Source organism: Vipera berus (assembly GCF_964194415.1).
Source record: "Vipera berus genome assembly, chromosome: 2".
Lineage (NCBI taxonomy): Eukaryota > Metazoa > Chordata > Lepidosauria > Squamata > Viperidae > Vipera > Vipera berus.
Window position 1 is genome coordinate 265,301,298 of NC_138203.1, and position 60,948 is coordinate 265,362,245.

At 41.4% G+C, this 60,948-nt stretch overlaps 3 protein-coding genes across 3 annotated transcripts; 1 reads left to right on the forward strand and 2 right to left on the reverse strand.

Annotated features, from left to right (window-relative positions):
• Positions 1-6,772: 6,772 nt before the first annotated feature.
• Positions 6,773-28,853, reverse strand: LOC308663581 (L-amino-acid oxidase-like). The gene is made up of 7 exons (XM_081320127.1): positions 28,711-28,853; positions 19,027-19,241; positions 14,456-14,568; positions 13,382-13,583; positions 10,856-10,924; positions 9,046-9,182; positions 6,773-7,871 (listed from the first exon to the last, which is right to left on the reverse strand). Exons 1-7 carry the CDS (start codon positions 28,721-28,723, stop codon positions 7,112-7,114), a joined length of 1,509 nt encoding a protein of 502 aa, XP_081176253.1. The 5' UTR covers positions 28,724-28,853; the 3' UTR covers positions 6,773-7,111.
• A 9,038-nt stretch (positions 28,854-37,891) lies between these two features.
• On the forward strand, positions 37,892-38,543 carry LOC308663611 (uncharacterized protein; the record flags this gene model as incomplete). The annotated part of the gene is made up of 1 exon (XM_081320192.1): positions 37,892-38,543. The coding sequence occupies exon 1, from the start codon at positions 38,094-38,096 to the stop codon at positions 38,541-38,543; it is 450 nt and encodes a 149-aa protein (XP_081176318.1). The 5' UTR covers positions 37,892-38,093.
• A 1,702-nt stretch (positions 38,544-40,245) lies between these two features.
• LOC308662944 (L-amino acid oxidase Lm29-like) lies at positions 40,246-56,399 on the reverse strand (the record flags this gene model as incomplete). Its single annotated transcript, XM_081319090.1, has 6 exons — positions 40,246-42,179; positions 43,378-43,511; positions 47,994-48,062; positions 51,135-51,336; positions 52,528-52,640; positions 56,187-56,399. 6 exons carry the CDS (start codon positions 56,397-56,399, stop codon positions 41,378-41,380), a joined length of 1,533 nt encoding a protein of 510 aa, XP_081175216.1. The 3' UTR covers positions 40,246-41,377.
• Between the last annotated feature and the right edge of the window lie 4,549 nt (positions 56,400-60,948).

The window sequence follows — 60,948 nt, forward strand, 5'->3', positions numbered from 1 at the left end:
ATCCTTATTATACCAGTAGTCCTCATCTTATGACTAATTGCTTATGATCAGTCATTTATCAGCATTTGCAGCACCCTCTGGTCATTTGACCACAATTTATACTGTTTCTGCCAGGAACAACCATTTATTTCTGGCTTCTGGCAAATAGCAGCCCATAGCGCACAATGGATTTGCTTAACAACGATGGTGTTCTCGTAACCGCTGTGTTTGCTTAATGATTGTGTTCAAAATTGCTACAAAGAGAGTTGTAAAATCAGGTCCAGTCACGTGGTGACCCACTTAATGACTTTCATAACTTATGACCGTAATTGCAGGTTTCAAATAACTCCCAGAGTAACTGGGAATCAAGCAGCATATAGATTTAATAAATTATTATTGCCCCTACCTGGGGAAATAGACTACTTGGCCTTGGGAATTCTTGGTTGTTGACCAAGTATGCATTTCCCAACTAGAAAACATCATCATTTTCTTTTGTAAAAGGCCTTCCCACCATTGCATTCCAAATCTTACTGAGCCAAGGAAACTTTGAAGCTGAAGCTACAGGTACAGGCTGACTTGATACCTCTCCCTCTCTCCTGCTTCCCCCAATGGATAATAACTTCCTTCACTTTAATAGTCCAACTCTCATCTCAAGTACTGTGATCAGTTTGGCATCTCTCTTTAAGAAGGATCCAGAAGATTGGAAAACAGTACAAAAAGGGCACCAAGGACAATCAGGGGGCTAGAAAGTAGATCTCAGAGGGGGCCGCAAGGTGCGGTAAAAAAAAAAAAGTCAAGTTGGTGGCTAGCAAAACTATGATTTTATTTGCAGAGCTTCAGTCGCCCCGTTGAGGACATCATCTTGACATTTTGACTACGTGAAAAACAAAGAAGTTTAAAATAAAACGGTTTCAATTGATTAACAATAAAAGGATCAGCCAAACCGAAACTGCACGAAGGCACTAGATTCCAGAAGGCTTGGCTATAAGATACACTTAACAAGACAAAAGGGTGGTAGGGGGAAGTTTGAAACAATGTAAGGAAAAAGAAAGACAATGTATTCCTACTAGGCACCTCGGACAGACTGGAAACCTGGAGGATTTATCCAATGGGACCGAAGGGGAGGGAACGGAGCACCACGATAGAACTGTATATAATGTTATGAACTTGAGTGTTTGATTGTGGTTTCCGGTTTAGAACTTCCTGTTGAGGTATCTCACCAAGATCCACTGCGCTTTGCAAACTGCTTTTCTATTTTCTGCAGAATAAACTCTTTTCTTACCAATCCAGTTTTGTTGGTGTTTTAATTCCATTTCCAACAACTGCAGTGTTGGATTAAAAAAAATAAAAAGGTTCTTTGGAAGGATAAGTTGGGAACTCTTTACAGTAAAAAAATACGTCCTGAGAAGATTGGTGGTGGCTGCTTCAAAGAGGGCTGAGAAGTGCTGTGTGAACTCAACTCATGACCATAATCGAGCCCAGCATTTCCGTTGCTAAGCAAGACAGTTGTTAAGCATGTTTCGCCCTATTTTACAACCTGTCTTGCCACCGGGTTAAGTGAATCACTGCTGTTGTTAACATGGTTGTTAAGTGAATCTGGCTTCCCCGTTGACTTTGCTCGTCAGAAGGTTGCAGAAGGTGATCATGTGACCTCAGGACACTGCAAATTTCATAAATACATCTCAGTTGCCAAGCATCTGAATTTTGATCACATGGCTATGGGGATGCGGCAATGGTTGTAAGTGTAAAAAACGATCATTAGTCCCTTCTTTCAGTGCCACTGTAACTTTAAACCGTTAATAAATGTATGGTTGTAAATCAAGGGCTACCTGTAACCCAGAGCATCGTTGTCCTTCGAATCTGAAGCATCCCAAACTACAATAACTAAATCCTGGGAAGAGAGATGGGCAGAACTGCAAATACACTTATAACAACTTATAACATCTCACTAATCTCTGCAATGATGGCCACAGCAGATGGAGAGCTGCTTTCGTTTTCCGAGAGTTCACATTACAGAATGATGGATTTGAAATGCAAGGAGGCAAATTTTGTTGTTGTTCAGTCTCTACATTGTGTCCAACTCTTCCCAACCCCATGGCCCATTGCACACCAGGCCCCTCTATCCTTCTCTGTCTCCTGAAGCTAGCCTAAACTCATATTCATTGCATCAATGACACTATCTAACCATCTCATCCTCTGCCGTCTCCTTTTCCTTTTGCCTTCAATCTTTCCCAGGATCAGGGTCTTTTCCAGTGAGTCCCCTCTGCTCTTTTGGTGGCCAAAGTAGTTGAGCGTCAGCATCTGTCCTTCCAAAGGACTGACTGGGTTGATTTTCTTTAGGAAAGGAGGCAAATTAAGTGGGGGTGCGGGGTGGGGAACCAAACGCCCTAGCAGTAAAATCATTTCCCTGGAGGAATGAATAGAATAGAGCTGGAAGGGACCTTGGAGGTCTTCTAGTCCTGCCCCCTGCTTGAGAAGGAGAACCTATACCGTCTCAGACAAGTGACTGTCTAGACCAGACATGTTAAACACAAGGCCCGGGGGCCGGATCCAGCCCGCGAAGTGGTTTCATGTGGCCCGCAAAGCCATCCTGGAAACAGTGAGGGAACAGCCCCCACTGCCTTGGCCCTGGCCCAGAGACCCTCCTTCTGCCAGAGACCCTCAGATCTGTCCCACTCCTGCCCAGGCCCCCATAGGCACCCTTGATGCGAACGATGTAGAGCTGGCCACGTCCACCTAGTAGGCCATACGCACTTTAGCCACGCCCACCCAGTAGGCCATGCCCACCATGGCCATGCCCACCCGGCCCCCTGAGGGCGACCGCAATGCTGATGCGGCCCTCAATGAAATTTGAGTTTGACACCCCTGGTCTAGACTCATCTTAAAATTCTCCAGTGATGGAGCGCCCACGATTTCTGGAGGCAAGCTGTTCCACTGGTTAACTGTCCTCACTGTTAGGAAGTTTCTCCTCAGTTCCAGGTTGTTCCCCTCTTTGGTCAGTTTCCAACCATTGTTGGAATGAATTGGGAGTGGGCTCGGTGCGTTCCTGGAGAGGCTAGAGCAGGGGTCTGCAAACTTGACAACTTTAAGACTTTCAGACAACTTTAAGCTGGCTGGGGAATTCTGGGAGCTGAAGTCCACAAGTCTTAAAGTTGTCAAGGTTGCAGAACCCTGGGGTAGAAAGCCATCGGTTGCAATGCATTGGATTCGTTACCTTATTTTGTTTCAAAAAGATCCTAAATCCTGAACCCACTTTTTCTCTCTCTTTGGAAAAGAAGGTAATGAAGCTCACTCAACCATCCATCCACGTTCAGAGATCCAATGCCTCCGGATCACCTGCCCCCTCCCCCCTCCCGAAAGGCGTCGCTGGGATCACTCGAGACAGGAGCGAATTTACAGCTTGTTAAATGAACCCCCGTCGGAACGAGAGCTCCGGCTCCGGCATCTGCTGGGGCTGCTGGCTTTTTTTGGCTCGGCCATTCCTAAGTCGAGAGTCGCTTTTCCGTTCGAGCTTTTTGCTAAATACCGGTAAAAGAGAGTAAGAGTCTGCAGGTATGATCGGGAAATAGAAATACCGTCGCTTTCTTTGGAAACGGAGAGGCTGCTCTATTCCAGCCTTTGCAATGGCGTTTGTGAGGAAGTTGAGTCTGGGGCGAGAGATTTGACCTTTTAGCGTTAAACCTTTCCGTTCGGAAGAGGGGAAATGGGTCGGATGGTTACTCGCTGCAGACGCTCTGCTGCAGAAGTTTATAACAAACCTATTTGTTTAAAAATACAGGATGTACGGTTTTATTTATGTTAATAACTTATGATTTAATATCATTGATTTTACACAACGCAAATTTCTCTGAATGTGTCCATTTTAATTTTTAATATGGTAAATATCGATAAATATAACCCTTGCACACAGAGGTTCTTTTGGGGTCCTCCATAAAAGTGGGAAGGGTTCCAGAAAGAAAAAGAAAGAAAGAAAGAAAGAAAAAGAAAGAAAGAAAGAAAGAAAGAAAGAAAGAAAGAAAGAAAGAAAGAAAGAAAGAAAGAAAGAAAGAAAGAGAAACGCTGCTCTACATAAATACTTGTAATGCCATTCTTCCTTGGAGTTGAAATTATAGCCACACAGCCATGAATGGGTGGAGAAGCTCCTATGAACTGTGCTCACTGCCAATCTTTTTCCTGATAACAGTCCTTTTTTTAAAAAAAAGTGATGGCAAACTGTTTTGCAAGGGAATAGGTGAGGAAGCTTAGCACTAGGTAACATCATCCTCCACTTGTACTAACACTGATGATTTTACCTATTTGGGTAATGAAACGTCTGCAAGTAAACAATCAAGCTCAGAGACCACCAAGGACCCCACATGGAGACTTAGCAGGGAAAAAAAAAGATTGACAGGGAAAGTTGTGTATGAGTTAAGTACAAGTAGGGTCATGATCAAACTCCACAACTGGACACTGTAGCTACTGATTAAATTAGATGTGCCACAATATTTTAGAATATCTTGTCCAGAATTAAAATACATATATATGATGTGTGTGTTTTATTTTATAAACATTTTTAAAGAATAATAATAATAATAATAATAATAATAATAATAATAATAATAATAATAATAATAATAATAATAATAATAATTGTTTTAACAGGCTTCAATAATAATTATTCAACAAAATGTGTTGTCTGAGTATCTTATTCACTAATACAAATTAAATTCCTAATCCCTAAATCTTTTCTCTAACCATTGATAAAATATATCCCAAGTTTGAAAATATTCTGTTTCTTCTTTTTCTTTCAACTTTAAAGTAAGTCTGTCCATTTCCGCACAGTCTAATATTTTTTTGATTATTTATTCTTCTGGTGGTATTTCTTTGTTCTTCCAATATTGTGCAGATATAATTCTTGCCACTGTTATCACATGTAGAATCAGATATGTACTTTGGTTATTCAGTTTTTTTGGCATTATACCTAGTTAAAAAAATCAATCTTATAGTCTAATTGTTTCTCTAACATTTTTTCTAACCTAGTGTGGATTATTGTCCAATATCTCCTTGCTTTAACACATGTCCACCACATATGATAATAAGTACCTGGTTTGTGTTTAAATTTCCAACATTTCTCTGACTTGTTTTTAAACATTTTTGCTAAACTTGTTGGTGTCAAATGCCATCTCTAAAACATTTTATATAAGTTTTCTTTGTATGAAGCTGACATTGTCAATTTATAGTTTCTTTCCCACAAACATTGCCACTTTTCTACGTCTATATTATATCCAAAATTCTTTGCCCATACTATCATTGTCTCTTTTACTTGTTCATCTTCCATTTTGAAATTTAATAAGAAATTGTACATTTTTTGATTAAGTTTTCATCAGAAGTTGATCAAACATAGTCTTTATTTAGAATATTTTTGCATGCCCATATTTTATCAAGACTGACTAGATTTGGATGTATGCAGGTTCCCATTGTTGAAAGGCATCCTGGAATTTTCAAATAAATTTTACATTTCATTTTTTCCCAAGTTAAAAATAATGCATTTCTAATACAGTGGTTTTGGAAGTATTTATGTATTTTGTTTTTTCCGTACCATAGAAAAACATGCCAACCAAGTTGCAGGTCATGTCCCTCCAGATACAGCGATCTTTTATTTTTAAGAGTTATCCATTCTTTTATCCATGTTAACACTGATGCTTGATAATATAAAGCCAATCTGGCAAGCCAAAGCCTCCATTTCCCTTGGCTTCTTGTAACATTTTCAATTTAATTCTAGCTTTCTTTCCTTGCCAGATGAATTTTTGAATTAGAGTTTAAATCTTCAAAGAATTTTTCTCCAGTTTTATAGGTATCCTTTGAAATAAAAATAATATTTTTAGTAATATATTCATTTTCACCGTAGCAATTCTTCCTAACATTGACAGAAGAAACAGCATTCTCGTCTCCTTGGAAAGGCCCCACGTAGGGGCTAAAAGGAAGAGAATCGTTTCAAGAAAGACCTAAGAAACATTAAAATCTTTGCTGCCTTATTATATCCAAGAAATCCTGTGATTTACTAAACTTCCAGCTTCACTTCCAACAATAGCTTAGAAAACGCAGTTTGTGGGATGTGGTAAACACCACTGTGCACATTCAAAACCAACTGAACTACCTGGTGATGAAGCAAAGGTTGGACTGTGCTGCCTGCACTAGAGCTATCCCATACTACAAAGAAGAATCAGAACACTCAACCTGACTTCAGTTATTTGTGAAGTGGCTTCTGATCAGAAAAGGAACATCGTATACTATGTATCTTGTTTTTTCCAATAATTCAGGATTTTAGCAGCTTTAATTACTCTCATGTGTATATTGCACTTATTTAACATCTCTTATGCTATTTCTAGTTTAAAATCCTATGTACCATTTCCAGTTTCAAAATCTTGATGTGATAACTAGAGATTAAAATATTCTATTAAAACAATAAAAGGTAAAGGTAAAGGTTCCCCCGCACATGCCTGCTAGTCATTTCCGACTCTAGGGGCTGGTGCTCATCTCCGTTTCAAAGCCGAAGAGCCAGCGCTTGTCCGAGGACGTCTCCGTGGTCAATATGATCTAAGAAATTGTGGGCAGGCAGAAGGTGGTCACAAATCTAATTATGTCACACATTCATGTTATTGCTCAGGTGGATTCCTGATGGGTTCTCAGAAGCACATCTTTTGCTGCTTTCAGCCCTGACTTAATTGTGCTCTCAATCCAACCATGAGGTATGGCTGTATGCTCCCTTGCAAAGAAGATTCTGTCTTCACGTTTAGTGAGCACTTTACTAAAAGTCTTGCCCTGTGATGCACTGTTTTGCCCAGTAAAATGTTACAGAAATGAGAGTTTTAGTAGTATATATATAGATTGTCTTGAGAGGACTTCCTTTCCAAATTGGGGTGGCATGCTAATGTAATCCTTTTCATTCTGTGGTTTATTTTTGTTTCCTCTAAAATGCTCTCATATATTTTGACATGTTTTGGCTGATATTGATCATTTTTGATAATTTAGCCAGGCCAAATCTACTTACTGCCCCCACTTCCTTCTGGCTCCAACCTCCTGGGACTAGAGCTCCTAGAATTACCAATTGGTATTCTGGGAATTTTAGTCTGAAACGTTGCTGACCACCTTCTTAAAGTTCAGAATTCACATCTCTTGCTGCTGACAGCCCTGACTTAATTGTGCTGTCTATCCAACCATGAGCTTTGACCGTATGCTCCCCTGCAAAGAAGATTCTGCCTTCAGGTGTAGTGAGCACTTTACTAAAATGTTGAAACTGGTAGGGAGTGAAGGTGGTTATAGCACCCATAGCATACTTATCCTGGCTCCATTTTTTAATCACTGAGGGATAACAGGACTCCTGGATCTGTTTCTTGGTCAGGTTATGGATTAATGAAAGGTCATTAATGACAATATCAGCACAGTCCTTGAACTCAAGAGCTTCAAAGAAATTGGCATCATCACCAATGACATAGGCTATAATAACCCCAACTCCACCAGTAACGTTCCCGTTAGGGTAGTAGATGAATCGGGATGGAAGATCAGTTGTGGACTTCCCACCATGAATGCCATCATCCTCCCAAAATTTCTTAGTGCAAGTGAGGAAGATCTTGGTGCCACTTCTGTAGTGGACAGACCTCAAAGCATGCGCTTTGTTTGGCAGAAGGGGTGGTTTAAAATTGATGCGACGGGCGGCCCTTGAAGTAGTGCACACAATGACATAATCAGCTGTCACATATGACAAGGTCTTTGCTGCAGTTTCATATGTCACTATGACTTTCTCGGCATTCTGCTGTATCTTGATTACTCGGGCATTGAAACGTACACTTTCCTCAATGGCTCGATACATGGATATAGGCAACTGATCCATTCCACCAACGATTTCATCAAATCTGGAAGACCAAATGGGACAGATGAAGTAAAAACCTGCTCTGCTAAAATTGGACAATGATATTAGTGAATAAAAAGACATTTTGTCACAAGACGATGAAATGAAAACAGTTCTGGAAAGAAGTTGGCAGCAGATTTGATAGAAAGCAAACAACATTCTTTATTCTTATTTTGACTTCGCTCTCTATTATTTATTGCGTTTGCTTATCAAGTTTTTTTGCCGCCCATTTCACCATGAGGTGCCTCTGGGCGGCTTACAATGTTACAATATCTAGTGATACCATATCAGGGATCTCATCAGGAAGGGCCATTGAACAAAAGATATTACTACCATAATGCTTTTGTTTAATACTTAGATTACATTTTTAATATATTTTATGTAAAAGTATTTTACGTTTGAAAGAGAAGATGGCATTATCTCAAGCTGTCTACTCAGAAAGATCTGTCAAATAGGACTACGTAAATCTGAGATGAGGGAGAATATAAAAAGGGACATTTATACCTGAGGTGAAATGAACATCTTAGTTCCTATTTAGCTGTGCATAGCTTGGATAAGCAAACGCTATACAAGCCTTGATACAGAAACTGACTGTGTGAATTCTGATACTTTTTTAGAATTAACTGTGAAATACAAAGGGTAATGTGCTTTGTCCCTTGTAGAATGGTTTAACATGAAATGGTATCTTTATAGTCCAGAACGTTAGTTCCAAGGTTTTTTTTTAAAGGATGCTTCAGAAAGAATATGTAGCAACTGTTAATCTAATGGTTTAATTAAAGCAGAGGAGATGTTACACAGAGAACAAGTCCGCACAAATGAGAATCTTCTTCATATGCCATTTCTAACTGATATAAAAATTAATATCTAGCGATAATGTTACCATTATTGATAAGTGGCATTTCTTGCAACTGCAATATTATGTTAGAGTTGTTTTCAATTGCCAGCTTGGGGTTTGGGTTAACAGATACCCAACCTAGCCATGCCAGATTTCCTAGCTGCCGCCAGGACTTTAGTTGGCAGCAAAGAGTTAAGGGTTTGTGTGCATTCCCACACCAGTGAGGTGAGGATTTGACTGTTTCATGAGCCTGCCCTCTTTAATGGATAAAGAAGGGATTTCATCTGTAAAATGGGAAAATGATGAGGAAATCATTTAATCCAAGTGATACAGGTTTGCTTACCTTTTTTCATAAGTGAAGATATCATCATGTTTCAGGCTCTCAATAAAAGACACATAATAGCCAGAATCTTGATTCAGTAAGTCTCCAATCATATCGACAGCTCCACGACTCAGATTTCCTTCTTTAATTAGATACTCCTGTTTTGGGAAGAGAAATTCTGAAATTTGTCTCCAATATATTGTCCAAGAACATCCTTTCAAAGCAAGGAGTTTGATTTCAGATTGTAACTGGTGGGCTGCAAATAGGACAAATTCTTCTAATTCTGAGGAAGTGTTGAGTTAGGGGTTTAAGCACAAAGCAGAATCCTTCTGTTATTGTTCCACTTAATGACCTCCAGGGGAAAAATCTGTCTTTTAAATAACTTCCATTTTGTTGAAAGCAATATACAGGTAGTCCTCAACTGACAACCACAACTGAACCCAAATTTTCTGTTGCTAAGCAAGTCCATTGTTAAGTGAGTTTTGCCCCATTTTATGAATTGTAAAGATCATAAATATGAGTCAGTTACCATGTGCCTTAATTTTCATCACATGACCACAAAGATGCTACGGTCATAAGTGTGAAAAATAGTCATGAATCACTTTTTTCACTGCTGTTGTAACTTTGAACGGTCACTAAGCGAACAGTTGTAAGTTGAGGACTATTTCTACATGATGTTCAATAAATGGGATAAAGCTTGAGATGATACGAGCAATGTCTGGGGAAGTGTCAAGCAAGGTTACAATAGGAAGGGATTCTATATTTTAAAGTTTGTCGTTGTGCATCCATGAATATGCCTGCATTTCAATGCTTTAACTTTGCACATATACATTTAATTTAATGATACACTTATAAAAGTGTACATGCTTATTAAGATCTAACCACAGGAAAGAAAGGGATTGGCAATTCTGACCCAGAATTTGGGAGGGCAAAGCAGAAGGGGAGTTGTCCAGTCAGACAACATGGTAGCTTGCTGTTTGAACTAATTGCATTCCATCTCGTTTATTAAATATAATATGGCCACCCTCTCCATTAGACCAAATCCTTTACAAGCTGCAGTCCAAGTGTCTCAGTCCAGACAGAATGCTTGTTAGCCAGCTTAGAGTTAAATCATCATGAGCACAAAAGAGGACCAAGTTAAGCATGTAGTGCAAACTGTATGTCCTGAGAAGAAAATTTGGTACTTTCTGTGATGCCCTTAATGAATTTTTTGTTGTGCTTCCCTATATTTGTCATCAACAGTCAGGCTTTATGGCAAGCATGTTGTAATCAGTTCAATTAGTATTCAGATTGATTTGGGGAGAGTCAAGTTCTTACTCACCACTTGAAGAACTAAGTTAAAATTGGCCAAACTGGCAGTATCTCTGACTGTTATGCGAGTGAGGTCCGGATACTTTTTAAGAAGGCCATTGCATGGCTTTGGGTGGGTGGGGGGACACAGTCAATTGCCATGAATCCTGAATGACAAGGAGACCCCTCCAACCTGTGTTTTACTGTGTTGCATGTGCAAATAAAAACTTCATAAAAGCAGGTGGATCTTCAATGACACCATTGTCATTGACTGCCATCTTGCTCTTTTGATCACAGCTCATTTTAGCATTTGAAACTCTCAGATGGTTCAGTAAGTAATTTGTCTCATATTCTAATAATACCCTTGTTGTTGTTGTTGTTAGCTGCGAAGTCGTGTCCGACCCATCGTGACCCTATGGACAACATTCCTCCAGGCCTTCCTTACCTAATAATATCCTAATATACCTTAAAGATTACTCCACCCCACCCCGCCACAAACTGTACTGTTTGGAGACATGGTTTCAAGGCACAATCCAAATACCTTCATTGTGTAGGTGTCGTATTTATTTAGTATGTAGCTGCAGTTAGTCCTTTTTAATTCTTCTACAATCTGAGAATGATTTGGAAAAGATAAAGGAGACATAGAGGAAAGGAAAAGCAAGTTTTTGTCGTTAAAAAGGTATTACATCAAACAAAAGAAAAAAGACAAACATAAAAAGGACAAATGCAGAATCAATATTGACAGAGTAGAGGCTTCCGGTTTGCGCATGCGGCACTGGCGGACGTGCAAGAAGAAGCCTCTCCCTGCTGTCCGGTCTTTCTTCCTTGGAGAACTCTGAAAAGGGTCAAAAGTCACCCTGGAGGGGTGACCACTGTAAGGAGGCTTTCCCTGCGATCGCACAAGGGTGGAAGCCCTCCGTTTGATCCAGAGCAGCTCCTCTGGCCCGAAGAAGAAGAGATGGCTGATCACTAAGCCGTTCCCTGCCGAAAGCCAAAATCACTGTCAAGCACAACAAAGCAATTTGGAGGATTTGGGTGAGACCTTACCTTTCTTACTTCCATAATTACTTTCCTGTGGGAGTTTCCTGAAAATTTTCTCCCCCCTTCTTGAAAGATCAGCGACTGCCTACTTGGGGAATTAAAACCTTAATGCCTCAAAAGAAATCAAATGACTAAGCTAAATAACTAAGCAACCTTATTTGTACTTCTGGAATTTTTGGGCCACTAAAAAGTTTTTATTGCTTATTTCTGCGGGGACCTACTACCCTATTTACTGCTAAAAATGGATTAATTGGATAAAAGCCTTATATTTGTCTGGAAAAGGATTTTACATGCTATTGAGGACATCTTCTGGCAAAAACCTGGTATAGCAAGTAAACCTTTTTTTACTCTGAGATCTGGCTGTAACAGATTTGTCCTTGACATTATCTTTAAAGATAAGAATTGGGAAAATCTGGCACTGAAAATAACCTTTAGGAATAGTGGGGGTGGACATTTACTGACTTTTATTAAAATAGCCTCCATTAAAGGCCTATCTGTAAATACTAAAAAAAATGGAAGAATATATTCCACCACTTGACTATAAAGTCGTACTTGAAATAATTTTGGCAATGACTGCAGAAATAAAAGCCAGACTTAAAGACAAATCTGACAGCATAAACTCACCTAATGAGACTCTGACTTCAATTGACGAACTGACAACCCAAAAACTAACAGAGGATGAGGAAATCAACAACAAAATAGGGGACTCTAAAGAACAACAAGTACAATCTACTGAGAGCCTTGATGCCCAAACTTTGATTTCAACTACAGTATAAAGCTTACAATTCAACAAACAACAGAAGCTGAAGAAAGCAATACTAAGATGTAGGATGCCAAAGGCCTTCAAATACAGTACATTAAGACTTTAACCAACCAAACAATAACTACAACACCAGACATGACCTCTTACCTAAGCCAGATGGAACTGAAAGGAGAAGACCAGACTGAATTAATGACAACTGTACTATACCAAACATGGAGATTTGATTTACTAGAACGAAAATTTAATGACTATAAAGGGGTCACTCTCTTTGAAAAAGTGATAACTGGATGGTCTCCCTGGATTCAAACAACGTTTGAAAGGGAGACACATTTGAGAAGTTAAAGGCAATGATATGGAAGCTTGCCTGGCACAAGAAGAAAGCTAGTGTTAGATTTAAAAAATGGGTGTTTTGTTTGTAAATGTTGAGATTTGTAATAATAAAGTTTAAATTTTCTTTTAATGGGCCAAGGGGAACTGTTAAAAGATATAAACTGATTTTATATTTAGGATCTAGATTTTTAAGGGAATGAAAATTAGCTACTAGAGCATAACTTTGAATTATTTATAGAACTTTGAATGACACAATAAAACATGCTTTGTTAATTATTGATGAATTGCAAAGATGACAAATAGAATATGTTTAATGTATTTAATGCTCACTCCTATTTTCCCACAACAACCTTGTGAAATGGAATGGGTTGAGAGAGAGGAGCTGGGCCAAAAGCAAGATTATGGACTATTCCTTCCTTGACTTTAGTTTATGCATTTTAAGTGAAATAAATAGCCCAGAATAATTCGTTCCTACTAATGAACCTAGAGAAATCGAAACAGGACCAGATAAACTTTAGCAAAGAAGAAACAATAACCTATTCAAGGAACTATCAAGGAAAAAAACCACATCCCAACCATGATTGATAGGCCTAACTACCATCTATAATGAGCCAAGAAACTCCACCCTCCCCTTGCTTTGATCAGGCTACCCAAGCTGATAACAAAACACTTGCAGGAAAGAAATCAAGAATTCAACAATTATCATTTTGTCAAGATGGGAACCCTCCCTGGACATTAAAAAACAGGCAGGGCCTATTATGGCCTATTATGGCCTCCACCTTGACTTTTTTGACCATACCCTGAGGACAGCTCTGGATTATAAACTTGTTTTGGAGAGTGTGTTTGGAACCTTCTGTCTACATGATTCACTGCTTGAAACAAGCCATAGCGTAAATTTCCTGATTAAAAATAAATTTTAGGACTTATCTGAACCTTTCTGAGGGATTCTCGATAAAGCTGCCCAGCGCTTTTGCCTTCTTCTGAAGGCTTCACGGGATATTTCAAGAGGCCAGGGTCTTTCTTGACTTCCCATACTCTCTTCCTGATGTTTTTGATAAAATACCAGCCATTCTCAGTTTCTTGAACAAATTCGTTCAATTCCAGACCAAACTTTCTGATATATTCCCGGATAATCCTGGGGAGAGGAAAGGAGAAAACAGTGAAAGAAAGAAAAAATAGAATGATGTATAGTTCTGTGCAGAAGATTGAATCTGATTATTGAGAGAATTAAGGTGCAAATGTGAAGGTCAAATAATTATTCTGTCATCATTTCTGGAGCATCACTATCTCACTTTGCTTTCCATATAGAAAGAAAAACTGTACACATTTAGCCAGAACTTCCAGTTTCAACACAGCTTTTCCCCTCCATAAAAAAAGAGAGCTACCAATTGAGAAGAGAGAAAAAACCAGCACAGAAAAACAGCAACAATTCTCAAATTGCTTGATAAACTCTTACAAACCATTGTTGTACCAAAATGATTCGGGCTTATTTTTCTCACATGGATGAAAGATAAGGTCAAAGAGAATGATTCCAATCCAAATTAAACTTATTTTATTCCCAGTTATTTGTCCTTCTAGGCCACTTTTTTTGACTTCTCAGTGGAGACTACAGTCTTGGGATTTCCTAGTAGTCTCCCATCCAAGCACTAAACAATATCACATTGGGCCTGCTTAGCTTTTTTGAAAGCCAAGCTAGATGTTTCCACCTAATTTGTCCTCTTACTTCTAAAGGAAATTAGCTTAACCAACCCTGTGAATGCTCCAGGAGCAATATTCCATTCCATTTCTTATCACGTTTGTCCTGTTCATTTAGTATAAATTGCTCTGAGCTCTGCTGCCAAGTTTTAAATAGCTACTGAACCACCCTTACAAATATGTGGAATTTAATGCTGGCTGACATTCCCAGAGTCTAAAATAGCAATGTTGTTACGGGACATACCTCCACGACCCTCCAGTCTTAGTATGCAAGGAGAAGAGATAAGTAAACATGATCATCTCACATCTCACCTGTGTTTCTCAGGTATACGCATGGGCCCGAGATTGGCATACCAGCCTTCTTTGTAATTTCGATAAGTCTGCACTCGTCCTCCCGCACGTTCACTGGCTTCAAGAACTGTCACCTGAAGGCAAATAGGAAAGCCACTGCCTCATTTTGACAATGGTTTTTTATTAAAACTTCTCTGCTCAGCTGCTTTGTGACTTATTTTGGGGAGACTTCATAGCATTGGCTTTGAGGTGTCAGTATTTTATGGTTATGTGCACTATTCCCTTCCCTAAGGTTCCTTACCACAAGTTGACATTTTTCTATGGTAACTGCTCTTCTCAACATTTGTCATCTTTCCCTTCTGACACTCAAGAGACCTTTCTCATTAGTGTTCCTTGAGGCACCTTCCCCCAATAGAGTCCCAACAGTTCAAATAGCGGAACTGCAATGTTGAAATTTGTTATGCTTGACAATTATTGGAAGTTCTATCCCATTTATTTGCTTCCCACCATTTTTTTTGGTGCAGTGAATATTTTGTTTGAAATAGCATTTGAACTTCAGATGTCCCACCTGAATATGTCTTAGAATCTAAGGAGATCTATTCTTTGCAATCAGGACTTTTTCTTTGCTTTGTCTTCTTTGTTTTAATCAATTTAAACTTGGTTTAGTAACATTTTCTTTATTTATTGAAAAGTATTCTAAACAGCATGATGACCGTTGCAATCACTGTGCAATACAAACTGAGTTTCTCCCTCCTGTGAAGTTCATAGGCCACATCAAGATGGACCACTGCAGCCACAAAAAAGTTCTATGCTAACACCTCAAAATCAGCCATCAGATTCTACACTTTAGCTATGCTCAGATCACTTTCTGGACAAAATGTATTATCCTTAGTATTCTGGATCTCTGCTAGGTAGTATGTCCCATTCAAATGGTCTATGTCTTCAAACTTGGCTGTTCTGTGTCAAGCAGATGGGATTGCTGGTTCCACATGAGACAGCCAGAATAAACTCAAATGGATGGCATAAACAAATTACTTTATTCACAGGCATCCTTATGTCAATAACTATCAGTTACAGCAAAGGTTCTTCTGGAATGTAAGCTCATAATCTGGATCCATCTCATTAAGTAAAAGAATGATGAACCTTCCCATCCTGTGCAAGGTTACATGTTCAAACAGAGCTTGTTATCACCCAGCCTCATAGCTAGGGTTCATCCAGAGAGATAATACAAAGACAAAGCCAGGAAGTCCTGCCATAAACTATGAAGCTGCACCCACTTAACTAGGTAAGCATGGTATTCACTAAACAGCTATACTACAATTCCTATAAGCCATCTCTTGAGGAAATAGTATTTAACCCTGTAAATGCTACATGTTCTTACATACAATGCTGCTAAGGATGCTGTATTAACCCTATAAATGTTAAATACACTAACAGTTATTAAGCATAAGCTCTGTCCAAATTGTTACATATTGGTCCAGCACATTGACCCTTTTATGACTTGTGGACTTCAACTCCTAGAATTCCTCAGCCAGGTATGCTAGCTGAGGAATTCTGAGAGTTGAAGTTCACAAGTCATAAAAGGGCCAAGTTTGAAGACCCCTGGTTTATGGCCATTTCAGTGTCCAACAGATCCACATGGTTTCCAGAGGATGCTTGGGAATTTTCCTGACAATCTTGCACCTTGTGAATTCCTGAAGATTGCAGGGCAATGGATAGGATTGCCACTCCAATCACTCTCTAGTTTCTAAGGTCAAGCAACACTTTGGTTTCCCAGATGAAGCAAGTGAAGACACTTGGAGCATAAATAGGAGAAAACTAAAAATGGAGATGACTGCTTTTGAACCCACACTTGACTTGGCTATCAATATGTGATGCCCAGGGGATCTCCTCTCTTATTTAAGATCATCTCTCTTTGGGATGAGGGGTCACCAATAAACAGATGGCACTTTATTTATTTATTTATTTATTTATTTATTTATTTATTTATTTATTTATTTGATTTATATACCGCCCTTCTCCTGAAGGACTCAGGGCGGTGTACAGGGCAATAAAATAAGAATACATTAGTTAAATAATTTTAAAACCCAAATCCATCAGGCCAGGCCGGCTTGTTCGAATAGATAAGTTTTTAGATCACGCCGGAAGGAGCGGAGGTCGGGGGCCATCTGGAGTTCAGCTGGTAAGCGGTTCCAAAGGATTGGTGCACCCACCGAGAATGCTCTCCCCCTGGGGGTCACCAGCCGACATTCTCTGACCGGTGGTACCCTGAGGAGGCCCTCTCTGTGGGAACGTACAGGACGGAGGGACGTTGACACCGGCAGTAGGTGCTCCCGTAGGTAATCCGGACCCATGCCATGTAGGGCTTTGTATGTCATCACCAGCACCTTGAATTTCACTCGGAAGGCAACTGGAAGCCAGTGCAGCTCACGGAGCAGAGGTGTAATATGGGAGTATTGGGAGACCCCCAAAAGAACTCGTGCAGCTGCACTCTGTACCAGCTGAAGCTTCCGAGTGGTTCTCAAGGGCAGCCCCATGTAAAGAGCATTGCAGTAGTCTAGACGAGAGGTCACAAGTGCATGGGTGACTGTACGCAAGGCATCCAGGTCCAGATAGGGTCGCAACTGGCGCACCAGATGAACCTGGGCGAAGGTCCCTCTAGTCACAGCTCCTATATGATCTTCTAAGGAGAGCTGTGAATCTAAGAGGACACCCAGATTGCGAGCCTTATCTACGGGGGGTAATAACTTGCCCCCAATATTAAGAGATGGAATAATCTGAATTTCCTGACATGCCGGTATGTACAGCCATTCAGTCTTGTCCGGGTTGAGTTGAAGCCTGTTCCTCCCCATCCAGACCCGGACCGCTTCCAGGCAATGGGACATCACGTCGAGGGCATCACTGGTGTGGTTTGGGGTCGAGATGAAAAGCTGGGTGTCATCAGCATACTGATGATATCCCACTCCAAAACCATGGATGATCTCACCTAGCGGCTTCATATAGATGTTAAACAGGAGAGGTGAGAGGACCGACCCCTGAGGAACTCCATAAATGAGAGGTCTCGGGGTCGATCTCTGCCCACCCGCCAACACCCACTGTGAACGTTCCATAAGGTAGGAGGAGAACCACTGAAGAACAGTGCCTCCCACTCCCAATCTCCTGAGACGCCGCAGTAAGATACCATGGTCGATGGTATCAAAAGCCGCAGAGAGGTCTAATAGGACCAGGACAGAGGAATAACCCCTGTCCCGAGCTCGCCAGAGATCATTCATCAGAGCGACCAATGCCGTCTCCGTGCTGTGTCCGGGCCTGAAACCGGATTGGTACGGGTCTAGATAATCAGTATCTTCAAGGAACAGAGGAAGCTGATGCGCCACTACGCTCTCAACAACCTTCGCAAGAAAGCGAAGGTTGGAGACCGGGCGAAAGTTGTTTAAAACAGCTGGGTCCAGGGAAGGCTTTTTGAGGAGTGGTCTCACCACCGCTTCTTTCAAGGCTGCGGGGAAACTGCCCTCTTTCAATGAAGCAGTTATCACTGCATGGATCCAGCCTCGTGTCCCATCCCGAGCCGCATAAACCAGCCAGGAGGGGCACGGGTCCAATAAGGATGTAGAGGAGCTCAGCTTCCTCATGATCTTGTCTACCTCGTCCAGAGTCACAGGATCGAACTCTTCCCAGATAACATCAACAAGACTGTCCATGTTCTCATCGTCAGATTCTGCCCAATCGGAATCCAGACTGGTCCGGATCCGAGCGATTTTGTCCAGCAGATGTTGGCTAAATTCCTCGGCATGACCCTGTAAGGGATCCTCCTTCACCTCTAGATTAAGGAGGGAGCGGGTCACCCTAAACAGGGCGGTCGGGCGATTATCTGTGGACGCGATAAGGGTAGCAAAGTAATTAGACCTTGCCCTCCTCAGCGCCACGAGATAAGACCTTGTAAAGGACCTTAGTCGCGATCGGTCGGATTCGGATCGGCTGGATCTCCAACAGCTCTCTAGGCCCCGTCTCCGACGTTTCATCTCCCGGAGCTCCATAGAAAACCATGGAGCCCACTGGGATCTGCACCGGGTCAGGGGCTGCATGGGTACAACTCGGTTGAGTGCTTCTGTGGCTGCCTTTTCCCAGGCTTCCACCATGGCATCGGCCGAGCTATGAGCAAAGGAGGCAGGTGGCAGGAGGCAGGAGGCAATTATCAATCACCATCTTACTACTTAAGTGAGGATCTGCTTTTTGCTGTCAGATTCCTAGGAACCTGTACCCCAAGGAAGTATCTGTGAAGGCAAGGGTTAGAAATTCTGCTAGCTACAAGAATGGAATGGAGGGAGAAAATGCCAAGCCTTGCTGAGCCTATTCAATGTCAACTACATATTCTCTCCATTGAGGTGCTCATCAATGGGACTGGCAGCCAAAAACATCAAGATGGCATCTATGAATGTACAGTCAAAATCTGTCCTTTTCTATTTGCATCCTGATGGACATAAAAAGGATGGGGCTTCAATTGCATGGTTGTAGATGCCAACTTGACTTTTTGCTAAATGATGCTGTTGTTGTCGAAGCAAATTGTTGATAGACAAAAATCAGTGGCTTACCTTATGTCCAGCCCCTGCAAGAACATAGGCTGCACTAAGCCCAGACATTCCTGCACCTACAACCACAACATGTTGTGGGTTTGATGTCTTTTTCAGACCATTTTTGGCGATCTCCACAAATTCTTCATAGTCACTTTCTCGGAAACATTCCTCTAGGGGGCTTCTGTCATCTGCACAGCTTCCCAAGACAGCCAAGAACAGCAGTGAGAACATAACTGGATAAAACACATACAAAAATGGAATATGTGTAAGGATGGCATTTTCCTGTTTTTTTTATTCTGGATTTTTTGCCTCTGGTTCTGTTCATTTGTTTCATTCTTTTATATGTGTCATTGAACCACCTTCTAACCAGAGTTCCTGAGGTCTCCTATGCTACATCTAAACTGCTATAAAATGAGCAAAAATGGACACAGAGTCATTCCTTCTGCTTCTCTGGTCACACAAAGGACCTCATCACAAATAAGTCCTCTTCAACCCAAGCTTAACTCCTTTTGATTTCAACATCCATCTTCTTTTCTTGGCATCAGTGTGAAAGGGGTTGCTACTTGGAAGGAGTTAGCCGCGAGGGTATGCGACCAGTTGCTACCGTGCAGGACCGGAACTCTAATTTTGTACACAATTTTCTACCTCTATGCTACCCTTTGAAAGGGTTGGTAGCCAAACCTGCACATGATATGCCATTTTTTTCCTTCATAGATCTAGCCAAAGGCATTATTATACAGGCAGTTGTATTTTCAATTCCTTTCCTAACAAATTCCTTACATGCAGTTCACTTGGGCTGGTATTTTCATTGAGCCATTCACCAAAATTTTCCTTACCCTGAACACTTGCTGACATCTCTCAGAAAAGATTCAAAGGCATCTGGATTTGATGTGATTCCTCAGATCTCATTTATTTACAGCACTAAAATGCATAGCTGTCATATCAGACAGAGCTGAGACTCTGGGAGATGTACAAAAAGTATCAAGCAGCAAACAAAAAAGAAACAACACACAACATCAAAAGCTAATGAAGCAATTACATGTTGATTAGAATTGAAATATATTACAGATAAGGTAAAAGGTAAGGTAAAGGTTCCCCCGCACGTGCGTGCTAGTCGTTTCCAACTCTAGGGGCCGGTGCTCATCTTCGTTTCAAAGCCGAAGAGCCAGCGCTTGTCCGAGGACGTCTCCGTGGTCATGTGGCCGGCATGACTAGACGCCAAAGGCGCACGGAACGCTGTTACCTTCCCACCATAGTGGTCCCTATTTTTCTACTTGCATTTTTACATGCTTTCGAACTGCTAGGTGGGCAGAAGCTGGGACGAGTAACAGGCGCTCACTCTGTTACGCGGCACTCGGGATTCGACCCGCCAAACTGCCGACCTTCCGATCGACAAGCTCAGCGTCCTAGATAGTCCTTGTCAAAGTTATGATAGACCCTGAAAAAGGGATTTATGACTTGGATTCAAAGTTCTAACATCCAGATGCCCACATTTTGGGCATTCGGCAACCAGCTTGCATGTACTGCCACATAGTCACATGACTCTGCTTTACATTTTTTTCTGGAAACTTGCATTTATTTCCAGTTTCTGGGGAAAAAACACCTGATAGCAAACAATGGGTTTGCTTAATGACCATGGCATTTGCTTAACGGCTCCTGCAAAAAACCCCTTAAAAATTAGGTGCGGTCATGTGGTGACCTATTTTATGACTGTCATGACTTATGACCAAATTTGCTAGCTCAGTTTCATTTGTAAGTTGAGGACCACCTATATAGCTCCTGTAAATTGGAAATTCTGCTCATCCTGACCCAAAAGTCTGGGGTGTGACAAGAATCAAGGTCTCTTTAAGAAAAAGGTGAAAGAGACAGGATCAGAAAAAGAAAAGGAGGCAAGGTTTTCATGCAGGAATACAAACTAATTTGAGGGCTAATCCACATGGAGCTCTGTTTCCATCTGTCCTGTTTGCCCTCATTCTCTCCCTAAAGACTGAAATGGAAGATCTGTAACTTGAATTGGCCACGAACAAGGAGCGTATATCGGAGTTGGTGACCCTTTGAGAGCTATATGCAATGAAATTTCATTTTGATGTATGCCGATTGGTGTACATTCAAAGTGACAATAAAGTTGTTGTTGTTTTGTTGTTGTTGTTGTTGTTGAAAGAGCCAGGTTTTGTCTTCCTTTTTGAAAGCCTATAAGATTATGGCCTACTGGAGTCTCCATTCCAAGGGGTGAAATCAAATCCCTTTTTTTGAAGGTTCACAGAGGCTGATAATATCTATCCATTATGATGAGTACCTGGTGATATCCTTATTCCTGCTATGACATAATACACAAACACAGGGACAAATGTACTGCTAGGCTTGGCCTGGTATGGAAAGGTGAGGCAATGCAATAAGAATGCCATTAGAAGCTGCTGACTCAGTATCTAAAATAGAAGAAGAGAACCAATGGCCTTTCAAATATTGCTGAATGAGGGGCATTGATTTGGGATGCTGGGATGTAGCAACGATAAACCCCTCAGAGTTCCTGAGTACCCCTCCCCCTAAAGGATTGGAGACAGGGTCATTTTCTACCCGGAGAATTGCTCAGGGCACCGAGCATTGGATATGAGGATCTTTAGTGCCTTTGGTCAACATGCTATAGTTGGAAAGCTGACCTTTATCTGGATGAGATTATTCATTTCATATATACATACATGCATCCCAAAGGGCTCCTCTGTCTAGTTCCGGGCTTAAAATATGCTCGGCTGTTGCTTAAATCATACTTTACTTTCTCAGCCTATTGATGGGTGTAAAGAAGAAGGCTCTGCTTTAATAAATTGCATCATTAAAGCAGCACACTCTTAATGTGATTCTTAAAGGTCTGCTACATGCAGCTTGAGATCACAAATAGAGGTGCAGCTTTCTAGGCCTGTTGATTGCTCCAAATGTGGACCCAAAGCATCCCCAATGTGGAATGCACACTGTTTCCTTGGAAATGTTTCTTTCTGTGTTCATGGCAATTCTATCAAAATTTTCCAAGTTAAAAAATAACAATATTTCTTCTCCATGGTTGTTCTGGGAATTATCCCATCTCTTCTCCTCCATGAGATGAATGCTTACTGCATTTTTTTTTTAAAAAATCCTCACTTTTTAAATTTGGAAGTTGAGTCACGACAACTGGATTTCTTTTCTTTTTGGTTTGAAACATTTCGCTGCTTATCCAAGTAGCTTCTTCAGTCATATACTCCCTTTATAAGCAAAGTTAGATGGCATTTGACTACAAACGTAAAGAACATTTTGAACTTTGCCGGAAAATCGCTGCAGGCTCCCACTTGTGACCTGACTGTGAACTGAAATGATGACTATTCTGTCTTGCTGCTGATGTCAATTAACCCAACTGCTTTCTTTAAAAAAATTCATTAGAGGCACCTGGAATATGTCAGACCCGGGGAAGTTACTTCAAATATTCTTTAAAGAATATTTATGACTTCTGTTTTTTTTCATCTTAGAATTCTTATAGTCTGTCATTCCAAAACTGTATTCCCCACCCTGTTTCCTTATGTTCTGCTGTCTAAATTCTTTTCCTGATTGTTGACTCTAATGATGAAATTAACTCATATGGGATACACATGCTAAAGCCAAGGGCAGTGGGCACCCATGGAAAACACCCATGTCTGGTTAAAGTGTTCCTCAACAAAGCACAGAAACATTCTCAGAATGTAACTAAAAGATAAAGATCTTTAGAATTTGAAGTCTGTTCAGCTTCTGGGATTATATTAATTAAGTAATGCTTAATTGTAATTCTATGTCATATTTATTAATAGCTTATTGCCCTTTTGTTGCATTGACTGCAAGAGTTGCTTTTGTATAACAATTAGAATTGCCTTACTGAACCAGTTTCTACATTCATAAATAAAAATTAATAGAATTGGAGATTCAACCTACAGGAAGGCAAATTTGATAAATAAACAACCCTTTAAAAATCCCATTTAAAATAAGATCTTACTGCAATTCAGTATTTGAAAAGGATTTGCAGGGATAGCTTGGTTCCAGATTTTGGCCACAAAGAATAGGCAAAAGGATGAGGATGAGGATGAGGAAAAAAAAGGAAAGAGAAAAGAAATAAAAAAGCAGAATTCACACTTAAGTGGCTGTCCCTTAGAGGTTAATAGCCATCCAGTTATGAAGCTTAGTGGATGTTTTAGGCCATGCTGTCTTTCACTGAATAATCTATTTAACAGAATAAACCAGTTTCTTAACCTTAGCAACTTTAAGATCTGTGGACTTCAACCACAGAACTCCATGTTGGCTGGGGAATTCTGGGAACTTGAAGTCCACACTTCTTAAAGTTGCCAAGCTTGAGAAATCCTGGAATAGATACATGGCCAAACTGGAGGATGGATATGCCAATGGCTATGAGTGACCTCAAAGGACTATGAATGAATAAAAATAAATAAATAACATCCTTTAAGCTGTATTTACCCTATAAACAGAACTTTAACACTGTGGGGGCATTAAGAGACTTCCTGCAAGACTGGTTTGATTCTTTAGCATAAAAGTGGAAACGAGGGAAAGAGAATCCGAAAACAGCTGGTACAACATTGTGCAGATGATTAAATGTTTTCTTTGTTTATTGTTTTTCTAGCTCAGCTTGAAGCAGTACTCTAAAACTTTGATTTAATTGTCTGAAACGTAATTTGTGAACAGGTTGCTAAGCTATTTTACTTTTAAAGACTCCCTTGTTCAGTTGATGTTCATCAAAGAATGCTTGCTTAATTGGTCATTGGCTTTCTAATTGTTTACTGATAGTCCTCAATTTACAACCAGAACTGAGATTGGAACTGCAGTTGTGAGTTGTTGCGGTCATTAAGTGAGACACCCAGGTGACTGCTTTGCTCAATAATCACATTCCTGGACTTCTGGTTTGCCATCGTGGCATTGGCGGATGCATAGAGGCGAGCTCCGTCTCCAGAGTCCGGTTTTCTCCTGCTGGGGGACCCTGAAAAGGGTTAGAAGTTGCCCTGTAGGGGCAACAAGCAAGGAGAGGACTCCTGCTTGATTGCAGAAGGGCCACAGCCCTTCTGCTTGATCCTGAGCAGTTCTTCAAACCGATGGGAAAAAGGTCAGCCATAGCAATATGGCCCGTCACTTAGCTGCTGACAGCTAAAGTCATACTTACTACAAGCACACTGAAAGTGGGTGAGATTTTATCTTCTTTCTACCCTAAGTACTTTCTTGTAAAAGCTCCTTGAAGTACTATCCCCCTGTGAGGAGAGAGGGAAGGGAATTTCTACCCCACCCTCCAAGAATAGAGTCATCTGTCTCCCCAGGGGAATTAAGCATCAAAAAGAACAATTTTAATCTAATTGGATTTATATGCCTCTGAAACTTGGGGACCCTAAAATGTCCTATTCTTACTGGAAATTCTTGTTATTATCTGCAAAAAAGAAATAAAATTGGAAAAGAACCCCCAAAAGTTTGGGATTTAAAAAACCTTAAATGGTACCAGTGACATCTTGTGGTGAAGCTTGGTATGGCAATTTGTTATTTCCTAAAAAGAGACTGGGGGATCATGGGGGATTGGAATGCTAAAGTAGGAAGCCAAAAGATAACCGGAATAACAGGCATGTTTGGCCTTGGAGTACAAAATGAAGCAGGGCACAGGCTGATAGAATTTTGTCGAGAGAATACCATGGTCATAGCAAACACTCTTTTCCAACAACCTGAGAGACGGCTCTACACATGGACATCACCAGACGGTAAACACAGAAATCATACTGACTATATGCTCTGCAGCCAAAGATGGAGAAGCTCTATACAGTGAGTAAAAAACAAGACCAGGAGCTGACTGTGGCTCAGACCATGAGCTTCTCATTGCAAAGTTTAGGCTTAAACTGAAGAAAGTAGGGAAAAGCGCTAGAAAAGAGACTTGGCTCACAGCCCAGACCTAGATAAGACTGTCCTGACCTTGGCACTATCCAACTGTAAGAGAACAGCTGGGTAGTCAAACTGGCCTACCTAAACTGTGAATGTAAACCCTTACTGATTTATGTTTAACAAACAACTTCTACTAGAAAAACTGTTTACAAATACTCAAAAGAGATGGATGAAGACCAGCAAAAAATCCTCTCCATGCTAAAAGCAATACACGAAACCATACTTGCAGCTTGTGACAAAATGAGACTTAAAATAAAAGACCAAGACACCAGCTTAGGTGCACAAAGCCAAATTTTGATTGCAACTAAAGAATCAACAATGTGGAAGACAGCAGAAGAAGGGGAACAGCTAAATATTAAGACAGAGGACTCAATTGACCAATACGTATAGCTGATGGATAATCCAGACAAGGAAGTGACAATATTGAAAATGGAAATGACTTTCTATACAAACCAGAAGAAATTTCAGAAAGAAGAAGAACAGATTGAATTAAAGACAAATATACCAGAGCAAATATGGGGGACTGGAATCACAGGGCGACAATTTAATAAATACAAATGGGCCAGTACTTCCAGAAAACTGGCAATTAAATGGTCTTCTTTGATTCAAATAACACATATAAAAATGGAGGGAGATTTATTTGATGATCTAAAAGCGTTGATGTGGAAGCCTAGTTGGCAAAGGAAGAAAGGTGGAATAAGGTTGAAAATTGGGGTTTTGATTTATTAGAGGGGACTTTATATTGTCGGTTAGAGGGTTAAAAGGAGATGCTGAGACAAGGGGAATTTGGGTTATTAGATTCAAAATAGTTGAAAATTAGTGGAAAATAAGGATTTGATTTGTTTAATATTGAAAAATTAGATTTAAAAGGGAAATGAAAATTAACTATCAGGAATATGTTCGATTTATTGACTAACCCAGGCAATATATATAATGGTTTTGATCTATTAAAAGGGGATATTTTATTATTAAGTAGAAGATTTAATAAGGTGAGAAATAGAAAAATTTTAGGAAATGGAACAAGATTACATTTAAAAAGGTAAAATGTGTATTTTGGATATTACAGTTTCCTATGAAGTGAGAAAGGGAAAACCTGGTTACCCAAAGTTTGGAAATTATGGATATTAAAGGTTGATTGGAATATTGGTGAGAAATTAAAAATTAACAACAGGACATGGATTGTTTTACGAAGATTAATTAAAATATGTATCAGCTAAAAATGTATTGATAAATATAAAAACGATGTTATCATTGAGTTGATATAATTAGAAATGTGCTAGCTTGAATATGAGATAGTAAATATTAAGGGAAAAAGAGAAGAAATGTTTGATGATGTAACCTGAGATTTGTGCTAAAGATTTTGTTATTGAATTATTGTTTAACCCCGCCCACGTTGCTTTTTAAATACTTAAATGTAAAACTGGAAAACCAATAAAATATTATAAAAAATAATAATAATCTCATTCCTAGCATTTGTAAGTGAGCATGCAAGTGGTTGCGCAGGGTGCCTCAGAGGATGGGCCAGTCTCTGGGAGGCCCAGCGCAGACCATGCATGAACTGGAGAAGTGCTGCCGTGTGGTACAAAGCTTCAGCTGCCCCAGCCTGGCTCTGCAGTGCGGTTGTTGTTGGTGGAAGCACTGGGCCTAGGCCTGAAGTAGGGGCCTGGGGTCTTCAGCTGTCTCACTCAGCTGCCATCACCTCAGTTTCAGCCCCAGCACTGCCATTGCCTCTAAGGAGCGCTGCCCAATTCCACATATCTTGCCTATGTTTCTCCTATTTAGGCCACCAAGCAAAAAGGTCCTTGGCTTTAGGGCCTGCTACAGTCTTAGGCTGCTGCCAGTAGCCAGGCCCCAACACTAGTCCTAGCATCACCATTGCCACTCAGAAATGCCAGCTCACATTGTTCTCCAAGGCATCTGACCCTTGAGGAATAGTGCGATTGGCCCCATCACCCATCACTCCCAAGAATCTGCCGTGCATAGTTTACCTTCCGGTGTTTTTCTCCTGCTGTTGAGAGGCCCACATGGCCCATCCAATGCAGCTCCTGGTTCCACCAAGCCTTCTTTCCCAAACCTGCCTTGGAGCCAATTCCAACAGGACTTTGAAAGTCTTCTAAAGCATCAGATAGACTGCATGGGCATCTCAAGAGCAGGAGAAAACTGCCTGGAGGTAAGCAATGCCTAGCAGATCTTGGGGAGTACTGGGCAGTTGGGGCAATCACATAGTTTTCAAAGGCTTATGGAGTATGGCATAATTGCCTCCGCTCTACACTGCCTACCTTCAATGGCCCGAATTTTTAACATATGGTTGCAGGGTTGCTACAAGACTGTAATTCTGGGCAGAATAACAGAGTGCGAAGGGACCTTGGAGATCTTCTAGTCCAACTCTCTGTTCAAGCAGGAAACCCTATAACATTTCAATCAAGTGGTTGCTTAACCTCTTCTTAGAAACCTTCAGTGTTGGAGCACCCACAACTTTTAGGGGCAAGTCGTTCCACTGATTAAATGTTCTCTCAGGAAATTTCTCCTCAGTTCTACGTAGTTCTAGGCAGCATGGGTCATAACTCCCTTTATTCATCACCTTCATCATTTCAAACAGTTACTGAGCAAATGGTGGTTAAGTCAGGACGTATGTACCTTTTATGAACTTGCTTTGTGACAAGTTTAACTTACTAATTTTTAGTATGCTCTTCTCATTTACTACAAATATTAAAAATGTATCAAGGCAAATTGGCTATCACCCATCTCATTAATTTGAATTTGACCACTTGATCAAAATTGGCTTTCAGTAATTAATTTCAGCAAGATTTAATTATACTGGATTACGCAGTTTCTCTTCTTCTGTATCCTCACCACAAGTACAAGCAGTCATTTATATTACAATGATTGATAATAATTCCCTTGTAAGGTTTTACACTTAGCCTCACAATTGCCCCAGCATTACTCAGGAATTTAAAAGAGCCAAAAGAAACTCCTGAGCCGAGGTTTCAGCAAGCAAACAACTTATATTTTGATCAAAATAGTGTTGGGTGGCTACATCTCTCTTTGTGGCTGGTACAGAGATGAAGGCAACAACCAGGAAAGATGTCTTCCACCTTTTATACCTTTCCAGAACAAAGAGATCTGGTCTTGGTACTAGGAAACAAAAGGTACAGAAAAATAATTCCTAGGCTCCACCCAGGCTCCACCATAAGTCCTTTCCCCCCTCCCCATACCATGCTCTTTTCATATAACTAATTTCCCAATATAAAGCACTTACAAAGCTGCTTGCACATAAACAAACATGATTACAAAGTATCACTACTAATATCAATATTACTAACATCAATCTTAAGCATAATAAAATCCCTTCACCATAGATGGCAACTAATTTTAAATGATGAAAGGTTATGAAATCTTGAAATCTAATCATGGAATAATAATAATACATCTGTGACTTCACATTATGGTGAACAAATAATAATAATAATAATAATAATAATTGACAAATTCACCATCAGTCAATTGCGAAAGGCAGCTTTACAGGGAACAGCTTACATCCTGTGACAATAACTCTATAAAACATCCACATCTGCCTATCCCAGGTCTTTGGGAAGGACTTGATAAGTGGACAAAAATGCCAAATACAGTCTGAACATCTGACTATGTGATAAACCATTAATAAAAAATGTCTAATCCAGTCTAAACATTCGCCCAACTGTCCTTCGAGTCATAATATAATAAATAATACATTTCCTTCAAGCCATAATTCAGTTAGTGTGTCTTAGGCAAAAAGGTACTTACAGAAGACATTCATCTTATTGGCTTGAAGACTGTGGATGGCAAGGCTTGGAAAAAAAGTTACTGATGCTAAGCAAAGTGCTCAAAACACTTTGATTCATGTGTCGAGAAAATGCATTGGAGAATGCTTTTATACCCTAACCTTCTTGCCTACACTTTTGTCCTCTCCTCCCATTATACATAAAACAAGGAACAAGGAAATAAACTCTTTTGGATTTACACCCATGAGGAACCCATATGAAAGAAAAACATCGGTTCTGAGAATTATCCAAGAATTTTAGATGCTGCTTATGTATCTAATTGTAAAATGAAAAGATGTTTTGGTTGACTGTCCTGTTATTTCACGTCCAAATTCCTTTTGCAATAATCTAAATAGTTTAAAAAACTTGATTGAGCAAGCTGGCTGGGGAATTCTGGGAGTTAAAGTCTACATACTTTAAAGTTGCCAAGGTTGAAAAACCATGATCTACAGGAACCTTTCTCAACCATTTTATTCTGGAGGAATCCTTATAATAAATTTCAAATCTTGAGGAACCCTTGCATAATGATCACAAAAAACATCACAATAGAGTTAATTTCTAACCTAGATAATACATTTTTTACAAGATGTACAACTCCAGCATAGCAACAGGCTAGCACCTAAGTCACAACACTTAAAAATGTCCGTCAGGGTGAGCAATAGCATAGTACAATGTGCAAAGTTTTTTAAAAATCAGATTTACATTTTTTTTTTTCTGTCACAATCTATTGCAGAATCTCTGGGTCTGAAGAATCCCAGATGAGAAAGGCTGAAGTATCAATACCCTATGAATTCCTTCCAAACTCCCCCTTCAATTTTCAGAATGGAATTGTCCGAAAGGAAATTTAGTATATTGATAAATTGATAATGGTTAAAATTGTACATCTGTCCTCCAAATATTCTTTGCAAACTTTAATATAGGAAATACAGAACAATTTTGATTAAATTCTGACATTATTCAAGAGAGGTCATACAATATATTTCTAATTGCGTCCATACTGGGTTTTAGACTTAATTGCTTGGATTCTTTAGAGAAATAGAGTCAGAAAAAATAAAAGCTGTAAAGATAAAAAATTACTGTTATGGTATTCTAGCTATAATTAAGATATAGAAAATTTAATGGTTTGTCCTTCCATTAAATTGATGGTACATAATTAATCAATAAATCAATATGGGGACTCCTCCAAATCTATACATCTCTCCGTATAAAAGATTTATTTTACAACTTTTAGCTTTTTCCAAAATCTCACTAGATTTTAACCCTTAATTTACATTTAAATGAATCTGAGACAATTTGAAATAAAAGCAATTTAAAACACCAAGTAAAGCCCCAGTTTTTAGATTTGCATAGATAGAACACTAGAAGAAATTTACGTAACTAATTATCTGAGTAGCCTAATAATAACCAAGAATCAATTAAATAAATATGAAGCATTTAGAATAGTGAATAAGACTTTTGGCATACAGTAACAAACTATGATCAGCTCAACCTTGTTTATGCTCAAGGGGGCTTTGATAGTCTGATCAGACAAAAACAGTCAATATTGAATTAAATATAATTTAACGTTGATAAACACTGCTGTAACGAACCTTTATTTGTTTATACATATTCTGCCTTTAATATTTTTATAATTAACTCAAGAACATACCTAATACTTTTTTTCACCCTCTTTTCCCCACAACAAAAACCCTGTGAGGTGGGTTGCGCTGACAGAGGGAGTGAGAGTCACCCAGCTGGCTTTCATGCCTAAGACTGAACTAGTATTCCAATGTTAACTCCTAGAGTCTCTAGACCAAACTGGCTCTCTATGACCATATTAAATGTAAGAGGAAATTAAGGATTTCCTTTATAAGTTCCATGAGACATCTTAATTGGTGAGTAAATTATCTTGGTTGAAGGATTAGAATAATATGTTTTAATCCAATTAACAAAAATACAAAGCTCTCTATATTTGGTTCAGAAACATGTTCCAGAAATTTTCACTGTATTTAAGAAGGCCACTGATAAATTCATTTTTTCTGAAAGAGTCTCAAAACCATCAGTTTGTATTCTATCATTACTGAAAGTTGGTTTCACTTTTTAAAACTAGACTGCACATGTTGGACAAAGAAAGCTTTGCCAAAATGTTGGCATTTAGAAGAAAATCAGGAGATAAAGTTGTCCAGGCAGCTAAAACTACAGCATGATTTTCCCAAATCAGATTTTATTGCATGTGAAGAACAACTAGTTTGGCTTAGTTCATAAGGCATTAGGCTGGAAAGTGGGAGACTGGGAGTCCCAGTCCCACCTTAGGCACAAAGCCAGCCGGATGATTTTGGGCCAGATGCTATTTCAGCCCTAGGAAGAAGGCAATGGCAAACCACTTCTGAAAAACCTCCCCAAATAATGCAGGGACTAGCCCAGATAGTCATTAAAAATCAGAAACTGATTTGAAGGTGCCCGCACGTGTGCACACTCACAAACACACACACAAAACATAAAGGAAACTAGAAAACTTTCATTTAAAGAAGCATCATTATGAAATTCCAACAATATTGGAACAAAACTTCACTATTTGATTTATGGCAATTAAGAGGTCAGCAATCAAAATCAGGCTAAGAGTGGTTTCTGCTTTAATAGATAGAAAATGGTCAGCTATAATTCTTAAAGAAAATTATTTGCAAATGATTGCCTTCTCCAATAACCTTTGATTCAATATTATAAAGTGAAGTATGACAATTAAAGAATGCCAATTCATCAGATCAGAATAATTCTACTGTGTATTTTTTCCCTATGGGTATTTACTTATCACCATAGCATCATTACAGATGCTACCTCCTAGGAATGCCTGGAAATTTCTCATCAAATAGTCATCAGGCCTAACGCTGCTTAGCTGTTTGAAGTAAAGCCAAGATCAACTCAGTGAACTTTATCTAAATCATACATCTCTCAGTGCGTAACACTGTGATCATTTGCAAAAGATTGTTTTGTGGCAATTATTCTAATGTCAGTCTCTAGTCCTTTGTGTATCCTTATTATACCAGTAGTCCTCATCTCATGACTAATTGCTTATGATCAGTCATTTATCAGCATTTGCAGCACCCTCTGGTCATTTGACCACAATTTATACTGTTTCTGCCAGGAACCAGCATTTACTTCTGGCTTCTGGCAAATAGCAGCCCATAGTGCACAATGGATTCGCTTAACAACCACGGTGTTCACTTAACCGCTGTGTTTGCTTAATGATTGTGCTCAAAACTGCTACATAAAGAGTTGTAAAATAAAGTCCAGTCACGTGGTGCCCCACTTTCATTAAGGTTGCAGACCACTGAGCTAGAGAACCATCAGTTGCGATGCATTGGGTTCGTTTAAAAAAGTTCCCAAATCCTAAACCCACTTTTTCTCTCTCTTTGGAAAAGAAGGTAATGAAGCTCACTCAACCATCCATCCACGTTCAGAGATCCAATGCCTCCGGATCACCTGCCCCCCACCCCTCCCGAAAGGCGTTGCTGGGATCACTCGAGACAGGAGCGAATTTACAGCTTGTTAAATGAACCCTCGTCGGAATGAGAGCTTCCCTCCGGAATCTCCTGGGGCTGCTGGCTTTTTTTGGCTCGGCCATTCCTAAGTCGAGAGTCGCTTTTCCGTTCGAGCTTTTTGCTAAATACCGGTAAAAGAGAGTAAGAGTCTGCAGGTATGATCGGGAAATAGAAATACTGTAGCTTTCTTTGGAAACGGAGAGACTGCTCTATTCCAGCCTCTGCAATGGCGTTTGTGAGGAAGTTGAGTCTGGGGCGAGAGATTTGACCTTTTAGCGTTAAACCTTTCCGTTCGGAAGAGGGGAAATGGATCGGATGGTTACTCGCTGCAGAAGGTTTGCTGCAGAAGTTTATAACAAACTTATTTGTTTAAAAATACAGGATGTATGGTTTTATTTATGTTAATAACTTATGATTTAATATCATTGATTTTACACAATGCAAATTTCTCTGAATGTGTCCATTTTAATGTTTAATATAATAAATATCAATAAATATAACCATGCTCACAGAGGTTCTTTTGGGGTTCTCCATAATTTTTAAAAGTGGGAAGTGTTAAGTTTGGAGCAGAAACACTACACGCATGAAGGTTACAATTGGTCTTTATTGGAAATGGCAGACTGGGGAAAGGAGGTTACTTTGGTCCTTTTGTACCTGTCCAGGTGAGCGCTAGCCAATGGATTCAAACCTGGTTTTCCCACCAGGCTGGCAACCAATGGGCTTGCGAGGTTTTCCTGCCGAACGCGGCTCCCTACCGGAGCTGTCCAGCACAGCGCCTCCTGTAGTTGTTATCCTGTATGTCAGTCACATACATTACACCCCTTCCCCCATAAGAACAGATCCACTTGTGTTTCCCCCCACCTTAATCTATAATGTATAACTACTACTTACTATATGTTCCCCTCAAGACTGCACATAATCTGAGAAGTAGCTTGGGGGTTTGTGTTCCCGGCCTGACCGCCTCAGTGTCCCCCCTGAGTCCTGTGTAGTGTTGTTTCCCCGTCTGAGTTGTCTATGTGCCTGAGTATTCCCCTGGTCCTGCTGTTGCTGTGTCTGTGTGGGCCCTATGGTCCACAGATCAGTGTCCCCACTGCTAGCTTCTGTATCTGGTCTGGATTATCTGATTGGTCAGGGTGTTTGAAATCTGGGCCCTCCAGCTGTGTGGTGCTGTCTGGTGTGTTCTCAGGAGCTCTTCTCCTTACTTGGTCTACATGTCTCCTCCATTGACGCCCCCCCTCCACCCTTACTATGAATGATAATGGCCCCGTTCTATGAATCACTTCCCCCGGCACCCACACATGTCCAAACTCATAGTTCCTTGCCCAGATAGGTTCTCTGATGTTGAATTCTCTGAGGGATTTGGGTTGCTCTGTTTCAGCTGCTACTCTGTTGGGGTGAAGTCTGTCCAGTTTTGTGATGAGTCTTCTACCCCAACGCAGCTCCGCTGGACTCTTTCCTGTGGATGTGCAGGGTGTGGTGTGTTGATGGAGTTTAGCCAGCATCTGGTGGACAAAATCGCTCAGATTTGGACCGGTTTGGACTCTGACTGGGCAGAGTCTGACAGGGAGGAATCGAGCGGTCTTGAGAGTATTATCTGGACTGAGTTTGATCCTGTGACTCCCAAGGAGGTGGACAGGATTATGGGGAGGCTGAGCTCTACCACCTGTTTATTGGACCTGTGCCCTTCCTGGCTGGTTTATTCAGCTCGGGAGGAGACACGAGGCTGGTTCCAGGCAGTGATATCTGCTTCTTTGAGTGAGGGTGTCTTTCCCGCTGCCTTGAAGGAGGCGGTGGTGAGAGCCCTTCTCAAGAAGCCTGCCCTGGATCCAGCTATTTTGAATAACTATCATCCAGTCTCCAATCTTCACTTTTTAGCGAAGGTTGTTGAGAGTGTGGTGGCGCATCAGCTTTCTCTGTTCCTGGAGGAAACTGATTATCTTGACCCATACCAATCGGGTTTCAGGCCTGGGTACAGCACGGAGATGGCATTGGTCATGCTGATGAATGATCTCTGGCGGGCTCGGGACAGGGGTTGTTCCTCTGTCCTAGTCCTATTAGATCTCTCAGCGGCTTTTGAAACCATCGACCATGGTATCCTGCTGCGACGTCTCAGGGGGTTGGGACTGGGGGGGTACTGCTTTGCGGTGGTTCTCCTCCTATCTCTTGGGACCTTCGCAGTCAGTGTTGACGGGAGGGCAGAGGTCCACCTCGAGGTCTCTCGTTTGTGGAGTTCCTCAGGGGTCGGTCTTCTCTCCCCTCCTGTTCAATATCTATATGAAGCCGCTGGGTGAGATCATTCGTGGTTTTGGGGTGGGGTATCATCAGTACGCCGATGATACCCAACTTTTTCTTTCCACCCCAAACCAACTCAGTGATGCCCTCGACGTGATGTCCCGTTGCCTGGAGGCGGTTCGGGTTTGAATGGGGAGAAACAGGCTCCGACTCAATCCTGCCAAGACTGAGTGGCTGTGTGTACAGGCATCTCGAGTGAACCATTCTATTCCATCTTTAATGATGGGGGGTGAGGTGTTACCCCCCGTCGATAGGGCTCGCAACTTGGGTGTCCTCCTGGATTCGCAGCTCAGCCTTGAAGATTATATAGGAGCCGTGACCAGGGGGGCTTTTGCCCAGGTTCGCTTGGTGCGCCAGTTGCAGCCCTATCTGGACCGAGATGCCTTGCGCACAGTCACTCATGCGCTTGTGACCTCCCGGTTAGACTACTGCAATGCTCTCTACATGGGGCTGCCCTTGAGGACCACTCGGAGGCTTCAACTGGTGCAGAATGCAGCCGCGTGAGTTTTGATGGGGGCTTCCCGATACTCCCATATAATTTTTACCACGCCTTCTTACCCCACTATAGCAGAGCCCTCACATAGGCTTCTGGACAAGAACACTACATGGAAGTGGACAAACATGCATGACAAGAGTTTCAGGGCATTAAAGGATCTCTTAGCAAGTGATGCCACAATCACTCACTTCATAGAGTCCAAGCCAATCTGTATTGCTTGTGATGCATCCCCCTATGGAGTGGGAGCAGTCCTAAGCCATTTAGAAGACAATGGGAAGCAAGTCCCCATTGCATATTACTCCATGACATTGTCAGCGGCGGAAAGGAATTATGCACAGATAGACAAAGAGGCCCTGGCAATAGTCACAGGAGTGAAGAAGTTCCATGACTATCTGTATGGCAGAGAATTCATCATTTTCACTGACCATAAACCCCTATTAGGTCTCTTCACCACAGACAAGCAGACCCCACAGATCCTGTCTCCCAGGATGCTCAGGTGGTCCATATTCCTGTCAGCTTATGCTTGCAAGCTAGTACACAGGCCAGGCAAGGAGATGGGCCATGCTGACGGATTAAGCAGACTACCCATAGCAAGCACTGAACCTGATCCAGCTCCCACACATCAAATATTGTCACTGCAGGATTTTCCTGAGTGTCCCATCAATGCAAGGGACATTGCAGCAGCAACGCTGGCTGACAAACTGCTGAGCAGGGTACAGTCATGGGTGAGCACAGGGTGGCAAGATAAATCACCAGGACAGAAGTTCCAAGCCTTCTTTAACAGGTGACACGAACTGTCTGCCTACAAGGGTTGTTTGCTGTGGGGTGTCGGGTCATAATCCCAGAGAGGTTGAGGAATAGGGTCATACATTCACTCCACGAGGGGCACCCCGGAATTGTGCGAATGAAGGCCCTAGCCAGGAGCTAGCTATGGTGGCCGGAACTGGACAAGGCCATAGAGGAACAGGTAGCTGGTTGTTACATCTGCCAGAGGTCTCGGCCTGAACAGCCACAGGCACCAGTCCACAAGTGGGAAGTTACACACACTCCTTGGTCCCAAGTCCACATTGACTTTGCAGGACCATTTCAGAGACAGACATTCTTAGTAGTAGTGGACAGCCATTCTAAGTGGTTGGAGGTGGTGCCAGTAAGTAGCATGACCACGGAAAGGACAATCCAAGTGCTCAGGGAACTCTTTGCCACACATGGTCTCCCTGACATTAGTTTTGGATAACGGTCCTCAATTTACGTCTATGGAATTCCAGGTGTTTGCGAAGACCAACAGGATTAGACACGTCACGACTGCCCCGTTCCATCCATCATCTAACAGGATGGCAGAGCGCATGGTGCACACAACCAATGATGCTCTGAAATGCATCATCCATGGGGACTGGAGACAGAGGTTAGCACAATTCTTACTCCAGGCTGTGAGTGAGGGAGATAGGTATAGACCCAAGCGCCGTCTGGAACCGTTCTGGATCCATTAGGCGCCTGGGGTGGAACCACCTGCTTGGCTCCATAGCCCAGTGGTGAGGGGTAGTGTATCGGAAGACCAGCCATAAGAGGTGATGATCAGACCATGACAGGGGGACATTTGGCGTACCCCTTCCCAGATCATCAAACCACTGCCCAGATAGGAAAACCAGGTCGAGAGTGTGACCCCCTCTATGGGTCGGGCCCTGAATTATCTGGGTCATGTCCATGGCCATCATGGAGGCCATGAACTCCCGAGCTAACTCTGACGACCCGCCCAGGGATGGAAGGTTGAAATCACCCAGAACCATAAGTCTGGGAAATTCAACCACCAGCCCTGAAAGGGTGTCGAGAAGCCCGGGCAGAGTTGTTGCAACACAGCTGGGTGCCAGGTATGTCAGCAACAAACCCAACTGAACCCCAGAGCCAAACTTCAGGAGGAGCGACTCACTCCCGCCAATCTGTACGACAGTGGTCTCCCGAGGGTATAAGGTCTCCTGTATAACCACCGCCACTCCCCCGCCCCTACCCTGAGCCCACGGCCAGTGCAGCACACAGAAACCTGGAGGGCAGAGCTCAGTCAGAGGGACACCTCCCTCTGAGCCCAACCAGGTTTCCGTAATGCATGCCAGATCCGCGCGTTCCTCCTCGATCAAATCTCGGACGAGGGGAGCTTTGTTCACTACGGATCTGGCATTAAAATACACCAGCCTAAGCTCAGGGGCCCAATCTCCCTCAACCCCTGGTAAATGGGTATCAACCGGAGGGTCGGAGCATGCCACCACTTGAAGACAGCGGGGGTGTGATCCCAGATGTTGATACGGTCCTCCGTGCAACCACCTGTTACCATTCCCAATCGTCATGGGGATTTGAAACCCCACCCCACAACCGGAGGAACCAGAAATCCCTAACCCCAAGCTCGTCTCGCTGGGAACCATCTCCGGCCTGGACTGACAGCCGGTTGATAAAATACCCTTATCCCTCCCACCCCTATCATTCACCCTCCTCCCTAACCCTGAGGGCTTGATACAGGGGGAGGTCAATATTGATCGAGGAGTGGTCAGAAAACCAAGGTTCCTTGAATAATTGTCCGCCCTTGGTGTTATCACAGGCAATTGCCTCGGCCCCAGCCAAATTGAAGGTGATTGTGATAGTGTGTGGCCATGTGTGTATGTGGGAAGAGGAGCGGCATGCATGACGTAAATGCAGACAATGCGAGCACTCACAGAGCGCTCCATCAAACCAAATCAAATCAAAAGGATTTGGGGAATAAGAGCAAGATTTGAGGGTGAGGATAATGATCAGTGAAGAAGATAAAAATAAATTTTCATTGAAAAATTTAAATATGGTCAGGAAATCCTTGAACCAGAAAAGGGTGGCAGAGTTAAACTTCATTTCTTGAAGATTACAAAAATTAGGTCACAATCCTGTCCTGTGTAACAAGGGTATCACGGATACAAGGAAGGTAGGGCTACCCAATCAGCATACTCCATGCAGATCTCTCATTTGCATGTTATTGTCTAGGAGTGACTTTGTCTGGCAAAAACCTGGCGACATTTCAGGCAGGCGCTTCAAGAGAAAAGAACAATGGCCGCCAGACAGCAAGGCAAAAGGAAAGTCAGAGATGCAAAGAGAAAGAAAATCCAAAAGAAGCATCAGCCAGCTAAGCAGAAGCAGAAGAAACGGCAGCCTAGGAAACAAAAGAAGCACCAGGCTCGTCCCAAGCGTCGGGTCAAGCAGGCCTCTGCCCCCAAGTCAGCGGACAGTGGTCCAGAGAAGATCTGCTCCCCAACGCGGTTTGCCTCCAAGGTCCTTCGGCAGATGCCCAAGGTGAAGATGGAGGCCAAGGCCAGGAGCCTGATGAAGACCTTGATGACTGATGTCTACGACCATGTGGCCACAGAGGTGGAGAATTTGAGCCAGAAGAACGAGCTGTCCGACATCAGTGGCACAGATGTGCAAGCTGCCTTGAAGGAAGCCATGACAAAGGAGCTGACCAAGCACTCGCCCGAGCCCACCAGCACTGAATGTGCTTAGAGAAGCATCCTCCTGCAGAGAGCCAAAGGGAGAGCACCAAAGATCTTAAAAAATATCCTAGAGACTTTAAAATATTTTGCTGCCTTAGGAAATCCACTGAATCCTGTAACCCATCACTGCCTCAGATGCCCATCTTCAATCATCTCCACAGACAATACAAACGCCACATTTAAGGTGATGCCAGCAAATTCTCCCTATTGTTGAATGGAATCAGCTGAGCAGAGAGACACCACTGCTCTGGACAAACCAGCATAGAAGACGGGGCTTCCAAGAGAGAAAAGAGTTGCTGTATGGTTTTTCTGGTCAACAGGATTTGAGTGACTTTATTCGTGTCTTCCAAATAAATCGGGCTTTTAGCAGCTTTAATTCATTGTGTTTGGTTTTTCTTCCTTAATTACTGGAAATCTATACTTCATGCAGAAAGATAAAGGTGACTGCTGATTGATCATAAATAGGAGCAAGACGACTGAAATTTAATTACAAATAAAAGCCTGTTTCAGGGGGTCCTCAAGTCCTAGAGACGGCATGGACTCGTTCAGGTGGTCTTTCTGGCAGCCTCTTTGGCGTTCTCATATTGAGGCATAAATGTATAATTTTAAAAAAGGAAATGAACAGGAAATATAGGAGAGGTTTGAAATGGGAATCACAAATGCAAGTCTTAAAATACCCTCAACCTGTTATATTGAGAAATGGGGGTTCTAAAAAACATTTACTTTTGAAACTTATTTGGCAAAGATAATCGCCATCTTCATATGGCCCACGTCTTTCCTGATCAATTTTTTTTTCCAGTCGATCCATAGACGTAGCCGCCTTTGGAAAAATAAGCAAGAATCTCCTGGATGGATTAAAAAAAGCATCTCTTTCTATTAACTTGTAGGTTAACATAATATTCCCAGAACGAAAGATACAGTATTAAGTAGTTAATCTGGTGAATTTATTAAACTGGCAATGCCTTGGTTACATATTTATTTTGTTACGTATTTATACTATAAAAAACCTGTTTTAGGGGATAGTGAATTTTAGGGGCATGTTGCTATAAAATGGGATACTATTTATTGAAAGACAGTTTTAAAAATGGCATTAGAATTTTTGTATGGCTACCTTTGTGCTTTTCATAGATATTTTGTATGATCTTCCATATGAAGAATGGCAACTGTTCATAAAGCAGTTCCTTTGTTTTGAAGCAGCTCTTCATGTCTCTGTACTGTTAGGTTAATTCTACAAAATTATTTCTCAGTTGTTCATATACTAAAGTTTACATGCCAATAAAAACAATTGTTCCATTCACCCATCATGATTCTGTGGTTGAAAGTTAACAAGAAGATTGTATGGAGAAACTTCAAGGAGACAGTCGCTTCTTCTATTTTGTCTGTTCACTTCTGTCCACAACTGGGAATTCTTGACAGTTGGTCTGCACAATTAGATTGTGAAAGTTGACAAAATGCACTGCTACCTATCTTTTTGAGAGTCTTCATTCATTTTTTCTTCCCACCCATAAACTATTCATGAGCAGTTCTAAATGCAAAGCATGTTGCATTTTTGTTATAGTGGTTTTAATTTAAAAAATAATTTTAATCATTTAATTTAAAACCAGATTAAACTAAACTGATTCAGCTAGTTTAGAGACCCAGGGATTTCTCCATCTCCAGGCCGAAGCTAAAGCAAAAACAAACAAACAAACAAATGGAAGAAACAGGGAAAATTATAGTATGTGCTTTTATTATAATTGTTTGTATTCCCGGTTTTTCAGAACGCTAGTCAGAGGAGGGTTGCAAAGTGGAGAAATTACAAATTAAGGTTGTCTACAGGCCTGCTTGATGCCATAATGTGTTTTCTTCTCCATCAATGACACTGTAGCACTGACAATTTTTGATGGTTGCAGGAAATATAGAATCATAGCTTAGGACCACTAGACGCTTGACATCCCAAGCGTCATATATATGAGACCCTTTAAAATAAACTCACAAATCCACTTTAACAACAATTGCATGTTTCTTTTCCATTACTTTTTGGAAAGGGCAACAGAAGGATCCTATCTTTATCGCAACACTAGACAATCCATGACTTTCTGGTCATCCCTTCAGAGATAATTCTTTACCAGATTCCTCAATCACTTGAACAATGGCAGAGCAAAAACAATGTATTACTTTCACGGAAAAGTTGGGATACATTCACAGACGTATCTGCCTTGAAAATAGCCCATGGTGAGCTGTATAGCACAGTAAAACATCAGCCCAGGAAATGTTTTATGGTAACTTGTATTATAACATAAACTGTCTTATGATATTTTTTTGTCAGAATAACAGAGATGGAAGGGACCTTGGAGGTCTTCTAATCTAACCTCCTGCTCAAGAAGGAAACTCTATACCTATTGCAACTCTAATGTATTTCAGGCAAGTGTCATAAAATCTTTCATAACATTTGCTAAATTTTAATTCCAGGAAAGCCATGGGTTCTAGATTGTGGATGTATTTTGCAAGTTAGCCCATTAGAGGTATTTTGGTTCAAAAAGTCTTGCCCTGTGATGCACTGTTTTGCCCAGTAAAATGTTACAGAAATGAGAGTTTTAGTAGTATGTATATAGATTGTCTTGAGAGGACTTCCTTTCCAAATTGGGCTGGCATCCCAATAAACCTTTTCATTCTGTGGTTTATTTTTGTTTCTTCTAAAATGCTCTTATATATTTTGACATGTTTTGGCTGATATAATTTAGCCAGGCCAAATCTGCTTACTTCCCCCACTTCCTCCTGGCTCCAACCTCCTGGGACTAGAGCTCCTAGAATTACCAATTGGTATTCTGGGAATTTTAGTCTGAAACATTGCTGACCTCTTTCTTAAAGTTCATTGTCATTGATCAGGTGGATTCCTGATGGATTCTCAGAAGCACGATTCACATCTCTTGCTGCTGATAGCCCTGACTTAATTGCGCCATCTATCCAACCATGAACTTTGGCTATATGCTCCCCTGCAAAGAAAATTCTGCCTACAGGTGTAATGAGCGCTTCACTAAAATGTTGAAATTGGTAGGGAGTGAAGGCGGTTATAGCACCCATAGCATACTTATCCAGGCTCCATTTTTTAATCATTGAGGGATAACAGAAGGCCTGGATCTCTTTCTTGGGCAGCTGATGGATGAATGAAAGGTCATTAATGACAATATCACCACAGTCCTTGAAATCAAGAGCTTGAAAGAAATCGGCATCATCAGCAAGGACGTAGGCTATAATAACCCCAACTCCACTAGTAAAGTTATGGTTAGGGTAGTAGATGAATCGAGATGGAAGATCAGTTGTGGACCTCCCACCCTGAATGCCATCATCCTCCCAAAATTTCTTAGTGCAAGTGAGGAAGATCTTGGTGCCACTTTTGTAGTGGACAGACCTCAAAGCATGCGCTTTTTTTGGCGGAAGGGGTGGTTCAAACCTGATGCGACGGGTGGCCTTTAACGTAGAGCACACGATGACATAATCAGCTGTCACATATGACAAGGTCTTTGCTGCAGTTTGATATGTCACTATGACTTTCTTGGCATTCTGCTGTATCTTGATTACTCGGGCATTGAAATGCACACTTTCCTTAATGGCTCGATACATGGATATAGGCAACTGATCCATTCCACCAACAATTTCATCATATCTGGAAGACCAAATGGGACAGAGGAAGTAAAAACCTGCTCTGCTAAAATTGGATAATGATATTAGTGAATAAAAAGACATTTTGTCACAAGACGATGAAATGAAAACAGTTGTGGAAGAAGTTGGCAGCAGATTTGATAGAAAGCAAACAACATTCTTTATTCTTATTTTGACTTCGCTCTCTATTATTTATTGTGTTTGCTTATCAAGTTTGTTTGCCGCCCATTTCACCATGAGGTGCCTCTGGGCGGCTTACAATGTTACAATATTTAGTGATACCATATCAGGGATCTCATCAGGAAGGGCCATTAAACAAAAGATATTACTACCATAATGCTTTTGTTTAATACTTAGATTACATTTTTAACATATTTTATGTAAAAATATTTTGTTTGAAAGAGAAGATGGCATTATCTCAAGCTGTCTACTCAGAAAGATCTGTCAAATAGGACTACTTAAATCTGAGATGAGGGAGAATATAAAAAGGGACATTTATACCTGAGCTGAAATGAACAACTTAGTTCCTATTTACTTGTGCATAGCTTGGGTAAGCAAACGCTATACAAGCCTTGATACAGAAACTGACTGTGTGAATTCTGATACTTTTTTAGAATTAACTGTGAAATACAAAGGGTAATGTGCTTTGTCTCTTGTAGAATGGTTTAACATGAAATGCTACCTTTATAGTCCAGAATGTTAGTTCCAAGGTTTTTTTTTACAGGATGCTTCAGAAAGAATATGTAGCAACTGTTAATCTAATGGTTTAATTAAAGCAGAGTAGATGTTACATAGAGAACAAGTCCGCACATATGCCATTTCTAACTGATACAAAAATTAATATCTAGCGATAATGTTACCATTATTGATAACTGGCATTTCTTGCAACTGCAATATTATGTTAGAGTTGGTTTCAATTGCCAGCTTGGGGTTTGGGTTAACAGATACCCAACCTAGCCATGCCAGATTTCCTAGCTGCCGCCAGGACTTTAGTTGGCAGCAAAGAGTTAAGGGTTTGTGTGCATTCCCACACCAATGAGGTGAGGATTTGACTGTTTCATGAGCCTGCTCTCTTTCAGATTTTTATCTCCATACCCTTGCAGATTCCAATGGATCATTCAATGGATAAACAAGGGATTTCATCTTTAAAATGGGACAATGATCAGGAAATCATTTAATCCAAGCGAGATAGGTTTGCTTACCTTTTTTCATAAGCGAAGATATCATTTTTCAGGCTCTCAATAAAAGACACATAATAGCCAGAATCTTGATTCATTAAGTCTCCAATCATATCGACAGCTCCACGACTCAGATTTGCTTCTTTAATTAGATACTCCTGTTTTGGGAAGAGAAATTCTGAAATCCGTCTCCAATATATTGTCCAAGAACATCCTTTCAAAGCAAGAACTTTGATTTCAGATTGTAACTGGTGGGCTGCAAATAGGACAAATTTTCTAAATCTGAGGAGGTGTTGAGTTAGGGGTTTAAGCACAAAGCAGAATCATTCTGTTATTGTTCCACTTAATGACCTCCAGGGGAATAATCGGTCTTTTAAATAACTTCCATTTTGTTGAAAGCAATATACAGGTAGTCCTCAACTGACAACCACAACTGAACCCAAATTTTCTGTTGCTAAGCGAGTGAATTGTTAAGTGAGTTTTTCCCCATTTTACAACCTGCAAAGGTCATAAATATGAGTCAGTTGCCTTAATTTTCACCATATGACCACAGAAATGCTATGGTCATACGTGTGAAAAACAGTCATAAATCACTTTTGTAACTTTGAACGGTCACTAAACGAACAGTTGTAAGTTGAGGACTATTTGTACATGATGTTCAATATAAGGGATAAAGCTTGAAATGATACTCAAGCAAGGTTACAATAGGAAGGGATTCTATATTTTAAAGTTTGTCGTTGTGCATCCATGAATATCCCCTTCATGGATTACTGCCTTGTCGTGGCGAAGGGGCTTGTGTAATTCAATGAAGCTATGAGCTATGCCGTGCAGGGCCACCCAAGACGGAAAGGTCATAGCAGAGAGTTCTGACAAAACGTGATCCACTGGAGAAGGAAATGGCAACCCACCCCAGTATCTTTGCCATGAAAACCCTATGGACAGTACCAAAAGGCAAAACGATATGACGCTAGAAGATGAGCCCCTGAGGTTGGAAGGCGTCCAATATGCTACTGGGGAAGAGCAGAGGGCTAGTACTAGTAGCGCCAGAAAGAATGAAGTGACTGGGCCAAAGCCGAAAGGACGCTCAGCTGTGGATGTGTCTGGTGGTGAAAGGAAAGTCCGTTGCTTAAAGATTTTTTCTCCATAGGAACCTGGAATGTAAGATCCATGAATCAAGGAAAGCTGGACGTGGTCAAACAAGAGATGACAAGACTGAACATCGACATCTTAGGTATCAGCAAACTAAAATGGACAGGAATGGGTGAATTTAATTCAGATGACCATCAGGTATACTACTGCGGGCAAGAATCCCTCAGAACAAATGGAGTAGCCTTCATAGTCAATAAAAGAGTAGGAAAAGCAATACTGGGATACAATCCTCAAAATGACAGAATAATCTCAGTTTGAATCCAAGGCAAACCATTCAATATCACAGTAGTCCAAGTCTATGCCCCAACCACCAGTGCTGAAGAGGATGAAATTGACTGGTTCTATGAAGCCCTACAGCACCTTATAGAACTAACACCCAAAAATGATGTCCTTATCATCATGGGGGATTGGAATGCTAAAGTAGGAAGCTAAAAGATAACTGGAATAACCAGGCAAGTTTGGCCTTGGAGTACAAAATGAAGCAGGGCACAAGCTGATAGAATTTTGTCAAGAGAATACGATGGTCATAGCAAACACTCTTTTCCAACAACCCAAGAGACGGCTCTACACATGGACATCACAGAAATCAGATTGACTATGTGCTCTGCAGCCAAAGATGGAGAAGCTCTATACAGTCAGTAAAAACAAGACCAGGAGCTGACTGTGGCTCAGACCATGAGCTTCTCATTGCAAAGTTTAGGCTTAAACTGAAGAAAGTAGGGAAAAGCACTAGGCCACTCAGGTATGAATTAAATCATATCCCTGTTGAATATACAGTAGAGGTGACAAATAGATTTAAGGAATTAGATCTGATATACAGAGTGTCTGAAGAACTATGGACAGAGGTTTGCAACATTGTACAACAGGTAGCAACCAAAACCATCCCAAAGGAAAAAAAAATGCAAGAAAGCAAAATGGCTGTCTGAGGAAGCTTTACAAATAGCTGAGGAAAGGAGGGAAGCAAAAGGCAATGGAGAAAAAGAAAGATATGCCCAATTGAATGCAGAATTCCAGAGAATAGCTAGAAGAGAATGCCTTCTTAAGTGAACAGTGCAAAGAAATAGAAGAAAACAATAGAATAGGGAGGATCAGAGTTCTTTTCAAGAAAATTGGAGAGATGAAGGGAATGTTTAATGCAAAAATGGGCATGATAAAGGACCAAAATGTCAGGGACCTAACAGAGGCAGAAGAGATTAAGAAGAGGTGGCAAAATTACACAGAAGAACTATACAAGAATGAGCTTAACGTCCCTGATAATCACAATGAGGTGATCACTGACCTCGAGCCAGACATCCTAGAATGTGAAGTGAAGTGGGCTTTAGAAAAGCTGAGCAACAACAAAGCTAGTGGAGGTGACAGTATTCCAGCTGAGCTATTCAAAATCTTAAAAGACGATGCAGTAAAAGTGCTACACTCCATTTGCCAGCAAATTTGGAAAATTCAACAGTGGCCACAGGATTGTAAAAGATCAGTTTACATTCCAATTCCAAAGAAAGGCAGTGCCAAAGAATGTTCAAACTATCGCACCATTGCACTCATTTCTCATGCTAGTAAAGTTATGCTTAAAATCCCACAAGCTAGACTCCAGCAGTATGTGGATCGAGAACTACCAGAAGTATAGGCAGGATTTCGAAGAGGCAGAGGAACTAGAGATCAAATTGCCAACATATGCTGGATCATGGAGAAAGCTAGAGAGTTCCAGAAAAACATCTACTTCTGCTTCATTGACTATGCTAAACCCTTTGCTTGTGTGGATCATAACAAACTGTGGCAAGTTATTAAAGAGATGGGCGTACCAGACCATCTTATTTGTCTCTTGAGAAACCTATAACTGGGCCAAGAAGAAAAAGTGAGAACTGGACACGGAAGCGCTGATTGGTTCAAAATTGGGAAAGGAGTCCAGCAAGGCTGTATACTGTCGCCCTGCCTATTTAACTTATATGCAGAGCACATCATGAGAAAAGCAGGGCTAGATGAATCAAAAGTTGGAATTAAGATTGCCGGAAAAAATATCAACAACCTAAGATATGCAGATGATACCACTCTAATGGCAGAAAGTGAAGAAGAACTAAAGAGCCTCTTGTTGCGGGTGAAGAAGGAGAGTGCAAAAGTTGGGTTGAAACTAAACATTAAGAAAACCAAGATCATGGCATCCGGCCCTCTCAATTCCTGGCAAATAGATGGGGAAGAAATGGAGGTAGTGACAGATTTTATTTTCCTGGGCTCCAAGATCACTGCAGATGGGGACTGTAGCCAAGAAATTAAAAGATGCTTGCTCCTCGTGAGGAAAGCCATGACAAATCTAGACAGCACACTAAAAAGCAGAGACATCACCCTGTCAACCAAAGTGCATATAGTCAAGGCTATGGTCTTCCCAGTTGCAATGTATGGCAGTGAAAGTTGGACCATAAGAAAGGCCGAGCGCCAAAGAATTGAGGTCTTTGAACTATGGTGCTGGAGAAGACTCCTGCGAGTCCCTTGGACTGCAAGGCGATCAAACCGGTCAGTCCTAGAGGAGATCAACCCTGACTGCTCTTTAGAAGGCCGGATCCTGAAGCTAAAACTCAAATACTTTGGCCACCTAATGAGAAGGAAGGACTCACTGGAGAAGAGCCTAATGCTGGGAAAGGTTGAGGGCAAGAGAAGAAGGGGATGACAGAGAATGAGGTGGCTGGATGGAGTCACTGAAGCAGTAGGCGTGAGCTTCAATGGACTCCAGAAGATGGTAGAGGACAGGAAGGCCTGGAGGAACGTTGTCCATAGGGTTGTGATGGGTTGGACACGACTTCATAGCTAACAACAACAACACTGCATTTCAGTGCTTTAACTTTGCACATATACATTTAATTTAATGATAAACGTATAAAAGTGTACATGCCAATTCTGACCCAGAATTTGGGAGGGCAAAGCAGAAGGGGCGTTGTCCAGTCAGACAACATGGTAGCTTGCTGTTTGAACTAATTGCATTCCATCTCATTTATTAAATATAATATGGCCACCCTCTCCGTTAGACCAAATCCTTTACAAGCTGCAGTCCAAGTGTCTCAGTCCAGACAGAATGCTTGTTAGCCAGCTTAGAGTTAAATCATCATGAGCACAAAATAGGACCAAGTTAAGCATGTAGTGCAATCTGTATGTCCTAAGAAGAAAGGCCATTGCATGGCTTTAGGGGGGACACAGTCAATTGCTATTTATCCTGCATGACAAGGAGGTCCCTCCAATTTGTGTTTTACTGTGTTGCATGTGCAAATAAAAACCTCATAAAAGCAGGTGGATCTTCAATAACACCACTGTCACTGACTCCCATCTTGCTCTTTGGATCACAGTTCATTTTAGTATTTGAAACTCTCAGATGGTTCAGTAAGTAATTTGTCTCATATTCTAATAATACCCTAAGAAGAACACGATAATATACCTTAAAAATTACTCCACCCCACCCCGCCACAGACTGTACTGTTTGGAGACATGGTTTCAAGGCACAATCCAAATACCTTCGTTGAGTAGGTGTCGTATTTATTTAGTATGTAGCTGCAGTTAGTTCTTTTTAATTCTTCTACAACCTGAGAATGATTTAGAAAAGATAAAGGAGACATAGGGGAAAGGAAAAGCAAGTATTTGTCATTAAAAAGGTATTACATCAAACAAAAGAAAAAAACACACATAAAAAGGACAAATGCAGAATCAATATTTATAGAGTATTATACTGTATAGATTAGAACTAGGTTTATGACAAATAGGAAAGGTTATTAAAGTCAGTATGGTATAATAAAACTATAACACTTTATTGAAACTATGGCACTCCCACACATACAGCCAAAAGTATGGATCCTATATGAAGATAACAGCTTTGTCATAGTAAAAAAAGAACAAGTAGAGAAACAATCAACAACATACAAAACAATCAACAACATATTCCAAGGAATAAAATTCACACAGGGAAAAACAACAACATGCTACCTGTTAAGTCATGGGCTCTGGAGAGCAGGAATGGTGACACGAGGCTGAGTACAGAATAACTCATACTTTTATTCTTGCTGGAACTGTACTGAAGCTTGGGCCGCAACCACCCACAGTATATAGTCTAGCCGCTAGGCGGCAGCCAATAGGTTTGAGCCCACGCTTGCCGCCTGGGGCTGACCAATTGCAGGACCAGAGATGGCCTGTCTGGGTTGCTGGAGAGCCTTTAGCTCCTCCAGCACCGCACGTGGTGTAACACCACAAGCCCAATACATAACACCCCTCCCCTCTTAGATCAGACTATGACACCCTTAAAATAGTCTTAACAACTGTCAAGGCTTATTAATCACTCCCAACACCAGTAATGAAAATAATAAAAAATAAATCATAAATCATAAATTCGCTGTGGCTACAGTGGAATTAAACAACGTCTGAACAGGCTTACCAAAGCAGTAAGAGCTACAATGAGATTAAACAACATCTCATGAACAGGCTTACAATGCAGTAATGGCAGTTTCACAATGCCCAAGTTTCTGTAGGTAGTGGTACAAGTTTCACAACACTATACATCACTTTATTTTACAATATAGTCTGTGAGGTACGCAGGAGGCTTGTGTGGCCTAGAGGAACATCTTGAAGTTCCCGTCACTTTGTGGTCTACCAGCTTACCCAGTGGTAAGGGGAATCGAAATGCTCTGGCTGGCCTCCCCAGGTTGGCCCACTCCAGAGTCAGTCTGTTCTGCAGAGTAGGCACAGTGGTTGCTGAGGTTCGGCTGGCTCGCTTGGTCAGGGGTTCCATGTTGCACTTCCGTGCTTCCCGGTTCTTTGTCAGATTCCACTTCTGCTGAGAAGGGAAAACCCTGGTGGTTCCAGTGTGGGCTGGCTTGGCTACCAGTTGGAGGACCTTGGGAGGGACTTATGCCGCAGTCCTCACTTAGTGACCATTCCGAAAACCTTTTCCTGAGTTGGTCGATGTGTCTTCTGACCAGTCGCCCTCCCTCCAACCCCACTTCATAAGCTAGGGGTCCAGATGCCTTGGTTATTTGACCAGGAACCCATAAATTCCCTGGACCATAGTTTCTGGCCCAAACCCAATCTTCCATGTGCAGCCCCCTCAGGGGTTTTGGTCGAGAGGCTTCTGTTGCCACTCTGTCTGGATGCAACCTGTCCAGTTTAGTAATCAAATGCCTACCCCAAGGTAGTTCAGCAGGACTTTTACCTGTAGCAGTGCAGGGCGTAGAATGCTGGCAGAGTAAAAAATCTGCCAATCTGTGATGCCAGTCACCTGTGCCAATACGCTTGAGTGCCTCCTTTGTTGTCCTCACCATGTATTCGGCTTGTCCATTAGAAGAAGGATGAAATGGTGCAGACGTTACATGTCTGATGAGGTTAGGCCTAGAAGGTGGGTGAGTCATTTGTCACCATATCAATCAGCTTAGAAAGCGTTGTCCAGAACAAAGCGAGGACTTCACTCCAGGTCCCATCCACGGGCTGCAAACCAGCAGCCAGGCCGATTAGTCCTTATGCTATGAGGTCCCATGCAGTCAGAGCAACTGGGAGGTGGTCGTAGGGGGGCAAAGCCCAGGAGTGCAACATGGGGTCCCTGACGGAGATAGTCAACCAGAACACTACAGCCACTGTGCTAACTCTGCAGATGGATTAGACTCTGGGGTGGGAAATGGCCAACCAGAGAATTCCAAGTCAGCCAGACTCGCTTGAACGTATGGACCCTGGTCTACCCAGCTCGGTGGGCAAGCTGGTAGACCGGGGAGTGCCTGGCTCTCTCAGGCATTCTACGAGGGTCCGCAAGCCTCCTGCTTACTTACAAGATTTTGTTCCAAAATAACTGAGCTATAATGTTGTATGTGTCATTGAATTGCTGCTAGCCAGGAGAGCCTCTGTATTAGAAAGTACGGAAAAATATGTATGTTTGCATTCTACTTCTGTATCTCTGTAAAACTTGTAATTGCTGTAACCATTCCTTTGTTGATATAATGTGTGTACATTCTAGGGTGGAGGGGTGTAATGTATTTGCCTTTGTCTTACTTAAGAATATCATGTGGGGTTAATTGCTGAAAGGTTGCTTAAGCAGGGAAGCTGGCTAATGGCTCCCAGCTTCTCAGACAACCCATCTCCCGTGCCACCATTGGCTGCTTCTTGGGTGGCAATAGGTTACTTTAAACCTATTGGCCACCACCTAGAGGCCAGGGTATAAATTGCTGCATTCGCAGCCCTGTTTCTCAGTTCAGTTCCTGTAACCAAATAAAGAATGATTCTTGCTGAACTCACTTGCCTCGTCTCGTCAGTCAAGCAATGAACTCAGTATATAACACTAACTACCATCTATAACGAGCCAACAAACTCCACCCTCCCCTTGCAGTGATCAGGCTACCCAAGCTGACAACAAAACATTCACAGGAAAGCAATCAAGAATTCAACAATTACCATTTTGTCAAGATGGGAACCCTCCCTGGACATTAAAAAACAGGCAGAACCTCAATCACCCTATTATGGCCTCCAGCTTGACTTTTTTTACCATATCCTGAGGACAGCTCTTGATTATAAACTAGTTTTGGAGAGTGTTTTTGGAACCTTCTGTCTATATGATTCACTGCTTGAAACAAGCCATAGCGTAAACTTCCTGATTAAAAATAAATTTTAGAACTTATCTGAACCTTTCTGAGGGACTCTTGAAATAGCTGTCCAGCACTTTTGCCTTCTTCTGAAGGCTTCACAGGATATTTCAAGAGGCCAGGGTCTTTCTTGACTTCCCCTACTCTCTTCCTGATGTTTTTGATAAAATACCAGGCATTCTCACTTTGCTGAACAAATTCATTCAACTTCAGACCAAACTTTTTGATATATTCCCGGATAATCCTGGGGAGAGGAAAGGAGAAAACATTGAAAGAAAAACAATATAGAATGATGTATAGTTCTGTGCAGAAGATTGAATCTGATTATCAAGAGAATTAAGGTGCAAATGTGAAGGTCAAATAATTATTCTGTCATCATTTCTGGAGCATCACTATATCACTTTGCTTTATATATAGAAAGAAAAACTGTACACATTTAGCCAGAACTTCCAGTTTCAACACAGCTTTCCCCCTCCATAAAAAAAAGAGCTACCAATTGAGAAGAGAGAAAAAACCAGCACAGAAAAACAGCAACAATTCTCAAATTGCTTGATAAACTCTTACAAACCATTGTCTTACCAAAATGATTCGGGCTTATTTTTCTCACATGAATAGATACATGGAAGAAAGATAAGATCAAAGAGAATGATTCCAATCCAAATTAAACTTATTTTATTCCCAATTATTTGCCCTGGTTTCAAGGCCACTTTTTTTGACTTTTTTAAAATCCCATTTATATCCCGCCCTTCTCCGAAGACTCAGGGCGGCTTACAATTTTAAGCACAAACCAATGTGCTTAGCAATAGTCTTCATTCTATGTATATGCCTGCTTATTAGGGCTTCCCCCCCAGCGGCATTATTACAAAGTCATCTTATTGCCCCCAACAATCTGGGTCCTCATTTTACCTACCTCGGAAGGATGGAAGGCTGAGTCAACCTTGAGCCTGGTGGGATGCAAACCTGCACTAATTGCAGGCAGCTGGTGTTACTTAAGGAGGCATTAGCCCACTGCTCCACCAAGGCTCTTCTCAGTGGAGCCTACAGTCTTGGGATTTCCTAGTAGTCTCCCATCCAAGCACTAAACAATATCACGTTGGGCGTGCTTAGCTTTTTTGAAAGCCAAGCTAGATGTTTCCACCTAATTAGTCCTCTTACTTCTAAAGAAAATTAGCTTAACCAACCCTGTGAATGCTCCAGGAGCAATACTCCATTCCATTCCTTATCATGTCCTGTTCATTTAGTATAAATTGCTGTGAGCTCTGCTGCCAGGTTTTAAATAGCTACTGAACCACCCTTACAAATATGTGGAATTTAATGCTGGCTGACATTCCCAGAGTCTAAAATAGCAATGCTGTTACGGGACATACCTCCACGACCCTCCAGTCTTAGTATGCAAGGAGAAGAGATAAGTAAACATGATCATCTCACATCTCACCTGTGTTTCTCAGGTAAACGCATGGGCCCGAGATTGGCATACCAGCCTTCTTTGTAATTTCGATAAGTCTGCACTCGTCCTCCCACACATTCACTGGCTTCAAGAACTGTCACCTGAAGGCAAATAGGAAAGCCACTGCCTCATTTTGACAATGGTTTCTTATTAAAACGTCACTGCTCGGCTGCTTTGTGACTTATTTTGGGGAGACTTCATAGCATTGGCTTTGAGATGTCAGTATTTTAAGGTTGTGTGCACTATTCCCTTCCCTAAGGTTCCTTACCACAATGGTAAATGCTCTTCTCAACATTTGTCATCTTTCCCTTCTGATACTCAAGAGACCTTTCTCATTAGTCTTCCTTGAGGCACCTTCCCCCAATAGAGTCCCAACAGTTCAAATAGCGGAATTGCAATGTTGAAATTTGTTATGCTTGACAATTATTGGAAGTTCTATCCCAGACATGTCAAACACAAGGCCCGGGGGCCGGATCCGGCCCGCGAAGTGGTTTCATGTGGCCCATGAAGCCATCCTGGAAATAGTGAGGGAACGGCCCCCACTGCCTTGGCCCTGGCCCAGAGACCCTCCTTCTGCCAGAGACCCTCAGATCTGTCCCACTCCTGCCCAGGCCCCCATGGGCACCTTTGATGTGAACGATGTAGAGCTGGCCATGCCCACCCAGTAGGCCACGCCCACCCTGGCCATACCCACCCGGCCCCTTGAGGGCAACCACAATGCTGATGCGGCCCTCAATGAAATTGAGTTTGACACCCCTGTTCTATCCCATTTATTTGCTTCCCACCATTTTTTTGTGTAGTGAATATTTTGTGTGAAATAGCATTTGAACTTCAGATGTCCCACCTGAATATGTCTTAGAATCTAAGGAGATCTATTCTTTGCAATCAGGACTTTTTCTTTGCTTTGTCTTCTTTGTTTTAATCAATTTAAACTTGGTTTAGTAACATTTTCTTTATTTATTGAAAAGTATTCTAAACAGCAAGATGACCATTGCAGTCACTGTGCAATACAAACTGAGTTTCTCCCTCCTGTGAAGTTCATAGCCCACATCAAGATGGACCACTGCAGCCACAAAAAAAGTTCTATGCTAAGACCTCAGAATCAGCCATCAGACTCTACACGTTTGCTGTGCTCAGATCACTTTCTGGTCAAAATGTATTATCCTTGGTATTCTGGATCTCTGCTAGGTAGCATGTCCTATTCAAATGGTCTATGTCAGGGATCTTCAAACTTGGCCATTTTATGTGGACTTCAAATCCCAGAATTCCTCAGCCAGGCATGCTAGCTGAGGAATTCTGGGAGTTGAAGTCCACAAGTCATAAAAGGGCCAAGTTTGAAGATCCCTGGTCTATGTCCTTTTCAGTGTCCAACAGATCCACAGGGTTTCCAGAGGATGCTTGGAAATTTTCCTGACAATCTTGCACCTTGTGAATTCCTGGAGATTGCAGGGCAATGGAGAGGACTGCCCCTCCAATCGCTCTCTAGTTTCTAAGGCCAAGCAACACTTTGGTTTCCCAGATGAAGCAACTGAAGACACTTAGAGCATAAATAGCACAAAAATAAAAGTGGAGATGACTGAGTGCTTTTCAACCTACACTTGACTTGGCTACATGCGATGACTCTTGCACTGTCTACCACCTTCACATTGTGAGGAAGGATGTTTAAAAGGAGGAAGAGATTAGTTACATAGATTCCTAGAGGAAATGGATTATCTATCTCCCTTTCAGCCAGGGTCCAGGCTCAGGCTCGTGAGAAAAACGGAGTGGATTGCTCTAAAGTATAATCTCTGGGGCTTGGGAGGGGAGAATGCAGCTCTCATAATCCTGCTAGATATTTCATTGGCTTTCAGTGCCTTCATCTTATCCTTCTGGATTGGGAGTTGGGAGTAAGAGGCACTATTCTAAAGTGATTATGCTCCTTGTGCTGGCCCAGTATATAGCCATCTGGTCCATTATATAGGTAGCTTAGGAATTAAGAACTGTCTTAGAGCATTCAGCATTTAAAGGGTTAAATGCTGTCTCCTTAAGAGACAGCCTCTGGGAAATGTAGTCTAGTTGTTGGTCAGTTTTATGTCTTATCTAGTCATTGGGAAGGACTTGAAAGTTTATTACAGGATGTTCTGGCTACCTGCCATGGTTGTAAAAGCCTTTGTCTAATCAAGCTGCATGCATGCTTTGACTGAGATCCTCAACCATGCTTAGCTGATATGGGTAATTATTCCTTTTTACCTTGTGTGGATGGAGAAATATAAACATGAACAGGTGTATCTAAAGCAAACGTAAGTCTCTGCTTAGAATTCCTGATCAACAAATATTTGTTTAAAACCATTCCGTGAAGTTTATCCTGTCTGGATTGGGACTATGTTCCAGAATACTCCTACTTAAGTAGGTGTTTCAGTTAGTAGCCATAAAGGGTAAACAATTCCTGGTTATATCAATATGTGATGCCCCAGGGACCTCCTCTCTTATTTAAGACCATCTCTCTTTGGGATGAGGGGTCACCAATAAAACGATGGCACTAAATTATCTATCACCATCCTAGGCTAAGCTGAAGATGCTGTGAAAATAATCAGCTAATGTTTGGAGGTTGGATGAGGAGAAAGGACAATGACTCTGTAGAGGAGTGTGCTTCTGCCCATTTTGTTCTATAAAAATGAGAGCAGGCTATGTCAGGAGAGATACAAAAGTTAAATGAAACAGGAAAGAGAGAGAGAATATCGGTGGGTTGGGTCAAGATAAATGACTGATGGAAGCAGATGGATTGTATTCAAAAGGGAGTGACTGGAATGGAAGAAGTCTTTTGAGATGGTTTGATCATGTAGAAAGAATGAATGAGGACTAACTCTCAAAACCAGTATTTGAATGAAGAGTGAAAGGGTTGAAAGGGAAGACGAGTGTGGGAAAATTATGGTTAAGGGGAGTTGGAATGGTCCTCAAAAGGAGAACTTGAAAGGTTCAGATAACAGAAAGTAAGTAGGAAGCAGCACATGGACAGGATGAAAATAAAAACATTAGGAAATAAGGCAGGGAGAGATATAGTGAACCAGATTGGAACAAACTAGATTTAACTAAATTACTTTTTCCTTTTTGATATCTTGATTTCCTTGGTTTACTATTTCATACTGTTTTTCTGCATTTTGAAATTCTGAGGAAGAGCATGACAGACATAGTCTGTATCTATGTCCTCTATCACCTCTGCTGGGGCATTCACCTAATAGATACTACACAAGTGAGGATCTGCTTTTCAAATTAGATTAGTATCTCCATCCAGAATACATTTTTTAAATGAGTGGATGCTGTCAGATTCCTAGGAACCTGTACCTCAAGGAAGTATCTGTGAAGACAGGTGAGGGTAAGGGTTAGAAATTCTGCTAGCTACAAGAATGGAATGGAGGGAGAAAATGCCAAGGCTTGCTGAGCCTATCCAATGTCATCTACATATTCTCTCCATTGAGACGCTCATCAATGAGACTCAAGATGGCATCTATGACTGTGCAGTGAAAATCTGTCCTTTTCTATTTGCATCCTGATGGACATAAAAAGGATGGGGCTTCAACTGCATGAATGTAGGTGCCAACTTGAATTTTTGCTAAATGGTGCTGTTGTTGTCGAAGCAAATTGTTGATAGACAAAAATCAGTGGCTTACCTTATGTCCAGCCCCTGTAAGAATATAGGCTGCACTAAGCCCAGCCATTCCTGCACCTACAACCACAACATGTTGTGGGTTTGATGACTCTTTCAGACCATTTCTGGTGATCTCTAGAAATTCTTCATAGTCAGTTTCTTGGAAGCATTCCTCTAGGGGGCTTCTGTCATCTTCACAGCTTCCCAAGACAGCCAAGAACAGCAGTAAGAACATAACTGGATAAAACACATACAAAAATGGAATATGCATAAGGATGGCATTTTCCTGTTTTTTCTTATTCTGGATTTTTCCCCTCTGGTTCTGTTCATTTGTTTCATTCTTTTATATGTGTCATTGAACCACCTTCTAACTAGAGTTCCTGAGGTCTCCTATGCTACATCTAAACTGCTATAAAATGAGCAAAAATGGACACAGAATCATTCCTTCTGCTTCTCTGGTCACACAAAGGACCTCATCACAAATAAGTCCTCTTCAACCCTTTTGATTTCAATGTCCATCTTCTTTTCTCGGCAGCAATTCATACATACAGACCAGAATGGGTTCCTTCCCACTAGACAAATAAAAGATAATCTCAGAATTATATTAAATGTTCTGGAGTATTATGAAAGCCGACCAGATAAACAATTAGCTTTAATATTTATCGATGCTCTAAAAGCATTCGATAGGGTTAATTGGGATTTCCTAATGTGTCAGTTGGAACATATGCAGTTTGGGGCTAAATTCTGTAATATGATTAAAGCAATCTATACTAAGCAGGAAGTGAGATTGTTGATAAATGGGAATTTAACTGACAAATTTGATATCTGTAAGGGCACTAGGCAGGGTTGTCCACTCTCCCCACTTTTATTTATTTTAACCTTAGAACCCCTATTGAGAATAATAAGGAAAGATGAGATTACCGGGCTTCAGATAAGAGATCAAATTTATAAACTGCAGGCGTTTGCAGATGATATTTATTTATTTATTTATTTTATTGGATTTATATACTGCCCTTTCCTGAAGGACTCAGGGCAGTTTACAGGATACTAAAACAGTGATACAAAAATTAAAAAGCAATTAAAAAGAATTAAATTTGATCCCTAAGAATAAAACCCCCAATTAAAACTAAGAACTCTCAGCCCGGACTGGGAAGCTCAAAGAGCCAGGTCTTCAGGTCCTGGCCAAATGAATGAAGGTTGGGGGCAGTCCTAAGTTCCATGGGCAGCTGGTTCCAGAGGGCAGGCGCACCCACAGAGAAGGCCCTCCCCCTGGGTGTTACCCGCCGGCAATCTTTAACCGCCGGCACCCTGAGAAGGCTCTCCCTGTGAGAGCGCACTGGACGAAGGGAGCTTGATGCCGGCAGCAGGTGTTCCCTCAGATATCCCGGACCCAAGCCATTAAGGGCTTTATAGGTCATCACCAGCACCTTGAATCTCACCCAGAGGGCAACCGGAAGCCAATGCAGCTTGCGGAGTAGAGGTGTTATATGGGAGTGTCGGGAAACCCCCATCACAATTCGCGCGGCTGCATTCTGCACCAGCTGAAGCCTCCGAGTGGTCCTCAAGGGCAGCCTCATGTAGAGAGCGTACTGATGATACCCCACCCCGAAACCACGAATGATCTCACCCAGCGGCTTCATGTAGATGTTGAACAGGAGGGGAGAGAGAACCGACCCCTGAGGAACTCCACAAACGAGAGGCCTCGGGGAGGATCTCTGCCCTCCTGTCAACACCAACTGCGAGCGGCCCAGGAGATAGGAGGAAAACTACCATAAAACGGTGCCTCCCACTCCCAACCCCCTGAGACGCCGCAGTAGAATACCATGGTCGATGGTATCAAAAGCCGCTGAGAGATCTAATAGGACTAGGACAGAGGAACAACCCCTGTCCCGAGCCCGCCAGAGATCATTCACCAGTGCGACCAATGCCATCTCTGTGCTGTGCCCGGGCCTGAAGCCCGATTGGTACGGGTCCAGATAATCAGTTTCCTCCAGGAACAGAGGAAGCTGATGCGCCAAAAAGCAAAGGTTGGAGACCGGACGATAGTTATTTAAAACAGCCGGGTCCAGGGCAGGCTTCTTGAGGAGGGGTCTCACCACTGCCTCCTGGAACCAGCCTCGTGTCTCCTCCCGGGCCGCATAAACCAGCCAGGAGGGGCACGGGTCCAACAAACAGGTGGTGGAACTCAGCTTCCTCATCATCCTGTCCACATCATCAGGGGAAACAGGATCGAACTCAGTCCAGATAACATGCTCAAGACCGTCCGATTCCTCCACATCAGACTCTGCCCAGTCAGAGTCCAAACCGGCCTGGATCTGAGCGATTTTGTCCATCAGATGATGACTAAATTCCTCGGCCCGCCCCTGCAAGGGCTCCTCTCTTACCTCCTGATTAAGGAGGGAGCGAGTCACCCTAAACAGATATGGTCTTTGTTTTGGAAAACCCTCTGGAATCCAGCACGGAATTACTAAAAAGGATTGAGGAATTTGGAAATGTGGCCGGTTTACAAGTAAATAAAGATAAGATGAATATATTAACGAAAAATCTTTCGAATAAAAGTAAACAGATGTTAGAGGACATTACAGGGTTTAAAATCGTGAAGAAGGTGAAATATTTAGGAATTTGGTTGACGGGAAGATGTTCAAGTATTAGGGAGGATAATTATTCTAAATTACTGATACAAACAAAAATGGACTACAAAGTATCATTTAGCATTTGAATAGTTATTAGTTATTGTAATTAGAGGCTATATTATTTTTCTTTTCTATGGTTAAGGAGAGTTAAAGTGTGATAGGGTTTAAAGAGTAATTATAGTAATTAGAATATTTTAGAGTAAGATTGTATGATGTAATACCCTGTATTCGGCTCTGGGAAGTCAGGGGGGAGTGTTGGGATGGGAGGGATGGGGAGAGGGGTGGGGTAGATGGGGTATATGTTTTAAAAATGTATTTTAAACCTTTTCAATAAAAAAGAAGAGAAGGGAAGAAGACCAACTTACAAAGAACTTTTAGATAGCGGGGGAGAACTAAAAACGTGACAAGATCTGGCTCAGCAAGGGTTTCAACTGGAGTGGTGGGCCTACCTGTAGATCCAGTCAAGGTATAAGAAGGATAAGGAAGGAAGGGGTATTTATCTGAATCTGCAGGAATTAGATAAGATTCTGCTGGGTCCGAAGAAAGGGATGATATCTAAGTGCTATAAATTGTTGCTAACTAGGGTAGTAGGGGAGGAGGTGGTAAAAGACGCGATGATTGCCTGGGGGAAGAATTTTGGTTATGCACTTCCACTTGAGAAATGGGAAGAGATTTGGTGGATTAATATGAGGCTGGTGGTTTCCACGTCATATAAGGAGAACATATACAAAATTCTTTATAGATGGCATCTCCCTCCGGCTAGACTTTCCAAAATGTTCCCCGGATTGTCGGCCGATTGTTGGAAGTGTGGTAAAGGGATTGGCATGTATTATCACTTATGGTGGACATGTCCGGAAATGGTTAGATATTGGATGAGGATTCAAAAATGGATAGAAGAATTTACAGGGTGTTTAGTTGATCTTAAACCAGAGACGTATCTGCTTGGCTTCACACCTGGAAATATTAAGAGGGGAATATTGTATTTAGTTTTACATATCTTAACGGCGGCGAGGATGGGGTATGCTCAATTTTGGAAGGCAAATCATACCCCGCCGGATGAAGCTATAATTAGGAGAATACTTGATTGTGCAGAAGCAGACACATTGACCAAGAAGTTGAAGGGTAAAGAAGAGACACCAGCATTTCTATCATGGAATAAATGGTATATTTGGATGGATAAAAGATTAAAGAAATGAGGGTGGCTTGGAGGTCAAAAATGAAGTGATATAGTTTTTTTTAATGAATAAGCTTTGGAGTTATAAGAGATTTAATGAGTGGAATATAATTGTTAGTTTAGAAGTAGAAATAATTTGAAATTTTTGAAATGGTTTTCATTTTTTTGATTCCTTCATTTTCTGTATATTGTAAATGTTTTTTTGTCTTTGTTGGTGTATGGTGTGTTTTTAACATGAAATGTAAATAAAGATTTATTTTTTTTAAAAAAAGAAATTAATGTGGCCTGAAAATTATACTCAGGTAAATGTTAGTGCTTCACAGAATATGCTTTCATAAGTGAACTGTCATTTCTTTGGGCTTTTACTGGCAGACAGAAGAGACAGTAAGGAAAAACATGCTTCCAAATTATTTCCCTTTGTGTTCAGACACAATATTTTGTTAATAATTGTGTTACAGAAACAAAATCCATTGAGACGCTGTAGGACCAGGCATTTTCCTCTGATAGACTCCGATCATCCTTATGGAGGAAGGAACCAGGTTAAGGGAGGTTGGTATGGATGTTACAGCAGTGTTAAGGAATAATGCAGAGAAAAAGTACAACTCCAAGTATATAGATCCATGTCAGGTTTCTGCCACCTAATACCTTCAGGATGGGTTGGATGGGGTAGAATCAAGATCATGTGAAATGTTAATATCACTTTATAATGCCTGAATATTTCATCCAGTTTTGGTTGCTATGATATAAAAAGATGTTGAGACTCTAGAAAGAGTGCAGAAAAGAGCAGCAAAGATGATTAGGGGACTGGAGGCCAAAATATATGATGAACGGTTGCAGAAATTAGATATGTCTAGTTTAATGAAAAGAAGGAATAAGGGTGACATGATAGCAGTGTTCCAATGTCTAAAGAGCTGTCACAAAGAAGAGGGGGTCAACATATTCTCCAAAGCATCTGACCGTAGAACAAGAAGCTAATC

Excerpts from the sequence above, each read along its gene's own strand:
- LOC308663581 (XM_081320127.1), bottom strand. Across the intron at positions 13,584-14,455 it reads CGTATACCTGAGAAACACAG|GATTATCCGGGAATATATCA; the intron begins GTGAGATGTGAG and ends TCCTCTCCCCAG. Across the intron at positions 10,925-13,381 it reads ATCGAGAATCCCTCAGAAAG|ATTGTAGAAGAATTAAAAAG; the intron begins GTTCAGATAAGT and ends AATCATTCTCAG.